General features: G+C 34.7%; 2 protein-coding genes across 2 annotated transcripts; one reads left to right on the plus strand and one right to left on the minus strand.

Moving 5' to 3' along the window:
• The first annotated feature begins 17,438 nt into the window (after window positions 1–17,438).
• LOC134238407 (uncharacterized) lies at window positions 17,439–30,917 on the plus strand. The gene is made up of 5 exons (XM_062720534.1): window positions 17,439–17,601; window positions 28,514–28,695; window positions 28,872–28,980; window positions 29,219–29,365; window positions 29,643–30,917. The coding sequence occupies exons 2-5, from the start codon at window positions 28,516–28,518 to the stop codon at window positions 29,987–29,989; spliced, it is 783 nt and encodes a 260-aa protein (XP_062576518.1). The 5' UTR covers window positions 17,439–17,601; window positions 28,514–28,515; the 3' UTR covers window positions 29,990–30,917.
• A 2,602-nt stretch (window positions 30,918–33,519) lies between these two features.
• LOC134238413 (postacrosomal sheath WW domain-binding protein-like) lies at window positions 33,520–40,664 on the minus strand. Its single transcript, XM_062720540.1, has 5 exons — window positions 40,585–40,664; window positions 40,399–40,427; window positions 38,953–39,182; window positions 37,572–37,647; window positions 33,520–34,090 (listed from the first exon to the last, which is right to left on the minus strand). Exons 2-5 carry the CDS (start codon window positions 40,405–40,407, stop codon window positions 34,073–34,075), a joined length of 333 nt encoding a protein of 110 aa, XP_062576524.1. The 5' UTR covers window positions 40,408–40,427; window positions 40,585–40,664; the 3' UTR covers window positions 33,520–34,072.
• Between the last annotated feature and the right edge of the window lie 14,561 nt (window positions 40,665–55,225).

The following is a 55,225-nucleotide window of genomic DNA, read 5'->3' on the forward strand; positions in this document are numbered from 1 at the left end:
TAGGTCAAACTCCAAGGTCAAGGGGTCAAATTTGATGGTGCTCAAAGAAAGGTCTTGTCACAAGAAATACACCTGTTAAAGGTGAAAGCCACAGTGGGTGAGGAGCCACTGAAAGGTTGTAGGCAAGGTTAAAGTTTTTGTGGACTTAATAACTATATATACTACCAAAACTTACAGACTTTATGATGATAAAAATGATGTAATTTAAAGGAATTGATTTTATCAAACTTTTTGAAAAGAAATTTCAAGGTACATTATTAGATGCTACCAAAAGATAACACATATTAGAGGAATATTAGAGGAAATGGCAGAATTAAAAGGTTTTGACCAAAATAGCAAATTTTAAGAATCCTGATTTTGTAATTTCTGATACAAGTTATGAAAAAATAAAGATGCATGTGGTGGCATAACAAAGTAAAACTTGAAATTGCTTAAAGGGTTGTTTTTATAATTTTAACTGCAGGTTAAATACAGTACCAATGTACACACAGTCCTTGATAAACATGATAAAAAAAATTCTATAAAATTTTATGCAATACCACAATGGTTAGGTATGTAATTTGGTTTATTGCACAAAAGCTATGCCAGTAAATGTTGTATACATTTATATGGTACATATAATTTCTGGAAGTGTGTGACATGTTCAAGGTAAGTCTTGTGTGAAAATGGTTTACAAATTGCAAGTAACTTGTGTCTCTCTTGAAATGATTGATTGTATGTCATTTAACAACCCTCTGAATTTTTCACTCATATGAGACACCGCCATTTGCAGGTGGAGATTTACAAATTTTGTCTTATACTTGGCACTGAGGGCCATTGAGCAATGAAGGATCTTTTTCATGCCAGCAATTACAGAAACGTAGGACCTCTGTTTATACGGTATTGTCCAAAGGACCAGTCTCCACATCCCACAGTGGGATTCGAACCAGCGAACTAGGATAAACCCCTTATTTTGTGCCTGTAGAGCAGACGCTCTAACCACTGCGTCACATGAGTGACCATTTTTAAATGAATGTTGTCATATGTTTTGCATGTAATTTTGAATTTAACTTTCAGGTTTTATCATTATTATTATTATTTTTTTTTTTTCAATTTTCTACTTTCTTAAATTTGATTTGTGCTAGAAATTTAAAAAAAGTATATATTTTTAAAAGTATCTGCATTGTAGTTTCCAGCAACTGCTCTTTAATCTGAAAGTGTCAGTGATGGTGGCATTATTAATTTGAGAAAGTGTGTAAGTATGCTGATCCTTATTATATAGTATAGATTATAACATTGTTATATTTTTTGTAGATCACAGAATGCCTAGGAAGAAGAGCTGGAAGAAAGCTGCTGTAAAGAAGAAAGCATGTAAGGCAGATGTGGGTGACAAGTACCCCACAGATGTTGGCCACGTCCAACCATCTGTGCCTCTGGGTGTAGGCCACGTCCTAACACCTATGACATCTGTACCGGCAGGGGTGATCTCTACCACCCCTGTGACAGTGGTCTCTGCGGCTCTCCCTGAGACCACTTTGGCTCAAACTATGCCTCTGGCTCAAACTATGCCTCAAATGTTGCCTCTGGCTCAAACTATGCCTCAAATGTTGCCTCTGGCTCAAACTATGCCTCAAATGTTGCCTCTGGCTCAAACTATGCCTCAAATGTTGCCTCCGGCTCAAATGTTTCCTCAAAAGTTGCCTCAAATGATTACTCAGAATTCCTCTCAGCTGCTTACTCAGAATATCTCTCAGATTACAACTCAGAATATTTCTCCGTTTACAATGAACAATATACCAAATGAAACAACACATGCACTGCAAGGTAATTGTATGCATCGGAATTCAGATAATCTGGTGTTTGGATCTTTCCATCAGGGAAGCATGAGGTTTTCATCATTTTCAAGAGGTAATCAGTGTACATGCAATTCACTTATGATGTTGTCAAATTCATATGAAAATTTTTCATTTACTAGTTCCTTTTTAGATCAGACTCTGCTCAAGGGAGATAATTTGTACAACACAGTTGTGAAGAATCTGCAGAGTGCTGGAAAACTGAAAAGTAGATTACTGATGTTTGATGAATTACCAATTCATATAGATTCTGGTGAAAATCACCACATGGTTGATAAGTTTGATACATTGTTTGGCTTATTAGTTACAGATGATAAGAGAAATCAAATTCAAACTCTACATGAATGTCTGCTACAAGCATTGGGGTTATCTAGGTATGTATTAATAATGATTGGCTCAATATGCTCAGCACTGTACAAAGATTCAGACAATGATTTTTATTTTTTTGACTCGCATTCTCATGGGGAAAATGGTTTGTCTGAATGTGATGGAAAGTCTCTGATGAGACACAGTTGCTGCTTGGATGATTTGTTAGGATTTCTATATGCAATGTATGAAAGTATGCACATTGAATTTGCAACTGAATTTGAAGTGATGCCTGTTGCCTTTCGGACACTTATTCATAGCTTCCCTGGTAATAATCAAAGTACACATCAATATTGTAGATTAGATCAGTTAAAAACAACTGCTCTCACAAACAAGCAATCTGCTGGTACCAATACTGGTCACTTAAAAACAACAGCAATAAAGAAAGATAAAAAGGATTACATGAGAGAATATATGAGAAACAAGAGACAGGATCCAGAGTTTAAAGACAAGGAAAGGGACAGTATGAGAAACAAGAGACAGGATCCAGAGTTCAAAGATAAGGAAATGGACAGTATGAGAAACAAGAGACAAGATCCAGAGTTTAAAGACAGGGAAAGGGACAGTAAAAGAAACAAGAGACAGGATCCAGAGTTTAAAAACAATGAAAGAGACCGTATGAGAAACAAGAGACAAGATGATGAGTTTAAAGGAAAAGAGATGGACAGTAAGAGAAACAAGAGACAAGATCCAGAGTTTAAAGACAAGGAAAGGGACAGTAAGAGAAACAAGAGACAAGATCCAGAGTTTAAAAGCAAGGAAAGGGACAGTAAGAGAAACAAGAGACAGGATCCAGAGTTTAAAGACAACGAAAGAGACCGTATAAGAGAAACAAACGACAAGATGCAGAGTTTAAAGGAAAAGAGAGGGATAGTAAGAGAAACAAGAGACAAGATCCAGAGTTTAAAGTCAAGGAAAGAGACCGTATGAGAAATAAACGACAAGATGCAGAGTTTAAAGGAAAAGAGAGGGATAGTAAGAGAAACAAGAGACAAGATCCAGAGTTTAAAGTCAAGGAAAGGGACAGTAAAAGAAGCAAGAGACAGGATCCAGAGTTTAAAGACAATGAAAGAGACAGTATGAGAAACAAACGACAAGATGCAGAGTTTAAAGGAAAAGAGAGGGACAGTAAGAGAAACAAGAGACAAGATCCAGAGTTTAAAGACAAGGAGAGGGACAGCAAGAGAATTAAAAGGCAAGAAGAAGAGTATAGGCATGATGAGCAAATTAGAGATTTAAAGAAGAAAAAAGAAATGAGACAAAATTCTAACCAGTTAGAAAAAGAAAGATTGAAGATGAAAGAAAAGAGAAAAAGTGAAGAGTTTAGATCATCAGAAAATATTGCTGCAAAACAATCAAAAGCACTTTCACGGGGGAATTTGGACTATATTGAAACTGAAAAACAAAGATACAGAAAAAGTAAATTTGGAGTTGATGTAATTGAGTGTGTTGAGAATTTTCACAACAATGTAAGATTGGGTCCTGTGTTTGTATGCACATGTTGCCAACAGACATGGTTTCATGAAAGTGTTTCAAATGTAGATAATGTTTTGTTGGATGCTGAAATCAAAAGGAAGTATTTTACTAAAACAAAGTCTGTAAACGGGCAGGAATGGATATGCAACACATGCAATTCAAGTTTAAAAGAAAGTCGAACTCCAAAACTCTCTATTGCAAATGGAATGATATGGAATCAAAAACCAAGTGAATTGAATCTGTTACCATTGGAAGAAAGACTTGTATCCTTAAGAATTCCCTTCATGCAGATAAGAGAATTACCAAGAGGAGGGCAGTATTCTGTAAAAGGAAATGTTGTAAATGTGCCAGTTGACATTCAACCAACAATCAATAGTCTTCCCAGGAGACTTGATGAAAATATTACAATACCTGTGAAGTTAAAAAGAAAACTATCTTTTCAGCACTCTTATTGTCATGAAAATATCCGACCTACAAAGGTTCTGATTGCTTTACACTGGTTAATGAAGAACAGTGAATATTATCAGAATTCAAACATAAACATAGATGACAACTGGTTCCATGAGGTCACCAATTCCGCAAGCGAATTGATGAGAGAGTTTATAGAGGGTCATACCAATGAAGATTCAGCAATGCATGACCAATCAGATGAATCAGATTCTGATGAATTCTGTGAAGTTGATAGTGGTAAGGATGGAAATTGTGATACACTACTAGACAGTGACTCATATGACATGAATCAGATCTTCACATTTGCTCCAGGAGAGGGACAGCGTCCAATTAGTTTATATCAAGATCAAATGGCGGAGTATTTGTCATTTCCAACAATATTTTGTGGTAAAAGAAGAGTAGAAAACGACCAGCGTCAAGTACCTGTTTCATATGCTGATATTGCCAAGTGGGAATTACGAAGTGTTGATAGACGTGCTGCACACTCGGTACCAAATTTGTTTTTCAAATTGAAAAAGATTCAACTAAAACAGGTAACAGATAAATGCAATTTAGCCCTTAGGAAGTGCAAAACAAAGGGGAAAACCTTTACTGCAAATGAAATAAGAAATCCTGATCAAATCAATGACATTGTTAGACACAATGAGGGATTTTATGTTTTCAAACAGTTGAGAAATTCTCCTCCTTATCTTGAAACAAGAAAGAAAGATGTTTTTGCAATGATACGACAGCTTGGTTTACCAACTTGGTTTATGTCCTTTTCTGCTGCAGATACCCGTTGGAATGATCTGATCAGAGCATTAGGAGTTTTAAACGATGACAAGCAGTACACAGATTCTGATATTGAGAGTATGACATGGACTGAAAAGTCAAAGTTAGTTCAGAAAGACCCAATTACATGCACAAGGTATTTTGATCATCGTTTTCGGACTTTTTTAAATGCTGTGCTTAAGAGTGATCATCATCCTATTGGCAAGATACAGGACTTTTTCTATAGGGTTGAATTTCAACAAAGGGGATCACCACATGTTCACATGATTGTTTGGATTGAAAATGCTCCAAAATACTTAGAAAATGATAACAAGGAAATTGTTGCATTTGTTGACAGCTACTTGAAGTGTGAAAGGAATACAGAAGACAATTTGATAGAATTGCAAGTTCATAAACACTCACATACATGCAAAAAAAAAGGAAAGGCTGTTTGTAGATTTGGATTTCCACTCCCACCACTCCAAGCTACTATGATATTGGAACCTTTGGACAGTGACATTGAGAAATACAAGAAAATGCATAAGGCTATGCAAGACAAAGTGAATGACTTTAAAGATGGATGTGACACAAGCTGCACTTTCCAAGACTTTTTGCAGAATGTACTACAACTATCTGAAGATGATTATATAAAATGCATCAGAAGTTCTTTGAGAACACCCAAGGTATTTTTAAAACGTAAACCCTGTGACTTGAGAGTGAATGCTTATAACAGTACTCTTCTTCATGCATGGGCAGCAAACATTGATATTCAGTATGTTTTGGATCCATATGCTTGTGCAATGTACATTGTCTCATACATAAGTAAATCCCAAAGAGGCATGAGTGATCTGCTGAGTAGAGCTGCAAAAGAAGCAAGAGAGGGCAATCTTGACATTAAGAGACAAGTTAGACACATTGGAAATCAATTTCTAAACAGTGTTGAAGTTGGAGCACAAGAAGCAGCATATCTAGTTTTGCAAATGCCCCTTACAAAAGCATCAAGAGATGTAATGTTCATAAACACATCTCCAGTTGATGACCGTGTAATACTTGTTAAACCTGATTCAGAACTCGAAAAGTTGAATGCTGATTCCACAGACATAGAATGCAGTAACATAGTCAAAAGATATGCAAAACGTCCAAAACAACTTGAAAACTGGTGTTTAGCTGACTATGTGTCACAGTTAGATGTAGTTTTCCCAAAGGAAAGTATAACAGAGCTGTCTGAAATGGAAACAAATGATGATGAGAGGCACCAGTCAGAAAATGAAGATAGTGGATCTGATACTGAGGGTGAATTTAAAGATGACAGCACATTAGTTGTGTTGAGAAATGGAATCAAAATTAAGCGAAGGAAAACACCAAGAGTAATACGATATGTGCGTTATAGCTTAAAGACAAACCCAGAAAATTACTATAGAGAAAAACTAATGCTGTTCACTCCATGGCGAAATGAATGTTCTGATCTTCTGTGTGGACATCAGAGCTTTGAGCAGTCATTTAATCAGAAAAAATTTTTCTTAGCTCAGAAAATCAAACAGTATGAACACAATGCTGATATGCTTGAGCAGGCAGAACAGATGGCGCAGGATGATTTGACAGAAGCATATGATGAATTAGCTCCTGGTGCTCAACAAACTGAGGCAGATGATGAATATGAAGGAAATGTTGATTCTGAAACATTTGTTCACTTTAATCCAGAAAGGCCAATTGAACAGAGAGAGTATGATATAGGAAGTGATGTTGGAATTCCATCAACAAGACAACTGAATGAGCAGAGTTCTGTTAGATTACCTGATGATGAGTATTTAAAGCTTGTAGCCAGTTTAAATTTGAAGCAGCGTGAATTCTTCAATCATGTTATGCAGTGGATCAAGTCTAAACAGGAACCTATTCATGCATATCTCTCAGGAGGTGCAGGAGTTGGGAAGTCAGTGTTAATCAGAGCGCTTTATCAAGCTTTACATCGGTATTTATGTGCTAAGGAGGGTGAAAATCCAGATGATATACGAATTCTTCTTTGTGCATTCACTGGTAAAGCTGCATTTAACATTGGTGGTCAAACAATTGCTTCTGCATTTCACCAGAAAATTAACCAAAGGCAGCAAAACATGCATTGTGATGAACTCAACACATTTAGAACTAAGTATAGAAATTTGTCAGTAGTCATCATCGATGAAATTTCAATGGTTGGCAATGGAAAGTTGGAATTTATCAATGACAGACTTCAGCTTCTTACTGGTTTGAAGAGGCCCTTTGGAGACATTAGTATTATTGCCGTTGGAGATTTCTTTCAACTTAAACCAATCATGGATGGCTGGATTTTTCAAGATTTAAAACAAAATGCCCAAGCACTTGCATGTAATCTTTGGAAAGAAAACTTCACCTTATTTGAGTTAGATGAAGTAATGCGACAAAAGGATGATTTAGAATTTGCACAGCTTTTGAACCGTCTTCGTCACAATCAGATGACTTCTGAGGACTTGGATATAATTCACAGGTGCATCATTGCTGAAAATAGTCCAAATTATCCACACAATGCTCCCCATCTTTTCACAATGAATGCGAAAGTAGATGAATATAACAATAAACTTATAGAGCAACTTCCTGGTGAAAAAGTCATTGTTAAAGCTGTTGACAGTGTCCTCCAAGACCACAGTAAGTCTGTGAAAGACCGACTACTCAGATCATTGCAAAATCAAGATGATGTAAGCAAAACTGCAAATCTCATGACAAGACTAACTCTAGCCATTGGAATGATATATGACATTACAGTTAATATTGATGTTACTGATGGCTTGACAAATGGTTCATCATGTACTGTATTTCTTGTTGAAAACAGATTATCTGGTGTATCAAGGCCAAGTATAGTGTGGGTGAAGTTTTTAGATTCTGCAGTAGGGAGAATTGCTCGACAGAAATACAGACATCTTTTCCATGATGATGTAATGGATGATTGGACACCAATATTTGACTGTCAGCGATCTTTCGTTTTCAATTCAACTACATATCAAAGAATACAGTTTCCTTTAAGACCAGCTGCTGGTAAGACAATCCATAAGGCTCAGGGCTGCACTGTTGATGAAATTGTAGTAGATTTGTCTCAGACAAGGACAAGGAAAACACCACACATTCATTATGTAGCTCTTAGTAGAGTTAGGTCTGTTGATAAGTTGCATATTCTGAATTTCAATGAGCAAGCATTAACTGTAGATGAAAAAGTTGTAGAAGAAATAGAAAGAATGAGGAAGGAAGCACCTCTAAAACTGTGTTATCTTCCATTGTACAAAACAGAGCAGAACAAACTAAAAATTATGTTTAATAATGCAAGATCTCTTCACAAACATTTCGATGAAATTAAAAATGAACCCAATGTTGTAGCATCAGATGTAATTGGCTTTTCAGAGACAAGATTAACCATCAATGATGAACAGAATTTTATGATGGAAGGTTACTTGACTTTGTTTAATCATGAAAAGAGAAGTGACAGCAATCGTCCTCATCATGGAACAGCATTATATGTTAAACAAGAACATTTGATGACATGTATCTCAAAATTCAGAAACACTTTGCTTGAATTCATCATAGCTTTAATAAATTTCATAGACCTTGGAGAAGTGCAGATAGTTGTTTTATACAAGTTCCCAGCATGTTCTTTTAAAGAATTTGAACATGAAATTATGTTGCATTTAAAACCTTTTGTAGACACAGAGAAAAAAATGATAATTCTTGGAGATTTCAATTTTGATTTGTTTACAGGTCACAAAGAATTTCTGAACTTTATGAAGTTGAATTTAAAATGCACACAATTGGTAAAAAAAGTAACTCATGATTCAGGTTCACAACTTGATTTGATTTTCACAAACTTCCCCCATTGTGAAACTGATGTGATTGAGGCATATTGGTCGGACCATAAAATGATTTACCTTACATATACTTCATAAATCTGATATAAGGGACGCCTGAGTATTTATTTGGGGGAGATACGTCATCTTGTCCCCTCTCCCACCTACCAATGTGCCAGTGTCACTTAGTGACATTTGGTACATTGATTACTGTATACAGGGTTATATTCGCCCTTGGTGTGTTATTTTCAGCCTTTCACACAAATTTGCAACATTATAAATTCTCCCCAGTCACAGTTTTATTGAAGAAATCATACTGTGTTCTTTTAATTTACCCCGTTTTAGATTTGTTTATACCTCTAAGATGGATGATAATGGGAAAAATAATATGGGGCGAATATTTCCCTGTATATAGTATCTTATAGGCACCAATTACTTGATGCAAAATCTTGTTTGTTTTTAGGCATATGTATATACTTTAAACTATTTTTTATATGCATGCATGGAATAGCTAAAAAATTTGCAAACAACTCATTAATGATCACAAAACAATTGTACTAAACAGGAATCCTTCATTATGACTTTTTATTCACAGTGGATTAATTTTCAACAGACAATTAATAAATGTACAAAATAATTGAATGTTGCATGTTAAGGAAAACTCATGTACCATCAATGACAATCATTCTTGTCAAAAAAATTATGATAATTGTACTTTTTATGTGTTAATTAATATTTATAAATTATGTCATTGAATATTCTGTATTGATGTTTATAAGTTAGTTTTACCCTTACTGTTTAGATTCTTTTGTTTAATGATACATGAATATCATGAACTTGGTATTTTGAATATACATGAAATATTTTGAGATTACATGAATTGTTTACAAAGTTTAATTTAAAGAAATTAATGAGTTCTGCTAAATAATGATTAGTGTTGTACTACAAATATACACTTGCATCAAGTAATTGGTATCTTTGATATATGTTCAATACTGTATTCTATAGTTTTTTGAAGTAAATTCATTGAATAGTATCTGTTTTATCTGAAAAAAATTGCTGTTTAGAAATATTGTAAGTTTATTAATGTTACTGTGTCTTGAGTCATTTAGTCCCTGCAGAACAATACTGGAGTACATGCGGGTATAAACTTTTACAGTGTATATGCATTGATATTTTTTCCAGAGCAAATATAATAACAATTTCAGTGTCAATATTCTTATACATGTAATTCAAGTCTTTATTTTATTACTTTATAATCAACCTCATGCAGTTTTCTGAATATCACAATTGCTGACGCATTAGACAGGCTAGTTGGTCAACAAATTAACCAATAAATGAAACTAAAAATTAAATACTTGCAAGTGTTTACACACTATATTTAAAGCCATTATCTATGATTTTATACAGATCTCCCAGAAATTAGATTACTGATCATGACCATCCAGCATACTTGTTGATTTTGTTTAGACTGAATTGTGTATTCTTGTTGCTGAATTAGAATTTGATACATGAATTTTGAAAACACAGCTCAGTTATATATATATATATATATATATATATATATATATATATATATATATATATATATATATATATATATATATATATATATATATATATAGTCTTAAAATGTTTAAGTTTATTGTATTTTTGTATTTCAAAACATTCAGAAATTGCTTTAAACATTTACTTTTAGTAGCATTAGTTACCTGTGTAGAATAGGAAAGCAACCTGCATAATCAGAGAGAAACTTACAACTCATTCTAAGTTACTAGTACATGTATGTTGCTGATTTCAGTTAACTCGATATTAATTGATATTTAATTTTCTCCAGCATTGAGATATTTAATATGTGACCACCATTATATTATAATCTAATGAAAATCAACAATATATTAATCACTTATACCCAGGTAAGTATGAAAAGAGGGGGTCAATGGACAGCCCGTAAAGGGAGGTAAACCTACCTCTTTATAACATTACAATTTTTCCTATAAAAAAGAGGAACAAAGGTGGATCACTATAATTTCTCATGACTGGTCTTTAAAATCAGAATTATTGATTGCAAAAAGATCTTAATCATTCCATTTTGGAATATTACCATCAAGTTTAGGTAATCTGATTCCTGCAGGTACTCCAATTAAATGTTACTTATTAAAAATTCTCTAAAAATAATTGTTGATATTCAAAGTCAGAGTCTGTTGACCATCATATAATTATTCACTTTCAGTTGCAATCTTTCTAATTTTTGCTTTGGTTACGTATAGGAAGGATTTACTGTTTGGTGAACTTAAAAATAAAAACAGTGTATTTCGTATCGTTCAAATGATTACTTTCATATGTTGAACTTTCCTCTAAATAAATGTTTGAACAGTTTACAAAGCATCTATGTTTACATGTAATGTTATTGTCAGGAAGTTTTGCATTTCTGTCACAAAATTGTTGCAAATCAATATTGTATATTTGATACTGTGAGCATATATGTCTGTTGAAGTCATATGAAATTTAGATAGTTGATTGTTATTAAAGCTTCTTAGTTTTTATTATATTATCTACTAATTGTCTGATAAATTTTCACCAAATCTGTTGAATTTTGTAAAGAAATAAAAGTAAAATCTTATTCACATTTTCTGTTTTTATTATACTACCATAGCTAATGTTACATCCCCCAAAAAGGAGAGAAATGTTATTGTTCAATAAAAGCATATTACACTTCAGAGTTGACAGTACAAGTGCTATATATTCTGCAGAAATACTGAGATTGACCTCTTTATGACTAAATTGATAATGAGGTAGGCTAAAGCACTGGTTGAAAAGAAAGCCAATCTTAGCAATTTTATGCTTAGATGAAGCCCAATTACAGTAAATGAATAAAAAGAGGAAGTCCTGGTGATGATACTCTAACATCTACATGCATAATTCTTGCAAGTAAAGGTCTTTCACTCAGGTGAGCGATATGGCCCCTGGGCCTCTTGTTACACTTACTATTGATAACAAAGCCGTAACTAGGCTAAAATTTTTAGTGAGGCAAGGGTGTTGGGCATTCCTAGACCCCAGACGGCCAGTGATAGGGGTTTCCAGGGAAGGGGATCATAAAACTTGGGTATACCCTTTGATTTTCTAATATATTAGAAAATCAAATATTTAATCTTAGAAAGATTTTACGTTTTGAATTTTCGCCCACATGGCACAGTGATTAGAGCGTATGCTCAAGAGTCGCAGACTAAGGAGTTGATCCTTACATCGCGGGTTCAAATCCCACTGCGGGATGTAGAGACCGGTCCTTTGGATGAGACCGTATAAACCGAGGTCCTATGTCACGATAATTGAATAAGTGTTCAATCATCTTCAGTGACCCTGAAAGCTAGAACAAATTTAAAACTTGCTGCTCTCCATCGGCTAGTAGTGGTGCATGTCTCAATATGAATGAGAAATTCTTAGAAGGGATGTTAAACAATCAAACAATTTACACAACAAATATTTTGTATTATTTTATGTTACATTCTAAATGAAAATGATCGAAGCACCTGGTGAGTTGAACGATTTAAAGAAATGAAAAGAAAAGTTGAAAACACACATAATTCATAAGTTCAATGTAAAAATTGTTCACTTTTAAGAAAATTACAAAAATTTAGTGAGGCATTTGCCTCACTGGTAGTTAAGGACCTTGGATAATGATAAGACCAAAATAGTATTACAAATTTTTCGACATCAAGAATTAATTGGCCATTTCAACGACCCCCTCCTAGTTTTTAGGTCACCTGAGTAACTCAGGTGACCTATTGCTATCCGTTTTCGTCCGTCGTCGTGCGTCGTGTGTTAACATTTGAACATTTTCAGCTTCTTCTCTGAAACCACTGAACCAATTTCAACCAAATTTGATATACAGCATTTATGGGTAAAGGGGAACAAAAATTGTGAATTTTATGGTCCCCGCCCCCCTGGGGCCTGAGGGGTGGGGCCAAAACCACTAAAATTATTGCAATCTTTAAAAATCTTCTTTACTCATGGACATCAAGCAGGCAAACTGTTGGCATGAATGTAATGAGCATTGAGTCCTCTACCAAAATTGTGAAATTCATGGCCCCAGGGTCAGGGGTTCTAGTGCTAGGGCGGGGCTCTATAGATTATATAATGAGGATACATGAATTCTTTGAAAATCTTCTTCTCTGCTCCTGGGTATTAAATATACTAACTAAGCACATAGTTATGATGAGCAAAAGTGCCTCTTCCAGATTTGTGAATTTTATGGCCCCAGAGTCAGGGGTTCTGGTGTTAGGGCGGGGCCCTATAGATTATATAGTGAAAATGCATTATTTCTTTGAAAATCTTCTTCTCTGCTCCTGGGTATTAAATAAACTAACTAAGTACATAGTAATGATGAGCAAGAGTGCCTCCTACAAAATTGTGAATTTTATGGCCCCAGGGTCAGGGGTTCTGGTGTTAAGGCGGGGCTCTATTGTTTATATAGTGAAAATGCATTTATTCTTTGAAAATCTTCTTCTCTGCTTCTGGGTATTAATTAAACTAACTAAGCACGTAGTTATGATGAGCAAGAGTGCCTGTTCCAAAAATTGTGAATTTTAGGGCCCCAGGGTCAGGGGTTCTGGTGTTAGGGCAGGGCTATATTGATTATGTAGTAAAAATGCATTTATTCTTTGAAAATCTTCTTCTCTGCTTCTTTGTGTTAAATAAACTAACTAAGTACATAGTTATGATAAGCAAGAGTGCCTCCTACAAAATTTTGAATTTTAAGGCCCCAGGGTCAGGGGTTCTGGTGTTAGGACGGGGCTCTATTGATTATATAGTGAAAATGCATTAATTCTTTGAAAATCTTCTTCTCTGCTTCTGTGTATTAAATAAACTAACTAAGTACATAGTTATGATGAGCAAGAGTGCCTCTTCCAAAATTGTGAATTTTATGGCCCCAGGGTTAGGGGTTCTGGTGTTAGGGCGGGGCTCTATTGATTATATAGTAAAAATACATTAATTCTTTTAAAATATTTTCCTTTGCTTCTGGGTTTTATGCCAATGATCCAAGTATATATATATTTATAATGAAGAAAGGTGCATCTATCATAGTGGTTTTTTTTTATGCCCCCAGGGTCAGAGGGAGAGGGGGGGGGGGGGGGGGGTTACATAGTCTGAAAATAAATTAATGCTTTGAAATCTGCTCTTTGGTATTAATCAACCATTTTATGATAAAATTTGCAAAATTTTGAAATGCATGTATGTGGCCCATTGGTCAGTGGTTCCTTTAGGGCGAGGTGCACAACTGGGTATAAAGTGGAAGTTCATTTTCTCTTTGTTACTCTGATCTACCTCTAGGTATTAAGTAAATTGAGTAAGCATGCAAAGTTAATAATTATGATAAGCAATGGTGCCTCTTCAAAATTAGGCCCTGTCACACCAAGCTGCGTTCACACGGAGTCATTGAGGCGTTGTTAAATTTTTAAAATCGCCGTGGAATCGCAGGAAAATTGCACAAATTTCTGTAAAATTTTCACAATATGAAGATGTCACGGCGTCCCTACGGCGACGGATGCGATTCTACGGCGATCTCACGGCGTTCTACTGCGTTCCCTCGGAGATCTCTCGGCGATTGACTGCGCTTCCGCGGAGTTTTCACGGCGCATTAGGAGTTTTCACCTCGTGTTCACGTCGTTCTAACTGCGCTGGCTGCGTTTACAATACGTTCACAATGCGTTCTATACTCATTGATATATATTCAGACGGAATGTAAAACATTTTTGTTTAAAAATTCAAGTTACACGATGAAAAGACTTCTAATCATGCCAAGAAATATTCTTCATAATTAAAAATGCTTTATTTAAATCATTTAGTACTAAATTATTAATATTTAATTGTTTTATGATTAAACTCCTTTTTTCAATTTTATCGGTTCAGATGTGTTGTTAGATTTTCTTTGATTTTATTATGAATGTAAAAAAATAAACACACTGAAAAGTTTACTACAAAATTTAAGTGAAACAACAGAACAAGTTCTGGTGTAATTTTCTCTTCCATTTTCTTTCAATTAAATGTTCCTAGTGCAAAAAATACGTTGGAATTATTGCTGATCAAATATGATCCCAGATTGTTTTGTGAGCTGGCTGACAATGCTCTAACAACGCCGTGAAAGTGCATTGTGATCGCCAACGGACGCTGTAGAAACGCCATGGGAGCGCAATGATCGCAGTGACAACTCCGTGCTGTTGCCGTGTAATCGCAGTCGAAAAAATCACAAGACGATAAGTCTCATTAGAAGCGCCGTAAAAACGCGATAGAAACGCAGTGACATCTCCAAGGACTCCGCGACATCTCCGTGAGGTCTCCGTGGAAGCGCAGTCTACTATCACTGCGTTCGTGCCGCGATCATGTGCCTCTTCACGGCGTTCGTATGGAGCTCCCACTACGTTGTTGGAGATCTCACCGCGCTGCTACGGCGATCATACTACGTTTCTACTGCGTTCTTATCAGACCGCGATCACACAGCGCGTACTTTGTGCATGCCCAAAGTGATCGCCGTCCCCCGGCGTTCTAGGAGACCCTTCGCGACCCTACGGCGTTCAGTCGAGATCTCGCCGCGTTGTCACGGCGCTGTAGGAGACCCTACTGCGATCACCTCGGCCGTGTAGTCGCCGTGAGGACGCAGCCCCGGTGTGACAGGGGTTTAAAAGACAGCACTTCATTAATCTGTAACCTAAGTAACCTTAGCTGTTAGCTAATACAGCCTCTCATTTGATCGCATTTTGCGTGACATATCTCACATCAATGCGTCTTTGTTGATTGTTCTATTTTTTAGCTCTACTGATCAGAGACCAGAAGAGCTTATGCGATAGTAATGCGTCCGGCGTCCGTCCGTCTGTCTATCTGTAAACAATTTTTCAAAATGCTATTCCTCCTACAGTTTTGGTCTGATTTCAATATAACACTAAGATACATAATACTGTGTCTCAGATTTTGATTTTAATGAACGGTGTTGCGTGGTTACTAAAAATAGAAATTTCTGTAAACTACTTTTAAAATGCTACTCCTCCTACAGGTCTGATTTCAGTATAACTTGGCACACAAGCAGACTACACTAAGACACATAATTTTGTATCGATATTTGATTTGGATGAACGGTGTTGCCGTGGTTACTAAAAATAGAAATTTCTGTGGAAAATTTTCAAAATGCTACTTCAAATACAGTTTTAGTCTGATTATAATATAATTGCAGTCTTGCCACAAAAAGAAACTTAATCAAGGATCATTATTCTATTTATTGCTTTTGTAAAGTTTTATGTCACAACTGCTACTTTTCGCTTCCTTTATTACAAGTACAGACCAGTAGAGCTACAGTCTCAACAGAGACTTCTGGTCAAAAATGCTACTCCTCCTTCAGTTTTTGTCTGATTTCAGTATTACTTGGCACACAAGTAGACTACACTAAGATACATAATTCTGTGAATGGGTTTTTTTGATTTCGATGAACGGTGTTGCCGTGGTTACTAAAAATACAAATTTCTGTAAAATACATTCAAAATGCTACTCCTACAGTTTTTTGTCATATTTCAATATAACTAGGCACACAAGTAGAAAACACAAAGATACATAATTCTGTTTATCGAATTTTGATTTCGATGAACGGTGTTGCCGTGGTTAATTAAAATAGAAATTTCTGTGAAATACTTTCAAAATACTACTCCTCCTACAGTTTTGGTCATATTTCAATATAACTTGGCACACAAGTAGACAACATTAAGATACAAAATTCTGTATTTCGGTTTTTGATTTGAGGAATGGTGTTGCTGTGGTTACTAAAAATAGAAATTTCTGTAAAATACTTTCAAAATGCTACTGCACCTACAGTTTTAATCTGATTTCAATACAACTTATCTAATATAATATAAAAGCTTCTCCTACAGTTGTAGTCTTAATGCAATCTTGCCACAAAAAAAGTCGAAATCAAGGATCGTTATTCTATTTATTGCTGTTCAATTCAGTGGTGTAAAGTTTCAAGTTCCAACTGCAACTTTTTGTTTGGTATAAGTACAAACCAGTAGAGCTTCAGTCTCAAGAGGCTTATGGTTTTATTTGTTTTGTCGATGGATTACTCGTCATTACATATTTTTACTGTGGGTGTGACTGGTCTACAGAGGATCTTTACTCCTCTCAGACACATGATCCCACCTCTGGGATTCCAGAGGTCCGTATTTTTGTCCTGTTTATAGACTTGTATGGTCGATAGGTCAGTAGTTTTTTTTCTGCGATCGATCACCGTTTGTTCTATTCCCCTAATTCATTGTCATTAATTTCCTTAACAGTAGGTAACACAAAACCTGATCATTGGCTGTTAATCTCGAACACATTTCCTTGTCTTTAAGTTTTTAATCTCTACGATCGTTCTTTCATTGTAGGTGGAACTTGTATGCAGAATTTTTTATTGATAGAAGAAAATGTCTATAGTACATGTATGTTTATTTTTTGTGGATATCTTTAAATTGATCATTCTAGTGCCAGACAAATCAAAATTTTTTAAATTACATCGTGACAGTAATTCACAATTTTGACCAAATTTTGCCGTAAAAGCTCTGATTATTTCATTATTCTACAATAATGACATTGAAACTATAAATAGCTCATGGAAATGAGCACTGGATAATAACGTTGGTCGAAAATAAACCAATTAATTAAAATTTTCTGACAGTATATATTTGACCGTTGAAACGGGCTGCTGCTTTGTTGCCCGGGGCATACTGAATATATTACACAGTGTGTGCACATGCACGTGCTTCTTCAGCGCTCGCCGGATTAATTAACTCCTGGAACTTTGAAAATCCTATCACGGCGTAGAAAATTAGGATATTTTACTTTTCTTTAACAGATTTTCATCGGTAAGTTTTATTTTTTTTTTATACTTTGCTCTTAAAAATTAGTTATTGAAAGATACAAACTTTTTGAATGATATGATTTACTTTTTCAACTCGGCGTATGAAATCATAATTAAATTAGACTTTCTTTTTAATGAAAATTTTCCATATTCTAACGCACTCGCTTTGCTACTTTCTATTCTATATTTTTCCCCTTAACTTTAAATTTAATTTACACCTAGAGGGTTAACTGAAACACGGTTCAATATTTAAAGAAAAAAATATATACACATGTATAAAAATTAAAACAGTCTGCTGATGCATTAAAATTAATGTCTGACAAGAAAAATGAAATAAAGATTTAATAGAAAGTTGTTAAATAATGCGAGACTATTAATATATGTATCTGTATATACACGTATATGTATAACTGTGTCGATTTGATACGAATTTGTTCCCTGTAACTGACAGAGAAGCAGGTAAATTTATTACCTGACTTCACATGTAGCTACCTTTGATCTCATTACTCGTTATATTCAGGCCTCGAAAACTTAAAACTTTTACGAGTTGCTTTATTAATTAAAAAAAAACACATACGTTTGTCCACTTTTATATTTCCTTACTTTATGCGTGATAATTAACATTTTTTTAAAAATCTAATTTACTTTTCATGCTTTTCTATAATGATGAGAAAAAATTCATAAATTATGTGGCCAGACTAAATCATTTGGTCCCTTTGCCTTGTCGGTACAATTTCATAGAAGCACGGTCTCGCCTCTCATTAAATTTGCATTTATTGCTGTATAATATATAAAAGCATATCTTATATTGAAAATGCATTTCAGGCAGGGGGAACTAAAATTAACAGTTTTAATATTCATCTGTTCGCATTCGTATTTTTTGCACATTGTCATTTATTTTTAGAAAAAAATGAATGTTGATTGTAGCGATGCTGTATATATTACAGAGTTTCCGTTTTTGACAGTGAATGTCCCAGCTTTGAAGGTCAAGGCGTACCTGTGAAATCAAACCCAAACGCCCTAATGCCTTATTTATCACTCTTAGAGCTGAAAGAGGAAAGATCTTCAATCATTTTTTTTCCAAGAGACAAACTAAATACAGTTCTGCGCTCATTCCCCCACTACGGTTAAATTGTTGCATAATTCAGTTTGCAATTTCTACACTGACAGTGTCATTTGTTTTGAATGCACTCATGAAATTTAAATTAAAGTACATTGTCCCGACTCCACCTTGTGATAAATGGACAATAAAACCTCTTTTGTTTTTCGGAGAATGATAAAGCACCATTATTGTTGTTTACTGATGTCCTGTTCTCTGTCCTTAGTTCAGACAGAACTCGGAATTTTTCATGTGGATATACCTCTTTTATCTCCCAGAATCATATTTGTCAAAATTCTTGACATAGACATTTGTAGACATTCTGTTTATTCGGCTCGCATAAGGAAAAGAATTCGTTTCACTTGGAATTTATGATAACGAAATCAATTGTCAGTTATTTAAATGATAATTAAGACTATATCGTATGGGTTTGAAAAAGTACGCCTTAATAAGATTTTATAATTCAACAGATAGCACACAAAAAATCTACTTCTGATCATTAATTTTCCCGGTTTTGACCTTACCTAATAAATAATTAGCCTCAAAGTGGCACACAGTGATCTGTTGATTGATTGGTTTTCAAAAACGATACACATTTTTTGGTACACTGCATTTCCTTGAAAGACTCGCATCTTATAAATACAACTGTACAGCATAATTTTATAAAAGAATATTAAAATTCAAGTCAAGTTGTAAATGAATTTTCTGATCATTATAGGGCCGTTTCACAATTGTGACATCAATGATTTTTAAGTACCATTGTACCAAAGCAGCAAAAGACTACGTTTAAAGACTTAAAGCTTTGCGTACCACAAAGTTTAACATTCGGATATTCAAAATCTGTTTTGAAATATTTCTTTACGTTTTTTATCAGTCTTATTACTGTGGAATAAAAATTAACCTAAACACTGAACAGTCAACAAGTCCCGAGATATATATGTAGGTATATATTATTAGTGATCAAGGTAACAAACAGCGATAGATCTCATAAATACTTAAAATAATACAATTCTGTGAACAGGGCATAAACTCGGATCCACAGAAAGTCCAGGTGTTGTGGGTGTTCACGAGAAGTAAATATCACCTGTCGACAGACACCGGTCACACCGCCTGTGTATTTATCAAGTTGTCGGAACATTTCGTAGTCAAAATCATAGCAAAAGCAAAAGCCAATCAATTGATCTGAAACAAGCCCGTGTGCGTGCTTAAAATACAACCCTGTGATGCTATATTTTGCTAACAAGGTCGTTATAACGACCATAGAATTGACGAAATGCTGACATTAAACGTGATAGTTGAACCCTTGTTGCAACAACTTATGTGCGAGTAGCCTGCCTTGGTTACAAAAATGTTCATAAACGGAGCAATTTCTTGAGTAGCGATAAGTTGGGATATAATCACCATATTCAGGTGAAAATGGAATATTACTACAGTAACTGTAATAAGGAAAGTTAACGATGAAAAAGCTCTAATCATCTTGGTGGCTTTTGATATCTATAGTTACTGTAGTAAAATATTAGATTAAGATACAGGCGCCACGAGATATACGTACTATTCACAGGCACTTGTTTCGGGAATAAACTTTAACCCATAGTATAATAATAGCACAAGGTATCTAACTCCAAATTACACGGAGTACCCCCCTCCCTTAGAATCGCGCTCATTTACACATTCAGAGAAAAGGCAGTGGCAAACTGTTTATACCTATGTCATCTACGATAATTTATCTACACAACTATATATGGCTTGCTTGTCTTTGTTTTCTTTAATCTCCGTAAACAGCGTCAAAACTCTACTCGCCGAGTAGAAAAGTCGAACTAAACCATAAAACGGTATGTGCTAATCTCGGGCAAAGAGAAAAATTAAAGAATGCGTGGGTTTAAAAATTCAATTCCAGATTTTAAATATTGCATTGAATAAATAAAATTTCATAGTGTCTTATTTTCCATAAAAACACTGCGATGTTTTTCCGATGTAATTTTAGAAACAGATTTTTAGCCAATCACATTCGAGGTCTAATTCTTTGCTCGAGACTAGAACATACCATTCTATGGTTGAGTTTCACTTTCCACTCGGCGAGCAGAGTTTTGAAGCTGATTACGGAGATAAAAGAAAATAAAGACAAGCATGTCAGATATGGTTGTGTAGATAATTTATCGGAGAAGACATAGGTATAAACAGTTTACCCGTGCATTTCCTCTGAAAGTGTAAATGAGCGCGATTCTAAGGGAGGGGGGTACTCGGTGTAAATCGGAGTTAGATACCTTGTGTTATTATTATACTATGGGTCAAAGATTTATTACAGAAACAAGTGCCTGTGGTACTATTATGTAGTTCTTTCGTTAAGTGTTAAATTGATAAATACACCGTAGTTTTGTTTCACTTCAAAAGGCACGGTGCACTTCTTTTATTGCAAACTCGCGTAGACCATATGATTTCGGATTTTAATTAAGGTTTCAGGTTTAAGTAGAGTAAATGTGTACATTATATGAAACTAAATTTTTGCGAGGCAAGTTGCGAGACACAAATTTGCTAATCGTCATGTTTTTTTTGAATACAGACAATTCACAAAAAATCCTCATATTTCATATTAAATAAGCGAAACAGTAGGTTTTAAGCATATTGATGGACTTTAGAATTACAAAATATTTTCTATTTTAATGTATTCTAATGTTACAACCATATAGAAAATATAAGTCATGTAAAATGTTCTCATTTTTCTTCTCTACGGGCTCAATATATGAATAGCACCACAGGCGTATAATTTGCATACTTTTGAATTTCAATGCATTCTTGTTCTATGCAAATTACTCCTCTGTTGTCTGTTTGAATGTTTGAAGCAGCAAAAACTGTAGGTCAAAGAATTTTTGCCAATTTTACCACACATGATGTTTACCAAGAATATATGAAATTTAAGTAATATAACTTACTATGAAATTAATGTAATATAACTAACTAGGGTAAATTAATTAAATAAATTCAGAGAGATTATGAAATCTTCCTTCTATTCTGTCAAATTTTAAATGAAAATAATATACCTACTGATCTGAGGTAAATGATCCTCTTTAACGTCTAAGAACGGTCCAGTCTTCAGTGAGTGTCCTCGATATGTTTTCCCTTAATCCTTAAAGAATTATATCTGAAATCTTGTATTGCAAATTTTGACTTGCCCGCATCATGACAACGAGCACACGGCGGGTGTGAACGGTCGGCAGGGGGTGCTTCCTCCTCTATTGCACCTGATCCAACTTTTGATGATTTTAGAGGTCCTTGTATGCTCTGCTCCTGATTTGAATTGTGAGCTCCATTACTGTTCGATGTCCTAATTTTACGGCAGTAGTTTTTTTTAAAACAATGGCTATATAGTTTGGGGTATAAGCGCCAAGGTCATGATGTGAAAAAGGTGCATGTATAAGGCATGTCACCAACATTTCTAAACTGGTTGTATACGCTTTGCTTTAGAATATTTATTGAAATCCTGGTTCAAGTCTTCGACCTAAAATAAGTGCTTACTTCATTATATATTTGTTTATATAATGGAAGTGAAAATGAAGAATTAAAAGCCAGAACTGAGCAAAGTGTATCAAAAACAGACTGCACATGAAGGAACGTATGTGTGGCAACACGATGTTTACCTCAAAAAGAGGTTATATAATGTTTTGTAAAAAGAAAACAAAAAAAAAAATACGATAAATTTTCAATTATAGAGATGAGTAAATAAAATGCAAGACCTTGTAATACCTATAGAGAAAGAAGATGAATACTACTCTGTATTTATCTTTCTTCTTTAAACTGATTATAAACTAAAAATGATTTAAAAGTACTCTATTAAGTATAAAAGTATTCTATTTAAAAACTATTAAGCAACAATATTGTAAAAGACGTGTAATCTGGCAAAGATATTTGTACACAAACTCTTGTATGCCAATACATGATGCATAATTATACTTTTCATTATATATACAAGGCTATAAAAAAAGATTTTTTTTACCGGATTCCTCTAGTTAACTAGAACTTACAGCGCAATGTACGAAATGTGTCATATTTTTAACATTAATATAATTATTTGTCATGCGATTGCATTTCTTGAACAATAAATTCCCTTGAAATTGAGAATAGATATATTGCCTGAAAATAATGCACATTCCTAGAGGCCTCTAACAGAATTAGTAACAATGTAATAAGATACACCACCATCTTGTTACCACTTGTTACTATCCGTGATGTATGGGGATAATTAGTTGTAAGAATTAGTTAACCACATTCATTAGTATTAATAAATTCTACATTATTTTACTTGGTGGACTTTGTAATTATTTTTTGGAACCGTTTATTAATTTACAATACACTTTTTTGCACTTTATCAGCAAAAATATAGTACTCATTAACACATTGCGCATATCAAATCGTTATTAAGAATCCTTTTATAGCATAATACTAGTAGAAACTGGAAATCTGCTAAGATGAGAGAGAAGTTCTCCGTCATGCTTAAATATACCTTCTTCTTTTTTATATAATTCCGTATAAATTTTCTATATATTGCTAGCCTGTTCAGTTATCTTAATTTCGAATAAAATACGTACAAGATTGAAAATAATTTCTTTTATTTTTGTTCACTTTTGTGGCATTTTTGTTGTTTTTTTTCCCGTATCTCTTGTGTCCATGAATTTGAAGTAATCCACATCTTTGTTTTTGGCAAAGAATAACTTTTAGACTGATGATTTTAATCCACCTAAATAAGTATAATTTAAACGGGTTTATCAACTTTCACCATGGTCATTGAGCGTAGAGGAAACTATTAGAAATTTGATAAGTTAAGTGATATTCCCTTAGAATACATAAATTATTTAGAATATGATAGTACAAAAAGCGAAAGTAAGAATACAAAAATTGAAGTCAGTAATGTATTTGTCACTACGCAAGTTGATTCAATTAGATATTTTAGGAAAAACACTAAATAAAACCGTAAGCATTTCATTTCATTTTTAAAAAGGTTGTCCACAAATCACGTTTGGCAGCTTCTTAAAGATGCGTGGCTGTACTGACAATGCACAGGGACCGGTAACATACTGTGTTTGATTTTACGTTATCACTATATATATGCAAAAAAGGAAAGGGAAACAACGTCAGCCCGAATTTACACAGGATCGATCTCGGAAATATTTCGTATTTCATAGAAAAAAGAATGTAGCCAATTAAATTATAACTAGAAATCATACTACAATAAATATTCTTTAATAAAACAGAAACCTCGTTTATTTTTATAGCGTTTAAGTTGGGTAATACTAACTCGATATCCCGTTGTGCGAGTCGATGTACTTTAAGTCGTCCACTAAAACGAGGCAAAATTCGCACATTTTCTCCAGTTTTGAAGTCTTTCCGGAGATGGAAAACACAAAGTAAAGATCCAGCGTTCACAAAAATCATCTTTTTCTTTTGTTAATTGCAATTAAAAGGTACAACATCTCCGATTTGAATAAATACGGTAGCTTTTTAAGATCAGAGAGAGGCTCGAGCCCAGAACATACGACATTTTGGAAAAAAACATGACTGGTAAAAGGCGGAGCGTGATTGGTTAGATTTTTCTAGAAAAGCACCATTGAAAATCACATTCGCGTTAAATATTGGATGCAATGTTTAGCGAATTTAGTGGTTTTTTTAAACTACATCACTTGCATGACAGGATATCGTTTCTGCAAAACACAACTTACACGATTCTTAAATGACCGCGATGGTATTTTTATTAAAGAATGATTATTACTGAAACTATTAGAAATTTGAGACGTTATTTCACTAACTGCAAGGTATTTTATTGAAAACACGAGTCATTTTCAAAAATTGACCCTGTGTAAATTCGAGCTGACGTTGTTTCCCTTTCTCTTTTTGTATACATATAGTGATTACGTAAAATCAAATACAGTATGTTACAGGCCCCTGTGTGACAATGGTGCCTCAGTGTTGATTAGGTCAGATTAACCAATCAGTACACAGATGAAACGCAGTGCGACATCTCATCAAGCATAATAAAGTTATTATTTTATTTAACTTACAATTGAGTTTTGACCTTGATATCTACACATTTTAATTAAGAATTATTCAAAGTAACTGATCACTGAGAGTAGCTGATTGTTTGTTTGTCCTCTTTAGAATTTATGCATATTTCCTCGTCGTGGTCACATGACAAGAGAAGATGTGAACACATAATAATGCATAAAGGCCATAGTCTTCCACAGAAAAATCTTACTGCACTTTTAAATTGTTAATAAATTGTTTATATTAGCCGTTTTAGCAATATTTTTTCAATCTTACTGCAGTTACTAGACTATTATTCTTACCACGTGGACAAAGGACCACAAGTTACTGAGGTTTATCGTACAAGCAAATATTTTGTTCCGTAATTGTGCACCTAACAGATTTTTAAGCTTGAAGACAATTATGCCACTTTTGGTTTTTAGATCACATGAGCCATTCAGATGACCTATTCTATCCACCTGTTTTCGTCCCTCTTCGACCGTCTTCAGTTAATCTTTTGAACATTTTTCGCTTCTTCAGATTCCCTGCATCAATTTTAACCACTTTTTGCGAAAAACATTAATTAGAGAAGGGAAACAAAATATGAATTTCATAGTCCCTGTCCCTTGGATACTTAGTATGTGCAGCTCAAATTACTGGGATAAATGCAATTTTCCAAAATGTTCTTATTTTTCTCCTGGACATCAAGTAGTTGAGCTATTGTCACGAGCTAAACCCTCTATGAAAGTGTGAAACTTTGGGGTTCAGAAACAGGAGTTCCGTATGATCATGATGCCAAACGTCTTCTTTTTCTAGCAGATAAACTACTAGCTAGTACAGTAGAGTATACCAGTATGGTAATGATGAGCAAGGATTCGCTGTCAAAATTGTGAAACATACGGTTCCTACGTCAGGGTTCTGGTATATAGGGGGCTTTTGATTAACAATTTGTATCAATATTTTCTCATGTGTCATGCAATGAAAAATTTAAAGCACATACACTTAGTTATGATGGGCAATGGTGCCTTTCCAACATATTAACATATGTGGCGTCTGGAAATAAGTTAAGGACAGAAATAAAGAGATCAGACAAACAAAATGCATGTCTCCTTTCCATTTTTTATCTCTACTCTAAGGTACTCATCAGACAAACAAGTCTGAAGTTTTGGTCTTATAGCGGGGTCTTTTGAATATATAAAAACAAATAGTACATCCTTGAATATTTTCTACGCTTCGGGGAATGGGCAATAAAACGATGTTCTGGTAATAGAATGGGTATCTTTTGATAATAAAATAAAAATTCATTTCTTCTTCTCTGCCTCTAAGTAATCTAAAGCAAGCAGATTGAAAGTGATGAGCAAGTTTGCTTTTTATAATTATCAAATTGTGAATTTTACGGCGAGACTGTGTCAGTTCTACAATGTATAAGGAATAATATGCATTACTTTGAAAATCAGCTGTTCTACTTCAAGGCCTCCAGGAGACAATCGTAATACAAAGATGCAATAAGCAAGGACTATTTATAAGATTTGTGAAATTCTGGACCTTTGACCAAGTGTACAGGTGTGCCTGGCTCTGATAATTTGTATTATGAGAGAAATGATGCCCCTCTACTATTCAAATATGATAATTAATTACTGTCAATAGTGACATGTAATTGAAAGGTCCATGGAAAAAGAAATTTAAAAATTTTTAAGTAAATAGATATATAATAATAAAAAGTAATTTCATAACTTTTGATGGTCAGATGGACCTGTAAGTGATATTAAATAAATACAAAAGAGACAAAACTACCTTAATTATATCTAGTATGCAGTTGATTTTCTTCAAAGACTTAAAAAGATATGCAAATGGGAGATGGAGTGAGGGGTTTATAAATAGTGCTCTATCTCCGTTGTTTTGTTTAGGTTATATATTGGTAATTAAAAAGTGTAAATATAGGCAATTGAATAAAAGTTTAAGGTATCTTCCAAAGCATTAGACAATTTTTGGGGATCTCTGAACATCCCATATCTCTTGCCTTTGGGAAACATAGCTTCATCAATCAGGCTCTCCTTTATTTTATTTGATACATCTATGGATCCTTTCTTGTGTTGAAGTATGCTCAACTATGCGGAAGGTCATTTTGCCAAATATAAAGGTCAATATACATCAAGGAACATTTTTAAAAAACTGACCACAATTCTTGGACGATTTACGCTTGACATGGTCCATGAAGTTCGTGTCATGTTTTAACAGACAAAAGAAAGACAGAAGGGACGTGGTTCTGTGGTCATAAAAGTCCTATTTATTTGATTTGTATTCCGCTTGCAGCATTTGTTTTTCTATGTAAAAAAGTATATATTTACATATGTTTGATAAGGTTAGTGCAAAATTCATTCAATTTGTAATCAATGGCAACACAACTTACATTCTACTTGTTCTAGAGTCCAGTAGGTTAAATCAATTTTCCCGATAACTCCTTCGTATAATGAAACCAAGTTTACAACTTCTTTCACATACTTTTTCATTAATGACCATTACTTTTAAACTAAAGAGCATATTCCACACACCCCCCCCCCCCCTCATGGTTAAACAATGGCTAACTATAACCTATGAAATAATTTCTCTTTGAATTATATTTTTCAATGAGAAAAATATTTGCTGCAAGCAAATTGCAAAGCAAATGCTTTTGATTTTTACCGTTGAAGCTGCACAAAAGCTACAGTTTTAACGGTTAAACAATAAACACTGTATTCATTTTGACTAGCTAGATCATTTGAACGTTAATCTATCCTAGGAATATTGGTCAAACAGTTTTCTGAAAATCCTGTGAAGTTGCTTGACATTGATGCCTGGCATAACGACCTTCGGGCTATTTATATTTTTGTATGTTATCCTTGTATATTCTTTAATGAATAACACATTTTTTTCAATGCCATTATGAGCTTTATAAAATTTTGAACACAATCACAAAAAAATGTTTGAATGAAAATAAAGAAATTAAAAATTGTTTTTTTTTAAATGCCAGTCAGTGTCGGCTGTATTATGACAATGACAAACGAGAGAAAAAGTGATGTTTTTATTGAAATATGGTTCGTTGGCGACAAACCCTATTATTCTTCTCTCCTTTCTCTTGAAAGTGCAAAAAATCCTTGTGGCTTCCATATTTCTAAGCCTTTATATAAGAACATTTTTGCTATAACTGTAAAGGGATATAAAGATAAAAATTGTCAAATTTAGATTCTTTCAAAACTTCGATGGTTCCTGTTGATAAAATCTAAGTTCTACTTTGTATTTTGTATACTAATTAACCCTCCTTTTCATGTTTTTATTCCTTTTACACTTGAACAGCAATTTGCATATTTTACTCCCACATTCTATAAAACTGATTTTGAAGAGTAGATCTATCTGAGAATTAAACTCGACACGGTACAGTACTTTAAAACAGGAAAACGTTCAATAAACGACTTCAAAACTGACAGCTATTAGTTTCCTCCTTATTCAAATTGCAAACTGTAATGAATGACATAAAAACATGCAAATTTTAATCATTCAATGCATATCAAGGTTTCATTAAGTTAATAGAAGTTAACGAAATCCTTGAGGGCATTCTTTTTTTTTTTTTTTTTTTTTACAAAAAAATTACTTTATGGTTTAATTCATTACAGTGCAATTTTTTTTTGTTTCTTAGAAATAAATATTGGGTGATAATTTTTTTTTTCATAGTCAGTATCAATAATACAAAAATGCAGAACTAGCATGACAGTAGATCGAAAATCGTCTTTTTAAAATATACTAATAACAAACCTTTTTAACTTTACAGACATGAAGGGGATATATGGTGCTCTAGTGTTATGTCTTTTCCTCTCCATGGTGGCTTTCGGTTTACAAATTGCTGCCAGTGTCACCAAAGGTTGGAAGATTATTGAGGGTGAACATTTAGTCCAAAGGTCACCTTGGGTGACGCCAGCCATGTTTAAAATGGAAGAAAATGAGAATAAACATGTGAGTTTCACATTTTTGTGTTAGAAATACAGCGTCTGTGTGTCATTGGTGACACGTGACATCACAATACATTTTTGTAAGAATGATTAAATACTAAATTTTGAATATTTCATCAGAGACAAAGAGTGTATTTTCCTATGTAAAAGTATATAAATTGATACCTTGTTATATTTCAGGCCGCCATACATGTAGGGGTCTGGGGACTAACAATCTGTGTCAGTGGACGATGTATTGACATTGATGACTATAGGCCCGACCCAAGCAAACTTATTAAATATTTTGAAGGTACAAAGACACCATTAACCGTAATTATTCATCACATAAACTAAAGAATGCGTTTTGCATAACACTTTAGTCGTTTATATTTTTTCAGCTATTATATTTCTCAAAGGATCGAAGTCCAGAAAATAAGACAACATGGATCAACTTTCAATAAAAAATGATAAAAGAATCTTTAAAAATTAGAGTTAACCTTTATTAACACAATAAGAATATGCGTATCTTAATTTTTTAATCTCTGCAGGAACGCCCAGTGAAATACAGGCTTTATCCGTCTTTGGCTGTATGGTGGCTGGAGTTGCCGTTCTTTGTTTCTGGCCTTTCTTCCAGACTCTGGACCAAAAGAGGAATTGTTACGGAATTTACGTGTCTACACTTCTTTTTATGTCAGGTATAATTTTTATGTATAAAATACATATTTACTTTGCTGAAATATAAGCGATTATTGGGCGAAAGTATGAAAACGGAATAGAGGGCGAGGCTTGCCGAACCATCTGTCATGTCGACCCAGTACCATATGTTCATCTGGTCTTTGACCGCTAATCTATTACTCTGGTTGCAAGTGTTTAGATATGAAACTTTGCTTCAACACGGTCAATAGATTCGGCGAATAAAATACTTCTATTTAGCCAATCATTTGTTCTATGAAGCTTTATCTATTTTTATAGGGTTAGCCTGCTTGGCTCTAGCTTACATAATGTACCAGACTGTTGAATCCATAGAAGATCTTTACATAGACCGGAAACAGAAAATCAAAACATCATTTCCGTATTCTTTCATCTTGCTACTCATTGGGTTTGTTGCCTCGTTCGCTGGATGCTTGACTTCAGCAATCGCAGTCTGTAAGCTGAGTCAGGATATAGAACACGAGGAAAAGTTGCGGATTGAACGAGAAAGAAAAATGGACAAAGACGACATCTTTGCACAACATCATATCATCTCGAAATCAAAGACACAAAGACCCGCAGTATCAATGAAAAACCAAGAGCAAGTTGTTTATTCCATTCATCTATAAACAGCCTCGGCTTTGCGTAGCTGAATATTCATTAGGATTTTATAATTTTATTTTTTTAAATTCGGTTTACTTCAATTTCTGAAAAAAAGAAGACCATCAAACATTTGGTCGCTTATCTTTAGTATTTTCGCTGATGATGACTACTACGGTCTTAGACACTAACTGTACTTCAATGATCCGAAGATACTTTTTGTGTGTATGTGAAAGCCAGTCCAGTTTATAGATTGTCTTGCATTTGTTATATTTTTTCGTATGATATAAACTGATCTTATTGATGTTCATGAGGAAATTGAAAAAAAAATGTGTACAACTTCACATTTTCTTGCTTTTTAATGTCAGTTTTTATAACATAGAAACTCAATAGACGGAAGAATTCTAATATGACCATTGTGTTGGTACAACATTTATATTCAAGATTAAAAAAACAACTTTGTTATTATTTGTGCTCATATTGAAAACTGATTTTTCTTGCCTGACTTTGCATGCCGTTTAAATGAAGAAACGTCAACTTTGAAGTATAATTCAAGTTCTGTATTATGTGCGGTGGAGGCCTGTTTATTGTTTTGAGGAATGATAACTGTTATACATGTATAAATGTCTAATATTGACGTGAACGCATATCTCAACGTTTACATGGAAGTTTGAATGTTATATTATTTTTTATGATTTTTTTTGGTACATTTTCGTGACCATATATGCGGCTTTTTGACGATATTATTAGATTATTCCAATACGATGTGTATAGTAGGAAATCAGTTCTGTTATACAGGATGTACGGTTGACTTGTACAGTACTCTTGTTTACGTAGACAAAGTGAATATTTTTGTATATCACAGTTATTGTCGACTATGACATTTTGATGGATATGTTATATAATTCTTTTCTTGATTTTGGCTAGTCTTTACTGTAATAAAAGTATTGAAAAAAATTCTTCTTTGTCGTAAAACGCAGATTAAACTGGCTTTTATTGAACTGTTGACTTTGAGGGAAACAGTCAGAAAAATATCCTTATTCCTGCTCCCCCCCCCCCCCCCCCCAAAAAAAAGAACAGCATTTTACAAAGTTACTTGAAGGGTCAGGGGCCTGCTTAACAAAAGAACTTTCGAGTAAGACCAAACAAATTAGGTAAATTGTAAAATTTTGCAGAATCACGCCAACAGTTTGACTGCAGGTGTTAAGTAGATATGTAAAGATTGCATTAGTTTTGGCCCCGTCCCTCAGCCTTCATGTGTGCAGGGGCCATGTATTTCACATTTACTCCACTTTACTTATACCATGTCAAATTTGGTTGAAAATGTTTCGGTGATTCCAAAAATAGAGCTAAAAATGTTCAAAAGTTTTCGACCGATTAACGATGTACGACGATAGACAAAAACACTTCAGATAGCAAGGTGTTACCTGAGTGACCCAATTAAGTGACCTAAAAAGCGAAATTAATCGAAAAGAATTAGTTCTGTGGATTCTGTTATGATGTTAGATCTCGATTCATCTTCATACAGAAAATGAAAGAAAAAGTGAGCTAGCTCACATACCCCACGCTCCCCCAAAACTTGACGGTGAAACACATAATGAAAGGCACAGCTAGTGCACTTTAAATACATAGTATAGATCAAAAAGGGCAATAATTGCAAAAAAATCTTCACATCAAAATGTCTTGCATATGAGGACATTTAAATGTGGAGTGAAGTTTCTAGATAAATAATGGAATCAAAATTTCTTGGCATTATACAAATCCAAACATTAATTTGAAGTGGTTGGGGGGGGGGGGGGGGGGGTGAGAAATTTTCTTGAATAATAGGCAAAACTCTTTGGGATAAAATAATGGAATATGTCCTAAATATCTGCATAGGTTGACGAAACTATGTACAACAGTTTAAGAGGAGTGGTGCTGACAAACTGTTCATCTGTATATTCAAAATATGGCCAAAAACCTAAGTTTTTAGTGCGGGAAGTCCCGGAAAAAATAAAGGAATCCGAATTTCCTGGTAATATGCACATCTACATATTGTGTCCTAAATATCTGCAAAGTTTAACGAAATTCTGTGCAGCGGTTTAAGAGGAGTTGCACTGACAAACTTTTCATCTCTATGTAAAAGGTATGGCCACAATCCTAAGTTTTTAGTGCGAAAAGTCCGGAAAAAATAAAGGAATCGGAATTTCCTGGTAATATGCACATCTACATATTGTGTCCTAAATATCTGCAAAGTTTAACGAAATTCTGTGCAGCAGTTTAGGAGGAGTTGCGCTGACAAACTGTTCATCTCTATATTCAAGGTATGGCCAAAAACCTAAGTATTTAGTGCGGAAAGTCCTGGAAAAATAATGGAATCGGAATTTTCTGGGAATATGCACATCTACATATTGTGTCCTAAATATCTGCAAAGTTTGACGAAATTCTGTGCAGCGGTTTATGAAGAGTTGCACTGACAAACAGTTCATCTCTATATAAAAGGTATGGCCAAATGCCTAAGTTAAAAAGTGCGGAAAGTCCCGGAAAAAATAATGGAATCGAAATTTCCTGGTAATATGCACATCTACTTATTGTTTCCTAAATACCTGCAAAGTTTGACGAAATTCTGTGCAGCGGTTTATGAGGAGTTGCGCTGACAAACTGTTCATCTCTATATTCAAGGTATGGCCAAATGCATAAGTTAAAAAGTGCGGAAATTCCCGGAAAAAATAATGGAATCGGAATTTCCTGGTAATATGCACATCTACACATTGTGTGCTAAATATCTGCAAAGTTTGACGAAATTCTGTGCAGCGGTTTATGAGGAGTTGCGCTGACAAACTGTTCATCTCTATATTCAAGGTATGGCCAAATGCCTAAGTTAAAAAGTGCGGAAAGTCCCGGAAAAAATAATGGAATCGGAATTTCCTGGTAATATGCACATCTACACATTGTGTCCTAAATACCTGCAAAGTTTGACGAAATTCTGTGCAGCGGTTTATGAGGAGTTGCGCTGACAAAAAAAGAGGACTGACTGACTGACTGACGGACGGGTCAAAAACATTATACCTCCCGCAACTAGTTGCGTGGGGTATAATAATTTCCATCTAAGGTGACGAGTTGTCTCGATCGTATCGACACACTTTATCATGTCCTCTGATTTCCGTCTTCATCTATTACCTTAGGTGACTTGTAGTTCAGCGTCACAATAATGACTCGTGGTTATATTGCTTGAACCTCAATCAATTTTCAATTTTGCTTATCTTCATTATTTTCATTTTATTTTTTGCAATTCAGAACTCAAAAGAGATCAAATTTATGCGAATGTAATTTTTCACTATTTTAAAGTCACAGTAGAAGCTTATTTATAATTCACTATTATTGAACCCATCAAGGGGAAAGCCTGCATTTTTTCTATGAAATATAAATCTAATTCATATTGGACACAGTCTTATTACTTATGTATCTTCAAATATTGGCTTACTATGTTCGACGGTGTTTTTTTTCCTTTATAAAAGTACACGACACATAATAACTGAAAAACTTTTTAAATTAGCAAAGAGAGATAACTCTATTACAATCAAATTTATAATATTTTTATTATGGTTTGATCACAAATTTATTTGAAAGACACCAAAATGAATACCTATACATGCATGTAAAATAAATGAATGGACGGTAAAGAATGCAAACTTGAGATATATGGTATATGTAACAAACTTATAAGCTTAGAATCAAAATAAATATACAGGCAAAAGAAATCTATGTACATCATAAAAAACATTGCGTTGAAGATAAATGTCTGTTAATTTGACTAAACGTTGATAATTGAATACAACTGATCTATATCAGAATTTTAAAATTGTATTTAATATTGACACGAGCATCCACCAAGTCTAGATTGCATTTAGAAACTCACTGGATCTATAGAGGACCCCAGAGTTCACAAGAAAGCAACAGAAAGCATGATTATACATAAATTAAACTCTGAAATTACTGGTTGATCCTGAAAATCAGAAATCGTTGTCTACATACAAAGCATTTGCAATATCTTAATCCAAGCAAATTATTCTCTTGATGGTGAATTTCTGTGCGTGTGTTCCAGTCTCTTTTCATCAGCATACGTACTTCTTCTAAGCGTCGCATATACACTGCAAAAATAAGTAATTTATAATAGGTCTACATTTACGTTCTATTTATTTGGCCAAGTTAATGTAGAATTAAAAGATTACTTTTTGTCCCCCGCTTGAAAAGTGGGGGATATTAATTTGGGTTTGTCCGTCCGTCCGTCCGTCCGTCCGTCTGTCCGTCCGTCCGTCCGTCCGTCTTTCTGTCTGTCTGTAACGCTTTCGTTTCCACACGATATCTCGAGAACCCTTTGAGCTTTTGCAATGAAATTTCGCATAGCAACTCCCTATGGACTAAAGAAGACCCCTATTGATTTTGAGGTCAAAAGGTCAAAGGTCAAGGTCATAAATAAGCAAATTCTGTCTGTTAAAACACTTTCGTTTCCACACGATATCTCTAGAACCATTTGAGCTATAGAAATGAAATTTTACATAGCAACTCCCTGTGGCCTAATGAAGACCCCTATTGATTTTGAGGTCAAAAGGTCAAAGTTCAAGGTCGTAAATTTATACATTCTCTCTGTGTGTAACACTATCATTTCCGGGCGATATTTCAAGAAGAATTTTAGCTTATGCAATGTAATTTTATACCAAAACTCCCTAGGACGTCTCTCGCCCCTATCAAAGTGCTCCGCCCCGTTTGTTTTATTAGTATTTATAGTATTACATGTCGCTATTTTTAGCGCAGGGGCATGAGGAGAGTTATTGCGTATAAAACAGGTTCTCGGCAGACTTTATGTTCTTATTACATCTATTAGAACTGTTTAATAATGGCTAAATAAATCAAACACCATGGATTTTGTAAAATTTTGAGAATACCGAACATGAATGTACACATGTATGTGACTTAAGTTCTGCATATACTTGACATACTTTAAAGCGATTACGTGGTGTAGTGGTTATGTCTCTCGCTTCACATGCGTGAGGTCCCGGGATCGAATCTCGGTCGATCCTGTCTTTTTTTTTTCTTTTTAAAAAAAATACTTTTCCTTTTTAGCTCACCTGAGCCGAAGGCTCACATGAGCTTTTCTGATCAAAATTTGTCCGTCGTCTGTCGTTGGCGTTGTTGTCGTTGTCGTTGGCGTTGTCGTTGTCGTAAACTTTTCACATTTTCATCTTCTCAAGAACCACTGGGCCAATTTCAACCAAACTTGGCACAAAGTATCCCTAGGTGAAGGGAATTCAAGATTGTTTAAATGAAGGGCCACGCCCTCTTCCAAGGGGAGATAATTATGAATTAGTGAAAAATTAATAGCATTTTTAAAAAATCTTCTTCTCAAGAACCACTGGGCCAGGAAAGATGAAACTCATGTGGAATCATCCTCAGGTAGTGTAGATTCAAGTTTGTTCAAATCATGACCCCCGGGGCTAGGGTGGGTTTTGGCCGACCAAAGTTTTACATAGGAATATATAGGAAAAATCTGTAAAAATCTTCTTCTTAAGAACCACTGGGCCAGGAAAGATGAAACCCATGTGGAATCATCCTCAGGTAGTGTAGATTCAAGTTTGTTCAAATCATGACCCCCGGGGCTAGGATGGGGCCAAAATGGCCGACCAAAGTTTTACATAGGAATACATAGGAAAAATCTTTAAAAATCTTCTTCTTAAGAACCACTGGGCCAGGAAAGATGAAACCCATGTGGAATCATCCTCAGGTAGTGTAGATTCAAGTTTGTTCAAATCATGACCCCCGGGGCTAGGGTGGGGCCAAAATGGTCGACCAAAGTTTTACATAGGAATATATAGGAAAAATCTTTAAATATCTTCTTCTTAAGAACCACTGGGCCAGGAAAGATGAAACTTGTGTGGAATCATCCTCAGGTAGTGTAGATTCAAGTTTGTTCAAATCATGACCCCCGGGCTAGGGTGGGGCCAAAATGGCCGACCAAAGTTTTACATAGGAATATATAGGAAAAATCTTTAAAAATCTTCTTCTTAAGAACCACTGGGCCAGGAAAGATGAAACTCATGTAGAATCATCCTCAGGTAGTGTACATTCAAGTTTGTTCAAATCATGACCCCCGGGGCTAAGGTGGGGCATAAATGGCCGACGAAAGTTTTACATAGGAATATATAGGAAAAATCTTTAAAAATCTTCTTCTTAAGAACCACTGGGCCAGGAAAGATGAAACTCATGTGGAATCATCCTGGGGTAGTGTAGATTCAAGTTTGTTCAAATCATGACCCCCGGGGCTAGGGTGGGGCCAAAATGGCCGACCAAAGTTTTACATAGGAATATATAGGAAAAATCTTTTAAAAATCTTCTTCTCAAGAATCACTGGAATTGGAAAAATGAAACTGATGTGGAATCATCCTCAGTTAGTGAAGATTCAAGCTTGTTCAAATCATGACCTCTGGGGCTAGTTTTGGGCCCAAAATGGCTGACCAAATTTGTACATAAGGATATATAGGGAAACCTTTTAAAATCTTCTTTTCAAGTACTTCAAAGCTATGATTAGTGATATTTTTCTATTTATATGGAATCATCCTCAGGTAGTGTAGATTGTACATTGTTCAAATCATAACACCCAGGAGGGTTAAAATTCAAGCCCCCCCCCCCCTCCCTCAGTAAACTTTCAGTTTGATCTGATCTGTGCTTTTTCCTAGTAGATGTGCTCAGGTGAGCGATGTGGCCCTTGGGCCTCTTGTTTATTAAATGATAGTATTCAGCATGTGAAATAAAAAAATTATGAGGTTATGAAATCATCATTACAGTGTGATAAATATTCCATATAAAAAGAATCTTCTATACACATAATAAAGAATAAGCAATCAAATCTTTATACGCATATTGACAATCATGTATTTTATTTGCTTGAGTATACATGTACATATATACATTTAATAATTCTACAAATTCAGTCAGGGGGATCCGACTTCTTCCCTAAGCGGGGGACACGAATTCTCTGAATTAGCTTGTTGGGACAAACGGTGGATACCGATAATCGGCAGATTTTTCTTACATAAAGAATTATTAATGTTTTACCTTAATATATATATTTTTCCAATTTAAATTTTTAGGAAATTATATGTTGGAATTTTAACATTATTGACAATGAGTAAATACGTTTTATGACTTCAAATTTTTTTTCCAAACGTATCAAACCACAAAGGTTATTGATTAACGTGTCTGCTCTTTTTACGATTCGTTTTGCTTAATGACGTTGTTTGTCATCTTCACATTTAATATGACGATTGGGTACTTGTTAATTGGTAGATATCAGTTAATTGAGAAGGGCCTTGATAGATTGATTGGAAGATGTTGACTGATATACATCCTACATGATATATTGGTAGATTTTGATTGTAAGATGCTGACATCAGATGTTGTAAGTCATGGCTTTTGTAAGATACTGCAGATGTCCTGATTGAACATGTTGAGTAGATATTTATCTGATATCATAAGATACTGATCAGTGGATAGTATAAAATAGGCATCTAATTGTATTTGCTGATTTTGGCCATTCTATTGATAGATTTGATTGGAAGTTGTGGCTATACTTACCATACCAATCCAAACGAAGATCCAGGGCCAAAACAGTAAACATATGACCAGATTTAGACAGGTTTCTTCGTGGAATCTGTTAATAAAATTGCTATGTTTACGCCCAGCTCCTGTGACATTTTACCATCAAGATAAAGAATTCTCAAATTACAGTTTCTTTCTATTATGAAAAAAATTCTATTCTTACAAAAAATTAAGTAGTCCGTAATACATATTTTCCAAAATATCATGAAGTCAATTTCAAAAATAACCTTTTCTTTTTAAATAGACACAAGATCATTAAAAGCAATTACTAAGTCATTTCATCATATGGTCTTGCCACGTAACTAGACTTTGATTTACCAGTTTAATAAGTATCTCTTTGAAATTCCGGAAAATATTTTGTTTAGTCACCCGTACAAATAGTCAACAACAGTTTTATTCAGCTTATGACGCCGACTATTAAAGACTTTCAAATAAAAAAAAAACTTAACTTGGAACTATTCAATTGTTAACCGGTCGAGCAATTGGAATAATCTAAAGCCCAAGTTTATTTTAAATTCAAGTTTGAAATAGGAAATAACTTAATAAGCATATTTGTAAATGAACTTTCATAGAAATGTAGACTTTCGTGTGGAAAGAATCTTTTTCTTATAAATTGTTTGTGATAATAGTGTGTCGGCGAAATAAGGTCATCTCCAAATTTTTATTTCCAGAATGTCAGTATAATTATGGCGTATTAATTCTTGTGAAAAGAAAAAGGACAAAAGTGTTTGAGGAGTAGTGCATTTTAAAGGATTTCGTGCATAATTTTTGCTATCTTGAGTACCCGTTTGTCTTTGTTTAGTATGCATGCCATCATCGTTCGTCGGAGTCTATTTAAATTTTCAAGGTTTATTATAATGAATACAAGTGTAGTCTAGTCGACGACAAAATTATGTTTCAATTTTTATTGAAATCAGACATAACTGGTAAGCAGAAGGTCTACCTTTTTTGAGAATTTTTTTTTGAGTTCACAACGAAACTCGTTGTTGTTCATTTAAATTCAATTTTCTATATGTGGGATATAGTTTTACCATTTTTAGAGCAATGTTTGAATGATTGATCACAAATATAACCAAGACCACACTGTCAATATCAAAAAGCAATGCATAAACATTTATTTTGGCATGTTCTAGCGTGTCATTTTAAATATTTAATAATGGATAGAATTAGCAACGGTTACCGTAGGAGGAGCAAAAATTGAAGAAAAAAAAAATGTTTACAACTGCAATGGAAAAACTTTACTACCCCATCAGCTCCGTTGGTCTCTAACCACCGAATGTTAAAGAAGGATTTTCAAAATTTGCATCTTGACCCTGCTATATAAACAAATCTTGAACTTTCTACATTAACCAATCACCTTTTCTTACGTTCCTGCACGACCACTCCGCCACCCCCTCCTTGCACTACCACAACGTTGGACTGTTGATGAGTGGTTGGGGCCCCATACCCTGGTTGGGGATACCCATAACCGCCTGGGGGTTGTCCGTATCCAGGTTGTGGCTGTCCGTACCCGGGCTGGGGCTGACCATATCCTTGTTGTGGGTGACCATATGGGGGAGGGGCGCCCCCAGGTGGTGGATATGCTGGCTGCAATAAAAGTAGCTTAATTTCGTTTGCTTTTTGTTAATACATGTGAAGTTTTATCAATATAGTACCATGAAATAAGAAAATGTTAAATCCTAGCAGATGTTCAATGGCCTTAAGTGCCGAGTATAGGACAAAATTTGCAGCTCTCCTACGGCAATTGCACGTGGTGGCGTCTCCATACGAGTGAAAAATCCTTTCTTGAGAGGGACGTTAAACAACATACATGTACAAACAAAATTGAGGGGTAAAGACCAGAGTTATATTGTACTCTATTTATAAGTCTCAAATGTGTCTCCCCTGTTGGCTCACCTATTTGTAAGTTTTGATTACACGTAAAATAGGACTTGTCCAAGACTTGCTCAGTCACGTCTAATCCCTGTCTCAGCGTATCCTTAGTCTAGTTCCGCAGCGCAAATTCTAACCATTCTACTTGACTATCTATTGGCTGTTTCACTGCGCTCATTTTATACGTTCCTAATTTGTATACTTAATTCTCCTTGGCTATAAACTTAATGTAATTTTTGTCTACTAGAGAATTCCTAATTTGTATTCCGAATGACCTTTGATCATCACAAGTGCATTAGTAAAATTTGGTTATAAAAACTCACCCAATCCTGTCTATTTTGTCTAAAATGTTAACATTGTTTGATTTTCTGAACTACTTAATTAATTGCCTGTATTTTATTGGTTCTCATTTCCAAATCAAATATTGTTTCAAACAAAAATTTAACATGAACTGCTGCTTTGACTTTTAGCAGTCCTTGACAAAGTAAAATTCAATTCATATTAAGAACGCGGATGTTTAAACTTCTTTCTTATTAATATTCGTCATGTTTGATTAAATGGTAGGTGTTATTCAAAGTCTATGTACCAAAGAAATTTGATTGTCTATTTAAATGCCGTGGATCATGTACCAAATATATATACTGCAGGACTTAAACTGTTCACTCTGTTCTTTGTTGGCAGCCATGGTTAAATAAACTTATTTGAATAGACCAGATAATGTGGCATGCTTCCACATAAGGTCACAGAAACAATAGATAGACAAGTAAAAAGTCCTTGTAGAATAATATGAAAGACAGATCTAACATTAATTGTATTTTTCATAAATATTCTGTTTTGCAAGTTTGTCAAATTGATTTAATCTTTATTCAATTGATGAAAAATAAAACATAGTTTCATTATTTTAGACGTAGACAAAATTTATTATACTTACGTTTGACATCTTCTAAACACGATTTAATACTGTAATTAAAAATCAGTATTCCTATACTATTTTGTTCACAAAATATATATGATCTGACAGACTTTCTTAAGTGATTAATATTTTGAGCTTCCCATTTAATTGTTAACAGTATAATGATTTCAAAATGTCGCAAAAATTACAAATAAACAAAATTACCTTTGCCGGTGCTAGGGAATTTAAACTTAATATGGCCGATGTTTATGTCTAAATGCGCAAAGGGATTTAAATCCCCCGACTTCGCGGATCTACGTGGTAAAATTAGGTGCTGGTTACTTTAAACTTCCGTCCGATTTTATTTAGAACTTTTCATTTTATTATTGATTTTTTAAAATATTACGTGCGCTTTCCAGATCAAAGAAAGTCCAACGCCCGTCTGTCATCTGTACACTTTTAACAATTCGTCTTCTCAAGGACCCATGGGTCAATTTCATCCAAACTTGTCACAAAGCATTTTCGGTAAAGGGAATTATTTCAGGTTAAGCAGCAAGTGTCACATCCTTTTTTAAAGAGGTAGATAATAAAGAATTCCTAAAAAATTGGTGATATCTTCAAAATAAGAATTTCAAGAACCATGCAATGATTTAAGTTATATCATTATAGAAAAATCTTCAGATATGTTTTAGTCTGTTCCAATTATGACCCCCGGAAGTAGAGTAGGGCCACTACAAGGGGTCAAAGTTAACCATAGGAATATATAAAATGATAATCTCTAAAATAGCCAATCCATCATTTGTCATTTTATATAAAAAAAAAAGTATACAGGATTATCCCTTCCCCAACCCCCCTTTAAAATTGCGACAATTTTAATGTTTTCCTATCTTACGATGTCAGATTTATAGTATAATGTTCATACATTATGCCTATTATACATGTATATACTTCCGAAGTCATTTAAAATTAGTAAAAAGTTAATATTTCGATTTTACAGATGTTTACCTTTCACTTCTTTAAGTAATTCATTGTACCCGCCATATTGTCAATCATCCCAAACGTAATATGTATTCTGTAATTTTATTGGCTAAGAGACTTAGTCCTGGCCAATCAGATTAGGCATTTATTTTTAGTGTAAAATTGGCTTACTCTGTCCATAAATAGAAATACTTATGAAATTCACACTCACTCTGCTAGGGGTCAAGAACTCTAAGGTTCGCTTCACAAGAACTTCGTGTTCGTTTTCTTAGATTTGTTAGGCTTAGAGGTAACTTTATTCAAAATGTAGGATTAGATACCCATAGTAGAGTCAAATATTGTTGGTTCAGGGCAGAATTAAGATATCCCTTACCTTATTTCAATGATATATATTACGGTTATCCCTGTGTCCCTGTGTTTTATTTTTATATTGGCCTACATTCTTGGGTGTATGGAAGCTCTTTAGTGCAATAGATACATTTTTTTTAAAGTCACATTCTCCTCCTATATTTTTTTTCAGATATTTTATTATTTTTGGATAAATCCAGTTGTTATATTTATAGGAACATTTTTGCCTTTTGTTATCAGCTAGTCTAAAGTCATATTTACCTTTGTTGTAATAAAATTTTAAAACTTTACAAATCTTCTCATTTCAAAACAAGGTGTTTATCATAATCTGGGAATCACTAAAGAACTTGGGTAAATAATTCAACCAGTATGGCCCATATATACAATTAGTTAAATAAGACTTTCCAATCCCAAGTACTACGATCAATAAAGTGTATTGAATGAAATAATTACATCAAGGTTAAGAGTTGTACTTTGGAAAAGGTTTGCCTTATTCTAGTCCCTTGATCACACTGGTTACCATTACATTTTTGTTGCATGTGAAACTAGGATTCCTAGACAGAAACCATGACTTCACCTTTACCTCCCTTCCATACATCCACACCCAACGGTAGTGGAGCTAGACCTAAAACTCCTATTCAAGGTGCCCATACACAAGAGTTAGAAAATAGTATTTACCCTAATTTTGTAGCCCCTGAAAAATAGCATGGATGAGAGAAAGATGGACAGAGAGTTTCAAGAGTTGACTGCAATGTATGAGAGAGTGAAGAATGAGTATGAGAAGAGAAAGTCAGTGAGTCAGAATGAAAGTGCCAAGCTAGGTTTTTCTTCTGTTGATAATAGTATCAGAGTAGACAAGAACGTCACCTTTAAGGATTCAACTCATGGTTCTCCTGTAAGTTCAGGAACATCTCCACATAGTAGGAAAACAGAGATGGATGCATTACAGAGACAAATTAAAGAGTTAGAAATACAGGAATTAGAGTTGTCCATAGCACTGCTTAGGTCACAGTTAGATGCATACAAGTCTACAACAGATACACCTACTCCAATAGGCACAACTCAAAACAGCTAGGATGACACCTTCACAGTTAGGCACAGTACACTCTCTTCCTTCAACAAGGTCAAAAAGATTTGCATCAGTAGATACATCTAAGTGTCACTAGGTCAGATCATAGAAATCCTGTCAGAAAGGAAAAGGAACCTGATAAATTTGATGGTAGATCAGTAGACTGGAAAGACTTTATTTGGCATTTTGAACAAGTTTCCTCCTGGAATGAGTGGTCATATCATGAGCAGGGACAACAGTTAGGTATGTGTTTCAGAGGAGAAACTCAGAAGTTGTTAGGTGATCTTAGTGTTGAACAGAGGTCTGATTATGATTTGCTTAAATCCATTTTGACCAAAAGGTTCAATCCACAAGAGTTAGGGGAGGACCATTTGATTCTGGGGGGGGGGGGGGGGGCTGGCAGATTTTGGAAATAAATAATCTGTCCCTGAAAATGTTGAAAATAAATAATCTGTCCTCCTCTGCAAAGAAAATAAATAATCCGACCTTGACTTATGATATTTAAACATTGTGAAAATACCTTTTTATTTACGTTCAATTTAACCTCAGAATCTTCAATTCAGCATTTTTTTTGGCTCGCGTCGCTCGCCATTTTAGAACCAAATAGTATTTAAAATCAGATTACCAGACTGGATACTTGTAGTCAGTTGATCAGCATGGCAATGTGCGCTCAGTAGATGTGATGAATCACTTTAAATACAAGTCAATTCTTAAACACCACAAAAGATAAATTTTCTTGTCAAAGAAGTATACTTCCCCATAAATTAATACAAAGTATACATTGGCGGATTTAAGGAAGGCGTACATGTGTATGATCCCTCCCCTAAAATTTCAAAGTATGATATGAATAATATTAATATTGCCATAGTTTAGTACAATACCAATATTTTTGTGCCTAGTTTTACTCTTAAAATACACAAAAACCCAAAAGCTTCAGGGGGCTTCGCCCCCTAGGCCCCCTTCATTCAAAGTATGATATGACTAGTATTAATTATGTCATACTTTGGAACATAACTAACCAATTCCTACACAATTGTGCCTGGTTTTACTCTTAAAATACACAAAAACCCACGAGCTTCAGGGGGCTTGCCCCCTGGACCCTTCATTCAAAGTATGACATGACCAATATTAATAATGTCATACTTTGGTACATAATAACCAATACCACTACATGTATAATTGTCCTGGTTTTATTCTTAAAATACCCGAAAACCCAAGAGATTCTGGGGAATTTTCCTCCCTTGGCCTCCACCAGTGCTTCACCCAGGACCTACTGGGGGCCTTAAGACGGCCCCAGACCTTTTGGTTTCACGAATTTTTAAACGTCCCCCCCCCCCCCCCCTCCTGAATCCGCCTATGGTATATAAATGATTAGTCTTTTAGAATCAATTGATCAAGGTACCATAAGACAAAGAAGAAAATAAATAATCTGTCCTCGATAATCTTGAAAATAAATAATCTGTCCTTGACAGGCATGAAAATAAATAATCCGTCTCAAAAAAATTTGCCAGCCCCCCCCCCCCCCCCCCCCCCCCCCCCCCTCAGAATCAAATGGTCGTCCCCTTAGTTACTGCTCATAGGTGTGAGTTTAGGTCACGTAGAAGAAAGCCTGGTGAGAGTCCTTCTGACTATGGTTACTCTTTAAGAAGGCTAGGGTGTTTGGCATTTCCTGACATGACATATAAGGATAGGGAGATCAATGTCCTTGAACAGTTTATCAATGGTATAGGTAATTCTGCCATTCATGACCATGTCATTTTTCATCATCCTCAGTCTTTAGAAGCAGCTATATCATTAGCAATTGAGTTCGAGGCTGTTAAGGGTTCTCAGTTGAGTATGTCAAAACCAGTGAAAGTAGAGGGTGTAAATTTAGTGCAATCTAAGTCAGACAGTGGTCCTCAACAAACAGATTCCATACAAAGTAAATATAAACAAGACTCTCCACTTGAGTCGAAAAGTTTGAGTGAACTGTTTAAGACATTAGAATCTTGTGTACAGAAACTGTCCAAATCAATCAATAGAACAAACAGAGGGGGAAAGAAACATTTAGGGAAAATGTATATACAGAGTGCTATAACTGTCATAAATTAGGGCATATAGCTAAGGATTGTCCCCAAAAAGGTTCAAAATTTTCTACGCCTACAAAAACAGACAAAGCAGGAAAACATTCAGGGGTTGCTCTAGATGCCTATAGTGTGACCCAGAATTGTAATGGAAAAGAGGGCAAGACTATTAAGATCAATATTCTGGGAAAATCTTGTTTATTGGCCAGTTGTTCTGTAGACAATGTTGTACATAAGTTTTGATACAGGTTCAGTGGCTAGTATTTTATCCAAAGATGTTTTTATGACTTTGAAAAATAGGCCAACATTGGTAGAAACAGATTTAAGTCTTACTGCAGCAGATGGTGGTAAATTGAACATTTTGGGCACAGTTGACCTTCAGTTTAGCTTTGGGAATGGTAGCTTTTGTCATAACTTTATTGTTGCAGAGGTATATGACCTCAAAGGTATTTTGGGAATGGATTTTCTCAGGCAACATAATGTGACAATTCAGGTTGTACAAGGCTTACTAATGTTTGCCGATCAGCAACATGTTTAGTTAAAAAGAGATTACCCTCCTGTGTGTACTAGGGTCAAATTGTCGAAGAAAGTAGGCATTCCACCAGTCATTGTACCAGGTTATGCTGTAGGTGTCAAGGACACATCTGTAAATAATTTAGTTGAACCATTTAAGTTTCTACAAAAGAAAGGTCTATTAGTTGCCAGAACCTTGGTTAATCTAGAAAATATACAATTTTCTGTAACATATATCTCGGGCAGGCTAATAAAATTTGACACGCGCGCGCACACTACTGTAGCTTCCTTACAACCTGTAAATATTGTACAGTCAAATACAAGTAATGTTAGATGTTGACGGTTCGCCAGATTTACCAGAATCTGCAATCTTTGTTTGATAGATCTTCCAAATGCTTGACACAAGAACAAAAATCAACTTTGTTCGACTTAGTTTCCTACAAGGATATATTTGTTGGTTCGGATGGAAAGTTCGGTAGAACCAAATTAGTCAAGCATAGGATAGATACTGAAGACCACAAACCTATAAAGATACCACCCCGTAGGTTACCGTTTGCACAGAGAGACATAGTAGAAAAAGAAATTCAGAAAATGTTAGATAACAAGATCATAGAGTCCAGTGAAAGTCCATGGTCTGTCCCCTTACTATTAGTAGAAAAGAAAGATAAGACATGGAAATTTTGTGTTGATTTGGGCAGTTGAACGAAGTCATTAAAAAGGTTGCTTGGCTGCTTATCCTTTACCTAGAATAGACGAGTCATTAGATGCATTAGCAGGTGTCTCATGGTTCAGTACTTTAGATCTTGTTTCGGGTTATTAGCAATGTGAGATGGAAGAGGAAGTCAAATCTAAAACTGCATTCACTACTCACATTGGTTTATTTCAATTCTAAGTTCTACCTTTTTGCATTTCTAATGCCCCTCGTTGTTATGAGAGACTAATGGAACTAGTATTAAGTAAGGGGTCTTAGATGGGAAAAATGTCTTTGTTATCTTGACATCATTTTGTTCCAGTTTTGAACAGGCAGTAGAAAATTTGAAAATAGTATTTGATAGGTTAAGATCTGCAAAAGTCTCTTGCTTAGGTCGCGTTGTTTCAGAGCAAGGGATTCAATGTGATCCCGAGAAGATCAGCAGTATTGAATCTTGGCCAGTTCCTAGTAATGCTACAGAAGTTCGTAGTTTCTTGGCGCTTGCAGTGTACTTAAGGCGGTTCATCCCAGATTTTTCAACAATTGCTAGTCCTCTGACATATCTAACTAGGAAAAAGGCAAAATGTTTATAGACCCCAGTACACCAAACTGCTTTTGACAAGCTTAAAGAACTACTCACTTCTGCTCCCATTTTGGCATACCCTGATAACCATTCAGAGTTTATTCTAGACACAGACGCTAGTAACACTGGTATAGGTGCTGTTTGTCTAAAATACAAAATGGTGAAGAGAGAGTTGTAGCATATGCTAGTCGCACCCTAAACAAACATCAGAATAAGTACTGTACAACATACAAAGAGTTCTTAGCAGTAGTTACATTCATCAGACAGTACAGACGTTTTGTTTGGGGTAAGCATTTTCAGTTAGGACTGAACATGCATCATTTATCTGGCTGAAAAATTTTAAGAACCCTGAAGGGATGCTGATTCGATGACTCGATCTCTATTTTAGAAACATACGATTTCAGTATAGTACACAGACCGGGAAGGTTACATAATAACACAGATAGCTTATCTCGTCGACCGGCCAGTTATTGCAAACGTCAAGACTGTCCAGACTGTCATGTAGAGAGTCATAGTTATGAAGGGGCGATATCTATCCACAAGGGTTCTCATTCTGAATTCTAAACCGGTAAGGTAGCTCCTGTAAGGGCTTCTAGTAGGACACTTGGTCACATGATGAGTTGAAAAACATGCAGTAAGCAGAACTTGCAATTAGAGAAATCATAAGGTTCAAAGAAGTTTACATTACAAAACCACCTCGTCACACTTTACTAGATACATCCCAAGATTTAAAAACATTATGCGGTTTATGGGAATCATTGACAGAAGTTGATAACATTCTGTATTACAAGTGGAAAATGTCAGATGATGGAGAAATGTTGTTGCTTGTAGCTCCTAGGAATCAGACTGACAATATTTTAACAACTTCACAATAATAGAACTGCATGACATGTAGGTAGGGAGCGTACCCTTAGGTCCATTAAGCGAAGAGTGTATTGTCCAGGGATGTCATCAGATATCAAACGTTGGTGTGCACAGTGTAATACATGTGCTAGAACTAAAATGGTCCAAGGCTAGGGAGACCCTCTCTTCGTCAGTCTATAAAAGGTGCTCCATTAGATAGGGTAGGAGTTGATATTGTAGGTCCCCTCCCAGTCACTAGTGATGGAAATGAATACTTTATAGTTCTTTGTGACTATTTTACTAAATGGGTTGAGGCATATGCAGTTCCGGATCATCAAGCTTTGACAGTTGGGAATAAAATTGTCTCCGAGTTTATTTGTAAGTTCGGCGTTCCTAGGCAGATTCACGCGGACCAAGGTCGCGAGTTTGAGTCTGAGCTCTTTTCAACATTATGCCAAAAATTAAGTGATAGAAAAAACAAGGACTACACCTTATAGGCCACAGTCCGATGGGTTGGTAGAGGGGCTCAATAGGACTTTACAGCAAATGTTAACTAGCTATGCAAATGACAACAGAAATAATTGGGATGAGAATTTACCATATGTTCTCATGGCTTATAGATCATCAATACAAGAGAGTACTGCTTTTTCTCCCAATATGCTCATGTTTGGTCGTGAAAATAATAGTCCTATAGATCTAATCATAGGTAAACCTTCCTGAGACCCCCTATTCCCATTTGTTCCAGTGAATATGTAGAATGGTTTTAAGGTGTTTTAACTGATACTCTTGATTTTGTACATAGGAATCTAGAACAAGCTGCAGTAAAACAGAAGAAATATTACGATAGGGGTTTGAAACCGAGAACATTTTCAAAAGATGATTTTGTCTGGAGATGGTATCCTCCAACAGCTGGAGTAAAATTAGGTCTAGGGTGGATAGGTCCATATAAAATAACAGACAAAATTACAGAGGTGACCTATAGAATTCAGAAAACACCACCAGTTCATGTATAGTAGTGCATATTGATCACCTGAAACCTTATGAGGTTTGTCTCTACCAGACAGTTGGATACAAGAAGTAGACACAAATTCAGATTTTGAAATCACCCCTTTAAGAAAATGAACTCATTAGTGAGGATGAATTAAAGTTCATCTCCATTACAAGAACCTAGTCCAGTAATGAAAAGGCCAGTAGGCAGAGCTATTAAGCCTAGGGATATCTATTCTCCCTGAACCAATCTTTTATTTGTTTTCATTTGTAAATACTATAGATGTGATATCTGTCTAGTTGGTAACATTAAATGACTTGCTCATTTTTCCAATGAAGCTGGTATCCTATAATTTTGATTTTTTTTTCATATCTCTTGTTTTATTTAAAATAAATAATTTGGCTCCTTTTATTTTGCTTCAAAACTTATTGTTGATTCTGATTTTTACGGATAGAGTCAATGAGAGATGTTTTATCGCAATAATGAAACACCGTAGTTGACCATATAGAAATATCTAGTAATCAAAACAGTACTCTCTTTTTATAACTTAATTCGTCTAACTTCAGAATTACGGATAATGTTTCAATGATAGAAGCTACAATGTTTGTTTGTGGTTCAGTAAATGAACAAATTTATTATCTTTATGGTTTTCTAAGTTAGATTAACATCTATTAAGTTAGATATCTTGATTACAGTATGAGTCTTGTTGTCGACTAGATAGTAAATACCGTCCAGTTTACTACATCTTAGACTTTGTAGACAAGAAAGCAAGTCATATGATCATAAATATCTAACTTATTACACAATTCATTCCTTTATATAATAAGTACTATAATGGATATAATGGATTGAAGGGAAAAGTACAAACACTTTATTTAAATGCTAAATACTCAATTTTGTCTTTTAAATTAAAAGAGGATATTTTTTTAATTTGGAAGTAGATGAGAAGGAGATATAATTTTTGAAAGTAGACGAAGAAGGCGACTAATTGCCCGAGAGAGGCATGTCCTACCCTGTTCTGGATTGTCCAAATAAAGTACACCATTTCAGGACCTTGAATAATTACACCGCACACTTCGACAGGTTCCATAAGAGGAAGATCACTCACTACAGCTGCCCAATATGTAAAGTAAAAGATGCGAAACGATCTGAAATAACAAGACTCTGTAAAAGATTCCATAAAGATAGACAAGTGGGACAATTTGCAGGAAAAATGGTCGAGAATTCCAAATTCGTAGATCCTGGTGACTTCAAAAAGCCGAAGAAAAGGATATACCTAGAAGAGAGAGAGAAAGCACGACAGGAGAGGATGATGAACCAGCCCAGGCAAATCCTTTAAATTGAACTACTGGAAGACTTTAATGCAAGAACCACCGATACCCAGTTGGGGAATACAAACATTAACAGTCGTATCTTCATCAAAAATTGTCATTAATGTTATATATAGTACAAAAATTGTAATTTTTAGCCGGGCTTTTTGCTCAAAGAGCAATTGCCGGCTTATGTGATCCTGTTCAAGGCAGGATGTTAACCCAATAGTCGCCATTTTAAAGTTACGTGCAAAAATATAGTTCTTACTCTCAACCGCTTTTGAGATAATACAAACGCTAAATAAAGCAACAAAAATAAAACGAAGTTTTATCTATATAAAATAAACATTTGTAGTAATGACTTTGAAAACTTCATAAGTCAAAGAACATAGTTCATTAGCGTAAGGATTTTTGATAATCAGTGTTACAGTAGTTCTCTACACATACGAGGTAAAGCAGGAGAGGGAACCAGACTGGCCTGTTTGTTTACATTCAGCTGCGGTACCAGATTAATTCTGATTCTGACAAAATCGGACCGTGGTATTAGGATTGAAAAACTCACTGTCAGTGTCTTATCATTTATATTGATAGTTTTAAAATAATTTTTTCATCAGAATATAAACGTGATTCATGTAAGAAATTCATTCTACTCTGTAAATGAGCCCGGCTCTCTGTACTTCTGAGTACTTTGATTGTTTTTAGGAGGGGGAAATGTGAAAATTTTGATGTTTTCACATTTTACGATATCAGATTTATAGCTATAATGTTCATACATTATGCCTATTATACATGTATTTACTTCCGAAGTCATTTCAAAGTAGTACATTAAATATTTTTCGTTTGGTAAACGTATTATCAATATTATACACACTAAATTAAGACACAACTGTTTGCTAAATTATGATCTTTACAGAAGGAATATTATTGAATCTCCTAAATGTATTTGTGGTCAGAATGAGGATGTATATCATTTTTTCTTTGTTTGTAAAAGATATGTAAAAGCAAGAAATAATCTTTTTGACAAACCTTTTAAACAAGACGAATCGATTCTAATAGACACACATCTGTTGTTATGGGGTACTGACACTCTATCTGATGATATGAACTGTCATATTTTCAGATATTCATAAATTTATCAATGAATCTGAAAGATTTAATTAACATTTCAATTTATTTATGTTACTTGTTAATATTATATACTTTATTATGTCATTATTATGACAACTGTACTAACTGTATCAACTTTACTAACACAAGGAGAAGAACTTGTAAGTTGCAAGAACTTGTTTATGATCCTTTTGTGTTAAACAATAAAACATGTTAAAATCAAATCAAAGTATTACAGAGTTAATATTTTAATTTTACAGATGTTTACCTTTCACTTCTTTAAGTAATTCATTGTACCCGCCATATTGTCAGTCATCCCAAACGTAGTATGTATTCTGTAATTTTATTGGCTAAGAGACTTTGTCCTGTCCAATCAGATTAGGCATTTTTAGTGTATAATTGGCTTACTCTGTCCATAAATAGAGCTACTCATTCACACTTACTATGCTAGGGGTCAAGAACAGTAAGGTTCGCTTCACAAGAACTTCGTGTTCGTTTTCTTAGATTTGTTAGGCTTAGAGTTAACTTTATTCAAAATGTAGGATTAGATACCCATAGCAGAGTCAAATATTGTTGGTTCAGGGCAGAATTAGATATCCCTTACCTCATTTCAATGATATATATATATAGGTTTTCCCTGTATTTTTTTTTATATTGGCCTACATTCTTTGGTGTATGGAAGCTCTTTATTGCAATAAATACATTTTTTTAAAGTCAGAATTGCACTAGGCCTATAGTTTCAACCAGACGCTCGGCTGTCTCCGTAAGCTCCGACGAGGTCCGGTACGTCATGTGACGTTACAACAAGTCGAGATGTCTCGTGCGACTTGATGTTTGAAGTAGCTGATCAATGTTTCAAGTATGATTTTGAAGTTATAGACGTCGCAAGACGGTAATTTTCATGCTGAACATGTACCTCTGATTAATTATAAATTAAATTAAATTTTGATATTAATAAGAAAGATTAAGGTAGGTCAGGTTTTACACACACACCCTGTTTATTAATTATAGACATTGTAAATAAACTTTCTATAAGTAAATTGTGTTATTTGCCAGAAGTATAAATCTTAATATTTTAAAATAGATGATTTGAAAAATGCCCCAAAACGATACATGCATTTTGTTTCATTCTAGCAAATAAACATTTGAGTACATTAGATACTGGAATGGAATACCATCAAGAACATTTTTTTTTACCGCAAATGCTCTTTTATATATCAAACAATATTTCAAAAACGAAGTACATAAGGCAACTAGTGCTAATTGTAACGGGAACCGTTACAGATGTTCCCCAAACGCTCCCCAACTCCCTTTTGGTGCCATATTCCCTGTAATCTCTATTAAATAAGAAATACTTTATGGAATTTAGACTTAATCAAGGTCTTCCCAGAAGAATACAAAATATATTTAAATTTAAGCATTGCACGCGTGTTCATGTGCGTAACGACCATATTATCTTGTCTACACTATCTATATATTTTTATATACTTAATATCAAAGCATTCAATCCAAAAGTATTAAAAATTGCACTCACTCAAGTGTATTTTTAATTTAACTCATTTCACGTGCACGCACGTGCATGATGACTACACCTTCTTGTAGGAGTCCCTTATATTTATCTATGTTCTAAATCCCATCCTGTTTGGTTGAAAAACAAGGGAGTTATAGCCATTTGAAGTTTCAGCCAATCAGATTGCAGCACACATGCATGCACATGATTTCATGAATTTTTATCTTTATCATATTAAAGGTTATCTTAATGAATGACTATATTTCAAAATTCCAAACATTTCGTCTAAAAACAAAGGAGATATAGCCATTTAAAGTTTCAGCCAATCAGATTGCAGCAAACGTGCATGCGCGTGACTTCATAATTTTTTTCTATAACATATTGAAGGATATCCTAATGCATGACTATGTTTTAAATTTCAAAGCATTTCATCCAAAAACAAGGGAGTTATAGCCATTTGAAGTTTCAGCCAATCAGATTGTAGCACACATGCATGCACGTGATTTCATGAATTTTTATCTTTATCATATTAAAGGTTATCTTAATGAATGACTATATTTCAAAATTCCAAACATTTCGTCTAAAAACAAAGGAGATATAGCCATTTAAAGTTTCAGCCAATCAGATTGCAGCAAACGTGCATGCGCGTGATTTCATAAATTTTTTCTATAACATATTGTAGGATATCCTAATGCATGACTATGTTTTAAATTTCAAAGCATTTCATCCAAAAACAACGGAGATATAGCCATTTAATGTTTCAGCCAATCAGATTGCAGCACGCGCGCATGCGCATGCTTTCATGAAAATTTTTATATATCATGCTGTAGATCTTCATAATGTAGGACTATGTTCAAAATTTCAAATGATTATGACAAGAAACAAGAAAGATATTGAGACTTTTGTTTCAGCCAATCAGAGCTAAGCGCACGTGCATGCGCGTGAGATCTTGCTACTTTGACCATGCCATCTTGTCTATACTACTAATATATCCTTACATTATGAGTTTCAAAACATTTCATCAAAAAATAGAAAAGTTACGGCAATATACATTATATTGGTCATTTCACGTGTTGCACGTGCGCGCTCTTGCAAGCACGTGCGCGCAAAATGACCTTCGTTGGGCAAATCTACATAACATGTCTACTGACCCTAAAAACATTTTACCTTAGTCCAATGTGTAGTTTACAAGATCACTCGTGGACAAAATTTTCCCAGGAAGAAGAAAAATAATAATAATAATAATAATAATAATAATAATAATAATAAGAAACAGAGTAAAAACAATATGTTCCCCAACTTCGTTTGGGGAACATAATAAATAATTCATACTTTAAAATACAAACGGTATTCATTTTTTGATAATTGATTTTCCATGTCGTTATGTGTATGTACAGTATTTATGCGATTCAAAATCATTCCGAAATATAACTAGTGCTAATTGTAACGGGGACCATTACAGATGTTCCCCAAACGCTCCCCAACTCCCTTTTGGTGCCAAATTCCCTGTAAGCTTCATTAAATAACACAAACTCTATGCATTTGAGACTTTAGCAACGTTTACTCAGAAATGTACCATGCTCATTCAAATTTAAGCATTCCATGTGTGCGCATGTGAATGCATGTACGTAATGACCATATCATCTTGTCAAAACAATCTATATATCCTAATATACTAAATATTAAAGTATTTAATCCAAAAGTATTAAAAAATTCGCTCATTCAAGTGTATTTTTGATATTACCCATTTCACGTGCACGCACGTGCATACATGAGCATGATGACCATACCTTCTTGTAGAAGTTCATTAAATCGATCTATGTGCCAAATCCCATCCCGTTTGGTTGAAAACCAAGGGAGTTATAACTATTTAAAGTTTCAGCCAATCAGACTGCAGCGCACTTAACGCACATGTATGCATGTGCATGGTGACCATACCTTCTTTTAGAAGTCCATTATATATATATCTATGTTTCAAATCCCATCCTGTTTGGCTGAAAACCAAGGGAGTTAAAACTGTTTAAAGTTTCAGCCAATCAGATTGCAGCGCACTTAACTCACATGTATGCATGTGCATGGTGACCATACCTTCTTGTAGAAGTCCATTATATATATCTATGTTCCAAATCCCATCCTGTTTGGCTGAAAACCAAGGGAGTTATAACTGTTTAAAGTTTCAGCCAATCAGATTGCAGCTCACGTACACGTACGTGTATGCATGTGCATGGTGACCATACCTTCTTGTAGAAGTCCATTTTATATATCTATGTTCCGAATCCCATCCTGTTTGGTTGAAAACCAAGGGAGTTATGGCTATTTAAAGTTTCAGCCAATCAGATTGCAGCGCACATGCATGCACGTGTTTTCATTATAATTTCTATATTTCCTGTTGTAGGATATCCTAATGCATGGCTATGTTCAAAATTTCAGAGGATTTCGTCAAAAAACAAGAAAGATATTGAGACTTTAGTTTCAGCCAATCAGAGTAATGCGCACGTGCATGCGCGTGAGATCTTGCTATTATGACCATGTCATCTTGTCTATATTACTAATATATCCTTACATTATGAGTTTCAAAGCATTTCATCAAAAATTTAAAAAGTTACGCCTATATCAATTAAATCGGTCATTTCACGTGTTGCACGTGCGCGCTCTTGCAAGCACGTGCGCGCAAAATGACCTTTGTTCGGCAAATCTACATAACATGTCTACTGACCCTAAAAACATTTTACCTTAGTCGGATGTGTAGTTTACAAGATCACTCAAGGACAAAATTTTCCCAGGAATAATAATAATAACTAGTGCTAATTGTAACGGGGACCGTTACAGATGTTCCCCAAACGCTCCCCAACTCCCTTTTATA

The sequence above is a fragment of the Saccostrea cucullata genome, unplaced genomic scaffold (assembly GCF_032062105.1).
Source record: "Saccostrea cucullata isolate Sc308-1 unplaced genomic scaffold, CSIRO_AGI_Scuc_v1 ctg607, whole genome shotgun sequence".
Lineage (NCBI taxonomy): Eukaryota > Metazoa > Mollusca > Bivalvia > Ostreida > Ostreidae > Saccostrea > Saccostrea cuccullata.

Bases quoted from the DNA above. Each gene is read 5' to 3' on its own strand.
- LOC134238413 (XM_062720540.1), bottom strand. The intron at 37,648-38,952 runs GTGATTGGTTAA...TTTTATTAACAG, and splicing joins GTGCAGGAACGTAAGAAAAG to ATTCCACGAAGAAACCTGTC.
- LOC134238407 (XM_062720534.1), top strand. From the start codon at position 28,516: ATGAAGGGGATATATGGTGCTCTAGTGTTATGTCTTTTCCTCTCCATG. The intron at 28,696-28,871 runs GTGAGTTTCACA...GTTATATTTCAG, and splicing joins AAGAAAATGAGAATAAACAT to GCCGCCATACATGTAGGGGT. The intron at 28,981-29,218 runs GTACAAAGACAC...TAATCTCTGCAG, and splicing joins ACTTATTAAATATTTTGAAG to GAACGCCCAGTGAAATACAG.